At 38.4% G+C, this 61,400-nt stretch overlaps 2 protein-coding genes across 9 annotated transcripts; both read right to left on the minus strand.

Annotated features, from left to right (window-relative positions):
- Positions 1-1,089: 1,089 nt before the first annotated feature.
- On the minus strand, positions 1,090-11,379 carry LOC18432905 (coatomer subunit alpha-1). 6 transcript variants are annotated; one of them, XR_016044818.1, is made up of 5 exons: positions 10,729-11,379; positions 6,397-6,891; positions 1,992-4,913; positions 1,693-1,850; positions 1,090-1,321 (listed from the first exon to the last, which is right to left on the minus strand). XR_016044818.1 is itself a non-coding variant. In XM_020666414.2 (4 exons), exons 1-4 carry the CDS (start codon positions 10,934-10,936, stop codon positions 1,816-1,818), a joined length of 3,660 nt encoding a protein of 1,219 aa, XP_020522073.2. In that variant the 5' UTR covers positions 10,937-11,379; the 3' UTR covers positions 1,498-1,815. The 6 variants fall into 6 exon arrangements, 4 of the variants coding, with proteins under 4 accessions (XP_020522073.2, XP_088708468.1, XP_011622877.1 ...); XR_002280703.2 differs by lacking the exon at positions 1,090-1,321 and adding an exon at positions 1,498-1,567; XM_020666414.2 differs by lacking the exon at positions 1,090-1,321 and having other exon boundaries at positions 1,498-1,850.
- A 12,455-nt stretch (positions 11,380-23,834) lies between these two features.
- LOC18432907 (BTB/POZ domain protein TNFAIP protein) lies at positions 23,835-57,169 on the minus strand. Of its 3 annotated transcripts, XM_011624576.3 has the most exons (10): positions 56,597-57,169; positions 53,039-53,136; positions 52,910-52,955; positions 50,878-50,960; positions 50,460-50,524; positions 34,352-34,413; positions 32,101-32,160; positions 31,307-31,339; positions 24,151-24,216; positions 23,835-24,064 (listed from the first exon to the last, which is right to left on the minus strand). In XM_011624576.3, exons 1-10 carry the CDS (start codon positions 56,990-56,992, stop codon positions 24,020-24,022), a joined length of 954 nt encoding a protein of 317 aa, XP_011622878.1. In that variant the 5' UTR covers positions 56,993-57,169; the 3' UTR covers positions 23,835-24,019. The 3 variants fall into 3 exon arrangements, with proteins under 3 accessions (XP_011622878.1, XP_020522078.1, XP_020522079.1); XM_020666419.2 differs by lacking the exon at positions 32,101-32,160; XM_020666420.2 differs by lacking the exons at positions 31,307-31,339; positions 32,101-32,160.
- Between the last annotated feature and the right edge of the window lie 4,231 nt (positions 57,170-61,400).

A 61,400-nucleotide genomic window follows, 5' to 3' on the forward strand; every position in this document is an offset into this window, starting at 1 on the left:
ATTTAATTAAATCTAGAAATATTTTTAGGTCAAAATACAAATTTGGAACTGATGCTGCCAGTAGACTTCGAAAAAGAATGGATATGTATAGATTTTAGATTTTTCTATGACCATAATTCAAACGGCTCCACTTTCTCTACCTTTATTAAATATAACTCAATTTTTGCTAAGATTTGAATAAATATCATACCAAAGATCGACACAGATCGGAGAGAAAAATGTTTTAGTACCAAAAATCCTTGGGGCCCAAAAATTTATTTTCATCTCCAATTATAAAATTTGAGGTTTTAAAATAGTATAGATCAAAATAGATCTATAAACACTTGAAAATCTTGAAAATTGACTATCTAAATAATGTACTATAAGATGTAGTATTTTCAAGTCTTGAAGTCTTTTTTTTTATGTCCACGTCTCTCAAAGGTTGAGATTATCAGATTTAAGAGTTTTTCAACATCAAAACAACTTATTATAGTGGATTTTTGAGGTGTCTTAATTTGATTGTCCAGAACCTTAACCTTATATAAACTTTTCCGGTATTCATCATATCTAATTTAGTAAATTTGGTAGTATTTGGGTGCTGACCGGGTTTGATTGCCATTATATTCACATTGTTCTTTAAAGCTCCCATGCAAAAATGTAAGTTCAACATAGTCTGGGTCGGCTACTAAATTTCTCACAAGATTAAAAATTAACTAATTTCAACAAAATGATTTCAATGCCTAGACCCAGAGTCAATCAAATAAAGAGGCATACTCATCAAATAGAGAGTTTCGGGCTTGAGAGAGAGAAAGAGTAGAGAGAGAGTTTTGGGCTTGGGGGCGAGGAAGATACGAGAAAGGGGCGGTGATGCGGAGTACAGACTTTTGGGCTGTGTTCGGGCCTGCCAGAGCTGACCCGAAAATAACACATTCTTTCAAAGCTGGCTCAGATCTGACCCAAAGCCCGACTCCACCCCTAAACACAGGCCCAGCCCAAATTGGACCATAGGCACTCTTGGTACCAATGCATTTTTTTACCAATTGATTTCACCCCAATTGGCAGCTAATTAGCACCTACTGACACGGGAAATTCGTTCATGTAAAAATTTCCGTGTATAAAACGTGCCATTATATAGCATAAGATATGGCTTCTTTATTTTATGAAAACAGTTAAAGGAAAATACATCTTCCAAAAATTAAAAAATTAAGGAAACTACATCTTCTCCAAAATTAAATCTTGATCATTTTTCATCGAGACGTCTAGGGAAACCTAGAGAGAGCTGTGTATGACCTCAAGCAACTTCAGGGAAGTCTGAAGAATTCGAAAACTCTTGTCCAAGAATCTGGCAGAAAAGCTATCTTTACAAAAAGTTAAAGTACTAAAAAATAAAAATTACGTCAGAGTGTATTGCAAACTTTAAAAGGTGATGCAAGCCAATGAATAAAAACAATCAAAAAATGAAATCTAACACGTGGTGTTTGATCAAAAGTAACATTCTCACCAAAGAGATCCGGTATATTTTGTGAAGTCATCATTTTTGCGATAGAAGCCAAGGTGAAAGGCATACCTCTTTCAATCTCCAGTCAAGCTTCTCAGTAAGCAACAAAGCAGCCACTCACTTATTGTGCAACAAATGACAGACAAATGGAAGAATGAAGGAAAACAGAAAGTACAAATCAATGAAACAGAGGAATCATATGACTGGTTTTCTACCTGTGTATGCCGAGTAAAGGTAGTGGTAACCGCAAAACTCGTGAGGAAAAGCCCTCCAAAAATCACCCAATTCCATTGGGTAGTTCTGCAGTGGGAATCGGAACTTGGGATGTAGTGGTACAATCATGAACAACATTGAACGAGCCCAAGCCCGATTCCTACAGAATGATACATATTCCATGTTTAGCTAGCAAGGAACTTTCTCAACTCCGAATGGAACCAAAACAAGAAAAGAGGTGATAGGCAGGAAACTGAAAACTAATATGATAACTTCTGTTGTGCTGCAAAACAGACCAAACCTGAAGCATCCAACCCAATAACAGCAAGGTTGCACACCGTGCAAATCTGCCCTTCAATGCCAGGCACAAATTTCGCTGTGCAGTAAGGGCACAAGACACTCTTCTGTCCATGATATATGGGAACAAAAGTCAATCCACAGAGAATAAATGGGTTTCGGAAGTCATAATTGAGCTGACTTGCATCTTTAGGGTTTCTCTCACAGATTTGAAGGACTTGACGAGCCTTTGAGGCCTGGTTAGAGGGCGGATCCGTCTCCAAAAGCCTCCTTGCGAAATTTGCAGCTGTATTATAATTGTTGCCCTTGAAGCAAACACCCATAGCATTCATCAGTGCAAGCCGCAAGTGGACCTTTTGAAGATTACAATGAGTGAAGTAAGCAGCAAGCTCTTGCTGCCGAACAGGGTCATCCTTCAGCTCCTTCCTCTTGACCTCCATTTGAAGGGCCAACACATACTCTTTTGCAATGACTACCAACTCTTTCACCTCATCAACCTCTCTTCTCGAATCAACCACTATGATTGGAATCAAGTGCAAAATGTTAAGAAAGAGCTTCAAGGCCTCAGCAAACTTGCCCTCGGTAGTGGCCTTATATGCAAGCTTAAGCCTCTCTTCTAGAAAAGAAAGCTTTGATACCATGGCAGGAGGCCCTCTCACATTAGCGCTACCCTGTTCATTCCAACCTCTCTCTACAGCTAAAGGCACAAGTGGGGCAGATGGGAATCCACGAAGATAAGCATGGCTCCCCAAGTAGAGATCCATGAACAATGGTTTCAAAGGAGCAAAGTTTCGAATGCCCAATTGCCGGCTAAGTAAACGCATAGCTGTATCAAAATTTCCAGCAGCTGCGTGCTCACCAGCAAGAGAGGATTTTTGAGTCCAAATTTGACTCACAGGCATGCCCGGTGTTGGTGCCACAAAGGATGAATTCGAAAGCCTTATTCCTGCAATATTTGCAGCAGCAGCAAGCTCAGGAGGAAGTTCAAGATCCTCAAGATCCCACCCCCCTTCTTCACCATCGCCATCTTCTATCACTTCCTCATCTCCAATAATTTCTAGGTCCCCATTCGGCCCCTCCATTTCTATTATCTCCAAGTCCTCACCCCAGTTTGCATCAGCAGCTTCCTCCTCTCCTTCATGAGCCGTTTTGCCCCTGTTCTCTAACCCACCTTCAAAAATGCCCATTGTGACCCTCAGTAACGGCCAATCTCCACCGCACATAATGGGTGCAGGAGGAATAAGAAGTGACGATTTAATACTAGATGGGATGGAAGGGACATTGCCTCCCAATTCAGCTGCTAGCCTTTCTGCAACTTCGGTGAGCCCATGAATGTAAGCAGTAACATAAGCCAGAGGGAGATGGCCCGAGTTTTCCAAGATCTTGACTCGTTCCTGAATATCACCTAGATAGAGAGCATTATGAAACTGACCCATAACATCACTTTTTAATTCGGCAATCCTCATCATCTTAGATAGCTTGTCCATGTTGCCTGCTACTAGATAGAGAAAAGAGAGCCTGTCAAAATTTTTAGTCCTCTGGTATGCATATTCAACGATGCAAGCATTCCCCTGTCGAAGGGCTTCGACACCCAACTTGTACCAGTGATCTTTATCATCGATCTCCTTGGCTGACGCAACAGCAACCTGGATGTTACCGCTTTCCAGGGCTAGGTTGAATCGGGTCCTCTCGTCCTTGACAAAGTGTAGGGCTACTTCAGGGAAGCCTTTCTGGTGAAGGTACCCAATCATTGCCTGCCCACAAAGCTGTGAGTTCTTAATCATGCTCATGACTTGATCATATCTCTTTTTAATCAGAGATAGCTTGAAAAGATACTCTGTGGAATCGATTCCCAATGTGGTGCAACTCCCATCTCGGCTCATGCAAAGAACCGAGTTACCAAAAACCCTTACAACATAGACCGGCTCATCAAGGGTTCGGATAATGCCATTGTCTCCATTAGGAAGGCAATACTTGATGTGGCTCAGGGTCGTGTATATGAACACACCATTGTCATCCCAAGCACCACTCTTAATGCGAATAGTTTCATGACAACTACATTGATGCACAAGGCTCCTACTCGCAATAGTAATTGTATGTTTGCTAAGCAATGCAACATATTCCATCTCATTTGACCAGGAAACATACTTTACTGAAGGGATGTGAAGATTTCCTAGAGTAGTCCTCTGTTGTAGATCAAATAAGAACACCTTGTCCTCTGCTCTGCATAGCACATTGCCAGTTGCAGCTGGAAATATAGTATCAACAGCAACCGGAAGGCTGTTTTTCTTTACCACTTCATTTCTCAGGTTCTTAACCACTATTTGGTTGTTCACCTTGTCGAGAACAGCAAAGCGGTTACGTGCCACAAAGATGGCAAATGCACCAGACCCTCTTTTTGATTCTGGGGGAGGATCATTCTTTCCCATAATTTCTTTGGGGACAGTAAAGAGCTCATATGAGCCACCGTCTACATCTGAACAGAGCAAGACTATATTCTCAGTGGGGCTGTAAGAGAGAGATCTTGGTGCTTGATTCAAGTTAAAATTGCCCGATCTTTTGATAGTCATGAGTTGGTCATCTTTTTGAGAGGTAGGATTAAAGCAGCGTAAAAATCGGTCTTTCACATAGTACAAGGAGTCACTGCTATATGCAAAGGCAGGTCGTTCTCTCTCTAGCTTAAAGACAAGCATGCCACTATCATGACCAGCTGCCAAAAGATTCATAGAGGGATGTGCAGCAAGAACCCAGAAACGATCATGCTCTCTACGGAAAGTCATTAAAACTACCCGTCTTGATGCATCCCAAACACGGATATTTTTGTCTTCCGAATTCGATACAATGATGTCGTGCTTTGCAACAAACATAACACAAGACACATTATTCGCGTGTCCCTTCAAGGTGTCCACTTCCCAGGCCTTGGTGTCTGTAAATTCAGAAAATTGGTAGTTTGTCATATCATTATCATGAATCCCTGAAAACCTGTAAAACATGAAAAAGTAAACAATCATATGGTAAATAGCAGTGTTTTAAAATTCGCCGATCCGACTAGGAACAGCCCGAGTGAGATAGGCGCCGGTAGGGGACCGGTTCGAGTCCCATATGGAATCAGGCAATTCTTTTATTTCTCCATTTTTATTAGCCCTCATCCACCATTTTCTTGATTTCTCCCCCATTTTGCATCTGTTTTTTCTCAAAAGACATGTAGGTAGTTCATCTTCAAACACTCTACATGATCCACAACTAAACCCCCATCGACAAAATAAAAAATTGAAAGAGGTTAGTTGTGCAAGCATCAGGAAACAGTTTCCTGCATTGAAGGAAGAATGTTTTATTTCTCAAATAAAAAACAGATCAACTGATTTCAAATCTGTAATAGATCAAATTTGATTTCATATTTAAAAAACAAATCATCTGATTTCAAATCTGGTATTATAATCTAATAGAAGGTGGCTTTCTAATCTGCTTTTTGGATTCCCAAAAACCCTCGAATCTGCTTTCTCCATTAAAAACCCCCTTTCTTGATCTAATTTTGATTTCATACCCCCCCCCCCCCCCCCCCCCCCCCCCCCGAGCACAAAAAACAAAAAAAATACAAATAAAAATAAAAATAAAAATAATCATATTTTTTATCTCGAAAAACAGATTGGAAAACCCTCCTTTTCTAAATCCGTTTCAAATCATCTCCCATGGCAGATTAGAATTTTTTCTCATTTAGAATCAAAACAGGCGCTGTCCCCATTTTAAGACCGATATAAATCAAATGATTCAATCTGTTTTGATTTGGAAAAAAGATATGTCTTGAACAGATTTTTTTTTTTGAAGTTTTAACTGTGTTATGTTGACAGATTTGAAATCAGATGATGAGAATGATAAAAAAAAAATCGACTAAAAAATAACGTCAGATCAAATCTACTCTTCAACTGAAAAAAAGAAAAGAAAAGGAAATTTGTGATTTTATGGGTATTTTTTTTCATTTCTTAACTGGAAAAAAACTCAAAATTCAGTTTATGGTTTTCCTTTCCTACATTTTTTTTTTTTTTTTAAATCTTTTGGACTCTATACAAACAAACCACCTGAACCAGCAATCTGACTCAGAATCGGTGGGTGACCTGTTCAACCACTGGTCTGGAACTTTTAACACTGGTAAATAGAATAAAAATTACTCGACATAAGCCAATGGACTATGGAGACCATTGTGTTACTGTGTTCATCACTATCTGATGAGATGTCAGACAGTGATGGAGAGTGAAAGGATCCCCAATTGAGTCATGTCAGGTCCTGGTGGGTCCACTCTCTCTCTCCATCAAATCGATCATATCAATGGACAGAGATGAACTGAGAGAACCATTTTTTTACATGTTTTCATCGGATTATAGTATATTTTCCAATTGTGTTCCAGCACATACCATTCATTCGCCAAAGCTTAACTTGTCGATCATCAGCTCCTGAAACAATCAGGGGCAATGTGGGGTGAAATGCTGCCCAGTTTACTCCACGATCGTGACCCTCCAACACATATTTCACAACAGCATCACCACCTCCAAATAGATCAGTATTCATTTGGGTGAGCCTCAAAATGTCATCAGCTGGTGAAACAGTCTTCTTCCTAAGAGCACCAATGTCCCACACCCTAACTGTCTGATCCAAGGAGGCTGACGCCACCAAGTCCTCCTTAGGATGGAAAGAAGCACACATCACATAGTGGTTGTGGCCCGTTAGCACAGAAATACAGGTTCTTGACTGCCAGTTCCATATTCTTATGGTTTGATCATCACTGGCACTAACAATCCATGGGTACTCATGGTGGAAGTTAACTGTACGGATGTAATCAAGGTGCCCAAGAAGGGTGAAGAGGCATCGGCGTAGCTTATAATTCCAGACTTTGATTTTGTAATCATCTCCTGCAACATTCACCCAAAACGATGACAGGAGGTTCTAGAAACATTCTCTTCATCATTCAAGTTTGTAAAACGCTCTTTTATAACTCATTAGCATAATCTGCAGATTCTGCATGATCATTGGCATGTGTTTAGAACTTTGCACTATATCAAAATCATCAGTTACATGAATATATGTTCATTTCAGTTACAGTACCCCAAACAGTAAGGACACGACCCTGCTTCTTCTTTCTTTTCAATTTCCATTTTCATGGAGTTCTCAGGCAACAAGAATGAGAAATCTTCAGAATTCAAGATCCTGTAGGAGTTCTAGTTACCACAAACTAAGAGTATTGTGGGAAGATTCTAGTTACCACAAACTAAGACTATTGTGGGAAGAAAATTACAGTTACAAGAGAATCAAGAATTTATTTTTTCAGTAACTGAAAATTAACAATAAAACACAATGAGAATGAAACCCAAAAACATGAAAATGAAAATGAAAATGAAAAATCAAACAAGGTTTCAAAAAACGCTGGGGGCCGGCTTGGAGCCCAGCGCCCAAGCAGGCGTGCAGAACCTCAGGCACGCTGTAGTACAAATTCTTTAGATATATACAGATATGTGCTGTCCAAAAGCACATGTGCATATATTTGTGTCAATTTTATAATTTATTGCATTTGAAAATATTATAACATACATTTTTCATACAAACATATGACATATCGCATATTGAGAATAAACTTGTTCAAAATTTCAAAATTTAAACCACACAAAATTTTAAAAAAATTTAGAATTCTAATAGGCTATGTATTAGTCATGGTCTCCAACTGTCCATATTCCATAATAACAACTTTTGATTCTTCAAACCACATAAAATACTTTTGATTCTCAGAAATAGGTATAGCTAAGAAATTGACGCCTTATGGAAGTGTTCTTTTAACTTTGGGATTGAAAATAACCCCTACAACCTATTTAAACCTTTTTGGGTCAAAATTACCCCTTTTGCTTTTTTGGGCATCCTTAAAAATTGAAAAAAGGCCCACATCCCTAGGCACCAACCTAGGCACCCATCCAGATACAGCCGCCCAAAATTGGGTGCCCAAGTCTAGGTATGCAGCCAAAGGCATCTTGGGCACCTAAGCTCCAAGACCCGTTTTTAGAACATTGAAATCAAACTAAGTTAGATTAAGCATGCCAACAAAAAAACCCCAACATGAAATAATATCAAGATAGATTGGTACTGAACTTGACATTAACCCAACAAGAAAATGGGAAGAAACCAAAAATAAAAAGAGGATTCCCTTGACCATCGGACTGTAATGGTATAGTCAACAAGAAAACTGCAAAAGTTACCAAGATCCCTTGAACTTCACCAGACGAGCTAGAAATAGCAATCTCCCATTGATCTTGAAATCGATATACAAAAATGGCAATCTCCCATTGATCTTGAAATCGATATACAAAAATTGAAATCTTGTTTTGTTCTCAAGTTCTTTATGAAAGCAATATCCTACTTCATGAAATTTATTTTAATTATATTAAACTTTTTAAGAGTTCATTCTTCAAAATAAATAGTTTGACATTGAGTGGCAGATCAAGAGCCAATCCTCTATAAGCAGTTTTGCATCTGATGTGGCAGACACTGCATGATGTTGGCAACATAGGAGATACGATCCATGCATTGACACGAGGGGAAAGATAAATATTAACGGTAGCTAAAGTGATGACAATAACAAGTAAATATGAATTACAAGGTCAATGGGGCATTACTTGCCCTACTGTACATTCGATTCTAGTGTATCATTTATTTAGCCAAGAAATTAAACAAATAGAGTGCTCTTTTGTCATGCACCTCACAATGCGTTAAAGCAAACATTTGATTAGATCATCTAGGTTAACGCACGCAAATTGGGTTTGCAGACCGCAGGAAGTTTCCTTCCTCAAGAGGTATTGTAAGACTAATGAGTCCAAGCCAAGTGCATCAGCAGAAAGTCTTGCCAATTCTAACAAGCAATGAGAAGGCGATACGATCAATCACATTGGGAGGTCTTCTGATCACTGTAACTTAAACATGTGCTCTGCTACTCCAAGAAAAACCTGTCAATATAGATAAATATCCATAATCTTTTGAAATCATTGTGTATACATTCAATCTCTTTTGCTCGATGAAGTGTAAACGCATTCAACTCTTTCATCATGCTCCAATAATCAACTTACAGGCAACAACACCCGAAAGAGATAAAGACATAGGCAACATCAACAAAGTGAAACTTCTAGTACCCACCTAATTATTGTATGAACATAGCAAGAGTATTTGTTAGCTTTTTTTTTAAAAAAAAAGGCAGCCAGGATAAACTGATAACTCATAATTTGATGGAAACATATTTAGTGGCCACCATGATACACACTGGAAGCAACAAACTGTAAAAGAACAAAAGCATATATGTGTGCGTGTATATTTGTTTTGTGTGTGTGGGTATGCATGTGGACATATAAACATAACAAGGGCATTTTAATCACTCTATACAGGCACATGAATCAGGAATAATAGATCACTACATAAACACAAAGAAGCTATCGACCAAATAATAATGGCACATATATAAATGACATTAACAAATCTACAGTTCCAGATCAAAAGGAATCATCTGCAACGTAGAATGGTGACATCTTACATAACCATACAGCAAAGTTGAATGCATATGACAAAAAAGCTCTATAAGAACTAGAGATACAAATACTGACATCCAGACAAGGTCCTGCATATTCCCAGTTGACTAAACAATTCTGAATAAGCATTGAAGACCATAATGAAGAAACTTGTAGGATCACAATTGATGCAACATGATCCTTGGCATATTTTTCATAAGAGAGATTAAATGAACAAAGCATCTCAAATCTCATAGGCATAAGAGATGATGGGTAAGAAGGTTCACATTATGTACAGAGAATCGGCCAAAAGAAAATAAGTTACACTCAAATATTTGGTTCCTACAAAAGACATTATCATGGGAAATTCTTGTTGAAGAAATTCCTAAGAAGATTTTCAAAACTTTGGTTCTCAGGAAATTCTCTGACAGGAACAATTAAAAAAGTAAAACAAATAAAACTGCAGGAGAATCAGCAAAAGTTTACAAATCAAAGTACATTTCAAAAACCTGCAAGACAATGATAATTTTTTTGTTTTCTCCTTTTTTTTCTTTTGATGGATGACAATGAGGATATTTGTAAGTACAACTCAAGGTCACAATGCTGAGAGATGAATGTGATATTGCACAGAAAATCTTCTTCTGCAGTGAAATGACATCAGAAATCTGTCCTTGTTGGCCCGCAGTGAAACCTCCTCCATAGATCACTCCTTCCAAGTAAACCAATTGTGAAATAATCCTATGCTAATCATCTGCATTTGTTTACTAATCACCACATTTACTGTTATGATTCTGATATGAATACAGTTATCATCACAACTATTTCTATAATTCAATCTGGCTCGACTTAAAAAGGATCTATCCATAGTTTCCTATGGCATATTAAACCATCATTACAAGTTGAAGATATATGAGATCTCAGAGAGCAGAAACAAAGATAAATAAGTTTAAATTAAGAAAGTTAAAACAACGCATGCGAGCAAGCAATCATCCAATATCCATATCTCAAAAGCAGAAATATATCCAAATTACGTTCATAACAAGATCACAATAAAAAAACATGAGATTCATATAAAAGCATATTAGTCAATTGTATGTAAATGAAGAGAGCAGAAAGAAAATTTCAACAATGCCAGCTGGTAAAAGGGGAAACAGAACTTCAGATGCACTGATCAAGATAGAGAGAGAGAGAGAGAGAGAGAGAGAGAACCTCCAGAAACAAACAATGGCTGAGAATTGTGGAAGTGGACACCTCGAACAGGGCCATCATGCTCCTCGAATCGATCAATGAGAGTGCCCATACGGTAGTCCCATAGCTGAATAACACCCGTGTGAAGGCTAGCCAAGATCCATGGCCGTTTTCCATGGAAACTCAACCCCTTCACCCTGTTGCTCTTGGTCTCGAACTTTATCAGCATTATCCTCTCTCACTCTCAACCTAAAATCCCCAACCAAAGTAGTCTCCCTCTCTCTAAAACGTCCACAGAGAATCACTCCTCCCCCTCTCTCTTCATCAAGACCATCAAGAGACTTAAAATGAAAATGCAGGAACCTGGATCTGGAACTACGCTCCAATGGGAAGCGAAGGGAAGGGAAGGAGAACAAATGGTAACAAGGCACCTGACCTCAGATCTGAGACAAATGGGTCTCATCAAAGTCTCTGCTCTGCCATTAATTTGTAGAGAGAGAGAGGTAGCGAATATAGAGAGAAAATTTTGAGAGAGAGAGAGGGAGATCGAAATTCAGAAGAGGGAGGTTAAGATGGAGAAATGAACACGGAGCAGATGCATATTTGGAGTTGCGATTGAGGTGTCACTAGGCAGTAGGCACCAAACGAGCCGAATGCGAAACCACGGCCGACGCTCTTGTATTATGTGCGTGTCGCACGTGTTATTTGTGATTTCCTTATTCGGTAAGGGTAGCAGTGGTCCGGCGGCCCAGTCCGATCCTAAATAATAGGGCATGAGCCACAAAAATGTCACCTTGAGGACCGGGCCGGGGTCGGGCCATCATGGCCTGAGGAACAAACCAGGCTGGGACAGCGTCAAGATTGGATCTAGCCTGTTTAACTCTCTAGGGCTTCTTTGTCCCGGTTCCGGCTGTACCAGCCTAGGCGAGTCCTCATGGGAATAGGGTCGGGCTAACGCCATGGCAAGCCCGGCCTAAGTCCGGCCTGTTGTCCGACGTAGTATATCGGCTTATTTATAAGTGGACACGGTTTCTAGGCGGCCAGCCTGTGGGCTTGGCAATAACTTGATTAAAGCATGAGGCTCGACAGAAAGTGAGAGTGGAAGCTTTGCAGAGAGTTTGGAGAGAGCACGCGGGGAAGGGAAATATTACATTAATTCTCAAATCATTTTATAAAATCATTATTAAGTTTGATCTCATTTTTCACTAGAATATTTATGCTTTAAGCTTCATTACACCAACACATCCCTTTACAAAATCCTTTAAATTTCAAAATTACTCAGGTTCACTCTTTAGGTTGGAACCTGAACAACCGTGGGGCATTTTGTAATTTAACCCATGCACAGGGCCTGAGCTGAATGATGATTATCCCTTAGTTATTTAGGTTGTAACTGCAAATGATATTTACATTGTTGGTTAGTCATTTTTTTATTATAAACCCTTATTCTGGTTTTCGACCTACATAATCAAGGTTATTATCGTCGTTTAGCTTGACCCACTTAAGTGCGATAGAGTTATCGAAGTGAAAGCTTTATATGCTTCCCCAACTGCATAAAACTTACATGCTTTCCCCTATCTAACTGTCCATTATGAACGGACGGTTGAGATGGTCCCAATTATTGTCATGTCTCTATACTATTTAATCTTTATTTTACAAATTATTTTGATGCCAAATTGTGGCCGTCTACTCCTCTCTTAAAGTCTCACCTATAGAAAATATTAAAAAATATTGTCCGTAAAATAAAATGATCAAAATACCCATGAAAGTACCCATTGTATTCTATTGTAAAACTAATTTTAGTAGTTGTTTTAGGCATGGCCCATTGAGATGATGGCACGAACTAAATTTCATATCCACATAATTTGTAAAAGAAATAAAAATAAAATACTCTGAGACGTCTGATGTAGATCAAACGGTCAATGGCTCACTTGATTAAATTGGACGGCTGGATGGGAGGGGAAGCATTGTTTTCTATGCAGTAAGGGAAGTATAGAAATATTTCCCATTATCAAAATGCTTCTAATTGTTCAAACTTTATAACCACAAATAGGGGTGATTATAGAATTTTTAAAATATTTTAGAAAGGACTCGAATTGAATAAAAATAAAAGTTAAAATGTAGTATGGTTGGATCTGAAGGTGTATTGGAATTCCAACAATTGTCTTTTTTCTTCTTAGGAGGGGAAGTGTAGTATTTATCTATGCACTAGTTTTTTAATTCCCATATGTTTTGACTCATGTTTTTGTAAATACCGATTGTGTAGTCAATTCTTCTAGGATCCTCAATTACTTCAGATCATGAATCAAATGGATTGTCATAGGATGAACCTCTTGTTAGACCTCATTGACACATATTGTGTGGATAAGATAACTTGGTTTATATGGATTTACAACCAAGAGATTAGTGTGGTTGAACCTTTGTGGTTCAAAAAAGAGTTTTGCATATTGCAAAATCAATGGGCATTGATTTATTTTTGGCATGAAACTTGTTGTATTACTTCATGACATTGGCATGAGCATGTTAGAAAAGTACATTTTATGTGTTATGTTTGAGTAGGAGCTGCTACAATCCCACGATTGTTTTTAGTGTTTGGATATTCGGATATACAGGCTTTCTATTATTAAATATCCAAATAGTTTAACATTCCAATGGGAGTACATATTTGTGTCTTGCAGGCCATTTAGAACAACATGCTATAATGTTGTTCACTCATAAAACCCGGATATGTGGCGCTGGTTGTATGGTTATAGAAGGGTACTGCTTGATTAAAAAACTTCCTTGAGCAGCTGAAGATACGACTCCATACAATGAGGGTACGTGATGATCTTTTATGAAAGCGAGTCCATGATTCGCAATGTAAAGTATAAAGAAAGACTATGACCACGTTCGGGATGTAAGCAACAAAGAGAAAGAAGTTTTAGAACTCCCACAGAGGCTACATCCATGAATCCTTAGAGAAAGGATTGATGGTGAAAGAGTTCCCCACAATATGAAATAAGCGTAAGAAAGAATAAGTGAGAGATGCTTGAGAGAGAGAGATTGTAATTAGGAGTCGAGAGGAAAAAAGATTGTCAGGCTTTCAAAGGCCAAGTGGGAGATGTTGAGTTTATGTGGCCATTCAAGATCTTATGAGAGCATGTAATCAATACTTAACAATGAACTCCAGTGGGAGTGTGGTCCATAGTGACTAAAAGATTGTGGTCTAGAGGGACCAAAAGCGATTATGATCTAGAGGGACCGAGATAGGAAAATGTTATTACCGATACTCAAACTTGGCTCAAGTTGCTAGGTCAATCGAGTTGGAAAACCCTTAATTAAGTAGGCATAGAGCACAATCGTTGAGGGTTAGTAGGGTCATCTCTTGATGAGGTTAGAGTTGCCGAGGGTAGAGAGCCAATGAACTATGTGACCCGTGTGTGCGATGGTAGGCCTATAGATGCGAGGGTCAAAGCCTTATCATTTAATCATCACATAGCATGTATATATGATAGCCGTCTTAGGAAGACAAATCATCATTGAGGGTGATATATATAAATGTGTGAGAGATTACGTATATGCATCATAAAGTCGTGGTTGCACTAGATATGTGTGACTTTGGACGTTTCTCTAAGGGAGAACATGTAATCCATATGTCCCATTACCTATCGGCTGACTTTAATAGCCCAATCATGAACCTTTGCGATGGTATGTGGGTCACGACAACTGCTGGGTCAATTTGAGAAAATGAGTATGGATTATAGTCCACAGTAGAAGATGAAGTGCTTCAACAATTTATAAATTCCTTGACCTAGTTGGATCCAAATCCTATTAAAATTATTTAGAATTAATTATTTTTATGTTAAATAATTTTTAGCATGATAGTTTGAAGTTTTTGAAGTCTCTGGATATTTTAGTTTCTCAAAAAGAATTTATAAATAAAGATAAACTAAATTTTCAATATTTTATTTAAAGAGAAAATAAAATAAATTAATTTCTCTTTTCTAAAAATTCAATTTCATTTACAATAATTTTCCTTATACATGGGGGCCCACTATGAGTTAGTGTGGGTGGTGCGTGAGGCCTGCTAGAGGCCCTATATGGGCATGCCCGCTTTAAGGAGTACTTTCTTAATTTTATTAAGAGGCCATTAAGTCACTCAATCAAGATGAATAAAAATGAAATGTTTTGAAATTAAAGATATTTGATGTCAATAAAAAAAGTATATGTAAGAAGGTTATGGAAAATAAAAGGTAAATATGATATTATTTGTCATATTTTATTATTTGATGGGATTACATTAAGAAAACTGAAGGATAAGGTTCTAAGTTCTAACACATTTCTTTGAATGATGATAGTTGATCTAATGATTTTATGATTCAGATCCCTCACCCCATATATCTTCCATAATCAATGGTATGGAGAGTAGAACTCTCCATAATGATGGCTAGCCATAAGAAACCCTAATCCTAGAGAAAAACTATGAAAGGGGGCTCAATCTCCACCAATTCTCTACACCTCTATCTAGCTCTCTATCTCTCTCTCCTCTAAGAGTGGCACACAACCCTCTCACCTCTCTCTCTCATCACTCTTGATCTCTTTAACCCTCTCACCTCTCTCTCTGATCTCTCTTGATCTCTCTAACCCTCTCACCTCTCATCTCTCTTGATATCTCTAACCCTCTCCTTACCTTAGAAATATTTTTGAAAAATAGGGGGCACGCCCCATGCATATGTTGCCTGGAGGTGGTATGCCCATATTAAGCCATTGAGGCCTTCCACCTTTGTGTTATTGTTCCACTGCTCTCTAATTTAGTTAAAGGTTGTAGCCAAGACTTTCTCATACTTTAAGGATCTGAGACAAATCATTGATCACATGTGTCATTTGAAGATGAGATCTGGAGTGGGGTGTTTAAAGTCTAGTTGAAGTAAATTTTTGACAATCTTCTTTATGGTTTGCAATTTTATCTTCTCTTATTCCCATGAGTATTATGTGTTTTATGATCCCAAGATAAAGTTTTAACAATTTCGTTTGTATAATAAATAATTGTTCAAGTGGCAGCAAGAGAGAGTCATTGGGTTGCTTTTGTGTTTTTATTTTCTCATAATGCATTTGGACTCTTGTAAGTAATCCGGATTGTGAAAACAAAAGAAAAGAAGAAAAATTTTAATCGGTATATACTTCCGTGGGTTAGATAGTCTTACTTTTACACTCCACTTTCTTAATATTTGATTCAAACTTTAAATTAGTTAAAAGATAGAAAATCATTGATTTCAAATAACATTTGCTTTCCTATTCTATAGGTATTATTTAAAATTTGAATTGTCCTTGATATGGTAAATCCAAATTACGATAAAATTAATTATATTTTAATTTTAAATAGGATGTCAAAATCTAAAGGGATAAGGTTCCTATCTTTCTACCCAAAACTATGATGGTGATTTATAAAATGGATGACTGATTAAATCTCTTGCACCCCACAAATTGCCACAATTATCCTAAAAGATCTAGCTAGAAATTAGATAATGCAAACCCAAGAAAATCTTATTCAAATTAGAAGATAGATTTCTTTATATTTAAAGATATAATTTGTATTTCTTTCAAACATACAAGAAGATTATCTCTCATGCACCTACTCTTTCTCTTGTCCATGCCAATTTTATTCGCTTTCTCTCTCAAAAATTGAAAGTCACGTGCCTCCCCTCTTTTGACCATAGGGAGGTAAGCCACCCTCTCTCCTCAATATTTGTATCACGCTACCCTCTCTCCTTTAAGTGTATCACATCACCTAAAAAAAAAAGGAGGTGGTATCAAATGAAATCCTAGAGTTATGGTTTGCTGATATTTAAAGAAGAAGAGATGTACAACTGGCCAAGAGAGAAATAAACTTAGCATTGCCCTAGTTTATTCACATAGGTTTCTATAAACCCTAGTTTTTTTTAGCTACCTAAAAACCCTAGAAAAAGAAATATTACCTACAACCCCATATCAAAATTTCTAGCAACACCTAAAAGAGTAAAAGTATGTCATTGGTAAAGGAATTGGGTGTGGTGTATACCAAGACTTATAAGGGTAATTCCAGGCATTTTTAATAAGTCTTTCCAGTAGTTTTAATCATTTTTCAATATTTTTTTTTTCAGTAGTTTTAATTATTTTTCAATATTATTTTTTATTTTCTATGAATTTTTAGGCACTTGTTTTGTATTAAAAATTACAGTGGAAGTTTGTTTAAAGCTTTTGAAAAATTTATATTTCTTTTGGCAGTGAAAACAACGATATTTGGTTCTATCTAGGGTATTATTTTAAGGGTGTAGTTTTTATAAGGTTGCAACTTTAAACAATCCAATTAAGGCGCACCTCCAAATTCTATCATAACATGTAATTTTGGTGTTAAATTTTTTTAGGATTATCTGAAACTTTATTTCATATCTAGTTATAAAATTTTAAACTCTAAATATGGTTAAAATCAAGTAGATCTATAAACATATAAAAATTTTGAAAATTGACAATCTAGATAATGTGTTGCAAGATGTACTATTTTGAGACTCAAAATATTTTTTTTTTCATATTCATGCATCTCGATGTCGAGATGATCAATTAGAGGTTTTTCAACATTAAAACAACATTCCCTGATGGATTTTTGAGGTGCATTTGTAATTGGACATTTTAAGGTTGTGACCTTATATAAACTTTTTCCTTATTTTAATTTACAACAACAAATAATGGCAGAATTCAAGTACTTTGAATAAAAAGAAAAAAAAAATCATTGAATACTTTGAGTTCCACATGGTCACTCCTTTTATAAAGAGAATATGTTTGATCTTGAATTTTTAAAAACTTAAAACAAATTAATCTCAAGCTTAGCTAAGCCATCAGCCACATCATTAGCTTCTCTATAAACATGTCCAAGAGTTACTACTATCCATGATTTGCAACTAAATCAATCTCAGGCTCCAAGGCAATCTTTGCTCCATTATTGCACCAGTTGATGACATTAAAGAACACTATAAAATTACCACCTCTCTGCTTATCCTATAAAAGCTTCAGTCCTTGGAACAGAGAAGTAAGCTCCATCTTGATTTATCGTTGTACATTTGTACGACCCAAAATAACAGAATATCACACTTCCATCTGAATCTATAAGCACTCCTACTGTTGCCAGTGTTACATTCCCAAGTTAACTCCTATTGAAATTATGTTTAAAACATCCCAGCATAGGAGGAACCCATCTTCCCTCAGGTCGAAGCTTCGAAATGCACTGATTGACTAGATTAACCAAACATCTTGTGTTTCTTTCCTTCCAAATCTCCCATAACACAACCACACGAAATATTCTCCTAATCATCTCCTTTGTCTTGGCTAATTTAGGTAGGTTCAAATGTTCGACAATGTTCATATTTCCTCAGTGCACCATCAAAGAAATCCCTATCTCTTGGAAAGCCCACTCTCGTATATGAGAGGTAATGAGGAAGTGTAAAAAAAAAAATGATCTCTCGTTTCTTCATCTCCTTTGCACATCAAACGTATATTAACCAAAGTTTTACCTCTCTTTTTAAGTTTGTCCATAGTAAGAGTCCTACCTGTTGGGTTTATGTAGCTTTTCAAGGCTTTATGAGTGCTTGTAAAATGAAATGATATAGTGGAACATGAACTCAAGGGGAGTGTGGTCCATCGTGGACCATACTAAGCAAACGATGGTTTGCTGATACTGATATGTGTTTATTGATTTAGGCCAGTCGGTTGGAAAAAACCCATTTTACTTGGGCATGAAGAACAAACCGATGAGGGTTTATGGGTTAGCCCTTGATGAGGTCGGAGAATATGTCCGGATGAGTGAGTCGAGAGACTGTGTTACCCTTGTGTGTGATGGTGACCTACTGAGATGGGGGCTAAAACCTCATCCATGTTTCATCACATGGTATGCATATTGATAGATCGTTCAGGAAAGCCATATATCTACCTTTGGGTGAAGCATATGTATGTGAGAGAGACACCTCTGTGCCATAGAGCTGCAGTCGCATCAAGTCGTAGTGACCTTAACTCATCTCTAGGGGAGGACCTATAATCCACAGACTGGGATTGCAACCCCTTGATTCATCGACCTGACTTTGGTAACCCGCTAATGAACCCCTGCTTGGATTGTGGATCATGCGAAACACTTGGTCGTTCGATAAAGCTAGTGTGGTCTGTAGTCCACAGTTGAAGGTGGACTACCCCGTTATTACAGATTGGATTCCTAAAGCCATATGGATCATTTTCCCATTGTATTAATTTAATTGTGTTCATTTTATTATTGAAATGATTTTAGTTTTATTATTTGAATTTTTATGAATCTGTCAATATTTTATTTGTGATTTTTGGACTTATAAAAATATAGTTATTGTTCTTACAACGTTATAAAAATTCAAATATATATTTTAAATTATTTTATTCAATTTTGGGGCCCACATGTGCCACAAAAAGATGGCACGCCCCCACCATCTTTGGATTCTCTTGTTTGCTTTTAAGATAAGGTTAGTTTGATTCGTTGCATGTGGTCAAATCTTTGAAGGGATATTGACCATGGCTTTATCTATTTTGTAGCAAGTTTGTTTTAAAGAGATATAGTCAATTTGAATTGATATGGATCTTATCTTATTTATATTTGGTAGTATTTATCTACTTGATATTATTTGATATATCCTTATGGAATATGTGACATGGATCGTGCAATTTTGCAGAATGCATGATATTTATTTTATTTAAATATATTGATGAGAAAATGGTTTAGGAAAGGGAAACAATGTTTCATGCACCTTCCATAATGTTGATGGCCCATCTATGGAATGGATGACTCAGATCTCTCACCCCACAAGTCACCCTTGATCGATTTCTCACCCCACAAGTCACCCTTGATCGACGGTCTATGTTCAATCTCACAAGAAGAAGCAAGCTAAGGAAAATCCTAAGAAACCCTAATCTTATTCAAAGCCTATAAAAATTGATTGTCTCTACCCAAAATTTATACACCTTATCTCTTGTACCTAATTATCATCTTTCTCTCTCATATCCCAAAAAGGGCACGCACTACTCTCTCATGTTTGATCTATCTCTCACATTGTGAAAGAAGTTTGATCTATCTCTCACATTGTGAAAGAATATGAGGGTTTAGATTATGGAGTTCTTCTCTCCTATCTCTCAAATATGGATTTACAACTAAGGGTTTTAGGGTTTAGTAAAAAGAGAATACATCTCTTTCAAACTAGGTTGCTAAGAGATTTCACCTAGGGTTTGAGTTTGTGATCAAAGGGGTTCATGTTTCTATTGGTGTGGCTTGGCCGAAATTTGCTTTCCCGGTTCAAAATTGAAGCTAGACCGTTGATCCCGCGCCATCGGATGGTAGTGACTCGATATTGGGTGTAATAAACCCAGTTAAGGTAATCTCCAGCAGTCTTCTTTTTTTGTTTCTTGCAATCTTATCTTTTATTCTCAAGCATAGTATATAGTTGTTTCAATGGTATCAAGTTGTTAAGATCTTGGTTTTATTGTTATGTTGATTTTATTTTGAAATTTATATTATTATAATAAATACCACCTGTAAGTGATCTGTTGCCAAAAAAAAAAAAAATATATATATATATATATATTCCCCCGATAAAAGATCACATAGGTTTTTCTTTCACTATCTGGCATGACAATCTACAAGAAAGCTTGAACCTCAAGGGGAATTACCCTTTCAAATCTTGTTAGGCACCGATTGCGCCCATATAATATGATTGTGAAAACAAACGATATGTTAACATAAAATAAGTTGTCATTTTCTATCTCCCAAACTACCTCGCATCCCAGGAAAATGCATAAGCTCCGAATGCTTTAACACTTGAGTGAGTTGTGTGATCACCACATCACGAACCCTGTTCTATATGCATCCTATATGCAAGATCTACTTCAAGCCACCATGCTCAGTAATCTCCTTTACCCTAGCCATAGGATGCGTAGCCCTAGCAAATAGCTTAGGATACGCGCCCTCTAAGGACTATCCCATAACCATTTGTGGGACCAAAATGACACTTTATCCCCTTGACAAATCAACCATAAATGTTCCTTTCAAATATTGATTTACACCATAAGAAACCTTTCCACGTATTAGATAGATGGACACCACCTCTTCCCCTAGTTAATAAGCTGTGAATTTCAGTCTAGACCGTACTTAGCCTCCAAAACTTGCCCTTATAGCTGATTCTCACCTTGCAAACATCTCTACCGCCATTTCATTGATAACAATTTGTTCACAAGCTTAAGTTTCCTAATACTCTACACAATCCCGTCCCCCCTTTCTTTCTTAGGAGTACGACATCCCAACTTATCAGATGGTACTTCCTTTCTTCATTAAAAGACCCTCAAAAAAAATTTCTCATCATCTGCTCAACAAGCGTAAGAGACATTTGGTAAACCGATAAATTAGAGAAGATTTAATAAATCTTATTCGACCCCTGGGTATAAGAATTTAGTCTTCTACACGTTTAACTTCACCTGAAATCTTTGAATAATGGGATGCCATGTAGCTCTTAGTAGCCTAGAGTTCAAGAGAGGCAACTCAAGACTTTTAATAGGAAATTGTTCCACATTGTAGCCATCATAAGATGTAAAGAAGCACACAATCTCTTTGGCAAGCCAGCCAAACAAATGAGGTTTTATCAAGTTTGACCTTCAATCACAAAGTCATCTCATACCACTTAAAAAATATGCTAATATTAAGAATCTGATCCAACTTTGTGTTACAAAAAAATCAAAAATGTCATTTTCATAACATATATGGGATATACCTTGGCAGAACCTAAAGCCACAAAATCAATCCTTCTCTTCCATATTTCTCGACATCATACCAAATCCCTTTGCCACTAAAGTAAATGAAAATGGAGGGGGATGATGATCTTGTCTAGTGCCTCTGGTCACCTTGAAAAAAGCCTTTCAGGCTTTCAATAATTAACACACAAAACTAGGTACTTGAAAGATATCCCTTAATCCATCGCTTCCACCTCTCCCAAAAGCCTATACACAATGTAATCTCTTGTAAAACATCCCAATCCATTCTATTGTAAGCTTTTTCCATATCCGACTTTATCAAAATTCTGGGTTCAGTAATCATATTCTTAGAGTGTGTATGTGTTCTTGAGCTATGAGAATGCTATCTTTGATTTGTCTATTGTGAATAAATGCCGACTTTGGACGCAAAGTCACCATGGGAAGTACCAATTTTAACCCCTCTCTCTCTTCATGCTGCTTAAGTACTTGCTTTTCTAATTTATTTGGTAGGATTCTCTTAAATGATTTCAAATATATAATTTCGAAGTATGTCACCCTCATCCTCACCTTCTTAAGAAGCATTTTTCTTGATCCTAAATTTTGAAGATGGTCTTAAAAACTTAAACCAATATCTTATTTATATTCACAAAATGATCACTCTCCAGTGCTGCCCGTGTTCTTGTTTTATGATTTATTGGACAGGATTCTATTAATTGAGTTCAAATTATATAAAATTTTTAAGGAATAGCGTTTCAAGGAAATGTGTGAAGCATGCGTATTACTAGTACTAGTGAAAAGCTTAATCTTGAATTACTAGAATTAGTGTCATAAAGAATTTAGGTATGATTTGTATAAGGTAGCAATTTTACTTGTAGAAGTAAGAATATGGTGTTCTACTCTGTCCATTTTAGTTACAATACGGTGTTCTACTCTGTTCATTTTAGTTACACTACCTAAATAAATTAAATGGTATGGATTGCTATGGCTTTACTTCTACAAATATGGTGGCAACTTCACAAACTTTTTGTAAAAAATTTAACCTTACTAGTATCAGTGACATAAATAGTTTACCCTTAAATCATTGCCTATGATAAATCAATGGAGCTTAAAAAAAGCAAAATGACTACCCTCCTTGGCACAAGTATGTTATGTAGCTAAGGTGTATTCAGCATAAGAAGATTATGGTCAAGTCGACATTTGCAAAAGTCAGTTCTTCAAATTCTTCAAAATGGATGGTCTAGATCTGATTTTGCAGTAGTAATAAATTTGTAGTAGCTTTGGAGTGCGAAGCCAAATTTTTTGGGAGATTGTTTTTCAGAGCGATTACTCCAAATAACATTTGATTTGGATCTCTAAAAACTCTTCATTCTTTGCTCCATTACCCCCACAATTTTAGAGCCCATATCACAATGGTGATGACTAATATGGAACCCTAACCCACAACAAATGTTGTTTTTTAGAGGGCCAAACATTATAGTCTTGGAAGATGAACTATTTACCCCGTAAGAGAGGAACAATTTCCCATTAGAGATGAGCAATTTAACACTTAAATTTCAAAATATCCATAAAAAACCACACGGTCTTGAGTTGGAATTGTTGCAGATGGGCAAAATGTTAAAAGTAGTTCATGGGTATATTGATACATCTCCCTAGTATTAATGCTCCTAGAAATAGTTTTCTTTCCCTAATATTTGATAAGGCCTACAAATAAAAATCAAGTTCTTAAAATTCATCCATCAAGGATAATCATTATTTCTTTCATTCCATAACTTGATATGGGTGACACTGAGCTCATTAAAGAAGATTCAAAAACCAAACTCCAAAAATGGTGCCAATTTAGAGTACGATCATCATCATCATGGCCATCGTCAAGCTTTTTTCTAACTAATTGGGATTGACTACACAAATCCTAGTATGCTATTATGCTTTATTAAAGGCTATTACTCTTAATAAAGCCATAAGTCTCCATATCTACCAATTTTGAGGACGATCCATATTTCTATGTTTAGGAGAGGGATAGACACATATGGTTATTCATTCCATCAAAAACATGAGTTTGGGTGGGGAAGGACAATGTTTTGGTGCAGCTGGGGCCCTTCTTATGAGGGGGGCTCAAACTCCATAACCTAAGATGCAAATGACTAATATGCCTGAATAAGGGCCCCCAACCAATTCATAAAATTTCATGATCCTTATCGCTTTTCGATACAGCTCAGTTAAGCATCATCTGCAATTAAACCGAAATGCCTCAAGTAACTCAATGACCATCTTCATTCCTCTCTCTCTCTCTCTCTCTCTCTCTCTCTCTCTCTCATATGCCTTGTGAATGTTTGGAGTTACAAACTTGAAGGAAAGAATGCCACCAGTGTTAGTAACACGATATATTCTAGAAAAAATTACCACCACCACCATGTGTTATGGAAAATTTGTCATTTTTCCATTCAAATATACAACTAATATAAACCTAACCTGTACCACATATTCTGACACTTGCTATATATAAACCAGAGGACGTTTCAAAATAGTCCCAAGAAGCCAATTGTACAACTTATCACCTCTCCGTCAGCAATGATTCGAGAAGAGCAGCTTCTTCTTCCTGCAAAACACTCAATGAGATCTCATAATACAAGTGGAAGGGCGATGTTACATAGTCTAGAGCACCTCATTGATGGTTCTACTCACCACCAGAGCATTAAATTCTGTCTCCTCATCTAGTGCACCAATAATGGCTGGGTCCTCCAAAAGATCCTGATTTTGCACCATTCAAAATTTTATGACATTGTTGGCTCAAACAAATGAATTTTATGAGATATTTGTACAAAAAAAAAAAAAGAGATATTATGGCAATCTTCATAATGATGGGGTCCAAATTTTGGCAACTTCATTACTTCCCCATTAGAGTTAAAGCAAGTAATAAAAAGGACAACTACAATCAGCCCAAAAAAGACCTAAGTTCACAAATTGACTTCTTTCTTCTTCTGAAGGCGACTTCAAATGAGGAACATTAGGTTCGAGGACAACACAGAACCAGCCCATAGGTTTTCAAAGGGCATTAGTAGGGCCTCATGTTAATGAAATTGTTGGGCAGGAAATCCGCTCTCTCTCTCTCTCTCTCTCTCTCTCTCTCTCTCACACACACACACACACACACACACAAAGGTTGCAAGGATCATTAAGGACATCCACTTCACATGACACGAGCTCAATATCTTAATAAAGAATCCATACAGCTACCGGAACCCGAACCTTCAGCTCTGAATATGGAATATTTGGAATCATTTATTTGTAAAGCTCAAAAACTAAGGCAGGGAGTCATTTGATCAGAACACCCGAAGAGAGAGTATTCCTACCACTAATCATTTCTGTGATTTTCCCAATCCCTCTTTCCAAAATAGCAGAAAGATCTATTGTGCAGACCAGGAATGTGGATCTGGGTGGAGGACATTCCATTCCACGCATGAAGGGACTTTCAGACAGATCCGGAATAAGTGAAGTGGCTTTCTAAAAATTCAGAAATCTTTTGAAGCCACCCCCATGCTTACTGCACATCCTCATCAAAACCTCGACCCATCCTTCGCGCCCAAATCCATTTTTCTCAGCATCTAATTCAGACCTACAAACTTACCATTATCCATAACAAAGGACAAGGCCTACCCCAGGGAAGAGGTTTGCCTCTGGAATTCACCCTGGGGATGGACCACGATAACAGGATCACAGGAAGCGATATGGAACATGATCAGGAAGAGTGGTGCACGGTAGTCTGTATGGGCCACTGCAAATGATGGAGACCACATCAGCAGGTCAGGCCTGCACACCACGAACAGGCATCCAGATGGCATAAGTCTATTGGGGAAAGCCTGCATCTCCAAGTGGAGCATGAAATGTCAACCACGCGAATCCAGCCCAAGGAATTCAAACTTCCCTGATTTCCAAATTAAAGAGAGATACATATTTGCCTCCATTTTTAGAATGTCCTGATTAGAACCCCGTCCCCTAAACCCACCCTCACCCCACCAAAACCAGTAGGCAAACGTACCCACCCATCCAAGTATCCAACCATCCATAATGCCATGGGTCAAATCAAAATCTACCAGCCCAGCTCCCACCTCCCCCCTCCCCTTCCTGTCCCTTTCCCCAATAACCAACTACTCTTTGCAATGCAGGCCCGCTCGAGTCTGCCCCTTGAGCAAATCCACATGTACTCAGTTCCCTTCACCCTACCTGGGGCACCCACACAAAGGGGGACGGGGGTGGGGTTGGGGTTTACCTCCTTTCTCCCTCCCCCTAAACCAAAAAAAAACAACCCCTAGCACCTGCCCCTGACCCCGGGGAACTTATCCCCCCATTCCTGGTATTGTTTCCCTCTCTGAGCCCAATAAATGTAACACCCCCTTCCCTCCAGACAACACTCTGCTGGAGATCCCCCCAATCCCCCAAGCCGTCCCTGCCATCCCATCCACTTTCCCCCAGACCTTTGTACATCTACCTTCCCCCAAACCTTAGTACAAGAAGGCCCATTCCCACTCCCCAACCACCGTAAGCCGACTATGCCAGCCCTTTCAACACTGATGTGGAGTCCTCTCTTTCTGTGGACTCCCAAGCAGATTGAATAGGTACTGTTTGGAGCCCAATGTCGAGATGTTTTGTAGGCGATGAGCTTCCTGGACGATGACACCCCACTGACATTAGCAAATTTTGGCAGAACAGTACTGTCCCTAAGGGCAAGGTAAAAGAGATCCATAACCTGTTTGGCGGAGTCAAATAAGAAAAAGGAGACCCCCCATCACCCAAAAGTTTCCTTCTTGGCTATGTCCCCCTAGGATAGCCCACATCCCAGGGGGCTCCAAAGGCACCTGGCCACATCCTCGAACATCCAGAAATGCGCAATGTCCTCAAATTCACTATGTTTCGGCCGAAGCCTTCGGATTTTATGCCTAGACCGAAGCGAATTGAAGCCTTGAGCTACAGCTTCGGTCAGATTCAGGTCTGCTTCAGGCCAATTCGGCCGAAGCAAAAAAAAAATCTATATAAATGGTTTTTTATTTTTTTGAAATTTTTATTTTTAATTTTTTGATTTTTTTTATATATAAATATCTAAGTTATTTATATTAAATTAAAAAAAAAGTTCAAATCTTTCCCCGAATAGGCTGGAGCACCGAATTGCTTCATTTTTCTCACCAAACCCAAAAAGACACCGAATCGAATTTGACAACATTGGAAATAAGAATTATCGTCTGGAACATAAAGAACATATGGGGCTTGAGAGACCTCTTAATAAAAAGGCGCTCCTGATATATTCCCATAAGTATATCCCTGAGGTCCTTGCCATTGTAGAGACCAAGCTCCATTCCCAACCCTTCATATAACCCTCTGAGTCTGGGGCAGACACTCCTGCCAATACTCTCTTGAAGTTTAGGGGGCATCAGGTGGCATCCTAGTCATCTGGGCCATCTCTGCACAACCTACTCGTTTCAGAGTTGGGGTCTTTCCAGGTTTATTTATTTCTTGCCAGAACATCAAACAACTTTCAGTGGAAGTTATCAGCCATGTATGGCCGTAATAGGCCTAACCTGCACGAAAGTTTTTTAAGATGAGCACGATAGGTTGGATCCTTGTCACCTAGGCCATGGGTAATAGGTGGGGACTTCAATGTTACCAGGTGGTCCTTCGAAAAGAATAGCAATGAAAGGATCAGGGCCAGTATATCCACTTTCTCTGACTTCATATTCAGGAACAATCTACTGGATATCCCATTCACGGGGCCAACTTTAACAGGTAAAACCACTTTATCAACCCTAGTCTTTATCCAAAACTGATAGACTCCCCACTCCCCTTGAATGGGAGGAGAAGTTCCTCGGTGTCTATTCCTTTTCCCTTCCAAAACAAAACCTTGGACTATAGACCTATCCTTGTAGATTCTTTGGCCCGTAACGATGTTCGCGAGTTTCTCACCATTTCACACATGAATAAGCAAGAAATTGCAAGACTAGAACTGGTGTTTCAGTCGCTTTTTGTCTTTTTCTGCACTTGTTACTTTTGGTTTATATTATTGTGGGTTAGATGAGGCCAATTAGGAAAGGAGACAAGGTAGTGACAAAGAACAAGTTGTGTTGGATCATGTCCAGTGGAAATGTAGGAGATGCAAATCAGATGATTTTGCCTCAGGTGAATGAATTTTGAAGCTCCTACTAAATAGTTTTTGCAGTGAATGTGAGTGGGTTATGGTTCTTTATTTTCAGGGAATCGTATGAACAACTAAACACCATAAGCATGGTCGTCACAATCCTCAAGTAAGATTACTGTCTGAGTAACTGTAATTTTTTTTTTTGGTTAAAATATTTCCAAAGCAGTAGGAATATGTAAGGAAATAGAAAATGGTAGTGCACTTTCCGAAATATTTCCAAACCTTAGTAAGGAAGAAGGGGGAAACAAGCACACTTGGAGAGCGCAGGACAATGGAGAGTTATATGCTTCGTTCGGGAAGGATGAATCGCTCCCGAAAAAGAATCTATTGATTCTCTCCCAATTGGTTGGATCGTAGGTGTGATGATTTACTTCACGGGTGAGATCTCTGGTTCAAGTCCAGGCTCTTTTGATTTCCAAGAATTCAAAATAGTGACTCAAAGAATGTCCCAAAAAAGTGACCTATAATGGAATTTTTTGATTTTCAGAAGTAAAATACTTTACATGATATTTCTGAAAATTAGCACTAGACAAGGGTTTCCATAATGAAATCTATCAAACTTATTAATTGGCATATTTTCCTCATAACTCCAAAAGTGTGAGCGAGAAGAAATCTTAAGGCTTTTGAAGAAATAAAGCCAAGGAATTTTCAAGTGGGAGAAACCTAAGATTTGGACTAAAAAGGAAGAAAGGTGAAAAGGTTGCTATTTCTTTGTTGTAAGTTAAAGAATGTATGTAGAATACAGGCTAATGATAGGAGTGGCTACATAGAATTCCAGATTATAAATTCAAAAAACATTCTTCTTTTCTTTTATTAATGGTTGGAAATTCTACTCACAATTGCCACAAAACAATACAAAATTAAACCAACCACAATCTAGGATCTCTACAACTCACTGCCAAATAAACTTTATTCGAAACTTGATACAGAATAACAACTTTAGGAAACAAAATATAAGAAAAGAACAACAAATAAATAAATAACTAAGGGAAGACTTACTGGACTGTTGCCTAGGCCTACCTTCTTAGGGCTTAACACCCCCCCCACACCTGATCACCTAACCAATGGGGCAATTAATTCCTCTTAGGGCGTAGCACCCCGCACACCCGACCAATGGAGCAATTAATTCCTCTTAGGGCTTAGCACCCCACACACCCGAAGACCTGACCAATGGAGCAATACCTCCTGGATCCACTGAACTGGAAAGCACCTCTACACCACCCTTTCTAAAGCTTTAGGGCTGAGACCATAGGTCACAATTAGAGATTCACAAAGAACCCTTTTTGAACTAGGGCATTCCACAAGATGGCACCTACCCCATCTAAAACCTAGGGTTGGGTGTGCCCCTTTCCTCTCTAGAGAGGTGCATGCCACCTCAACACTTATGGGGCATGGTGTGCCACCTAGAGAGACAGAGGTCTAAGAGATGTGTAGAGATTTTTTTTTTTTTGTGGGGTTGGGGGTGTGTTGGGGGGGGGGGGGAGGTGGGGGAGGCTCTTTATATAGGATTTATCCAGAATATTTAGGTAATTTGTGAGGTGAGAGAAAGAAAAATCTGAGCCATCCATCTCTAAAATCAGCCATTATGATCTGAAATGAATATTTAGGAACCTTATCCCCTAAGATTTGACCCATTATCCACTTCTATCTTATTTAGATTATGACAAGTCAAAATTATCTCTTACTTTAAAAATTCCTTAGCTCACAAAGGTATAAGTAGGAACTTTTAAAACAAATAAACCAGTCAAAAGATAATCTAGATCAGATAAATATCCAATAAAACAATTTTCACTAAGTAAAATATTTCAAGATAACTCAATAGAATACTTTTCATCAAATTAAAAAAAGAAAAAAAGAAAAAATAAATGAAGCGTCCCACTTAGTGGGGCATGTAACCCATGCGTGCCACCCCCATGTAGGCCCCACATGCGTAGAGCCTAAGTCCTTAGCCCCCCCTCCCCCCACTTTTAAAAAAATTTCAAGAGCACCCCCTACCTTAGAAATTTTCAGAAATCCTCTTTAGGGAGTTTTTAATAGATTTAAAACAATTCTAAACTTCTAAAAACATATCCAAAATCTCAAAAATACAATTTCAATTGAAAACAATATTTTTGAAGTTCTACCAAAAAACAAATACTGCATAGAAGCAGATGAGTACGATATAGGTCAAAAAATAAACAAGTGACTGTCAGGGCACTCCACCTGTGCCAGGATCCATGATCCAATACTGTTTTCTCAAACCAATCCGACATGACCCATGACCGACAATTAAGTGCAGGGGCTTAGGATTGGCCCGTTAAAGCTGGCCAATAAATAATGGAGCCATAGTCCTAGACTCCTAGTATGTGGATTACAAGTCCCCCCGGCACCCCCAAGGGAAAGTCAAACGCACATAACACTATAGTGCAAGGGGGTCTCTCTCTATGCACATGTACACGTGTCCCTCTATATAAGGCTGTTTTCCAAAATGCCGCGGTCATATATACATGCAATATGAAAGTTTTGTTGAGGATTTTGTCATTATTCTCACAAGCCTTCATCCGCACACAGGAGACCACACAACTCTCTTGGCCTACAAACAATGTCCATGAGTATCTCTCAAACCTCAACAAGGTATGACTATCTATAAACCTTCAACACTAGTGCCACATGCTCAGGAGTATGAGTTTTAGACATGACCGAGGGCCATGGACTGCCCAACCCTAGGTCAGTCAACCACAATACACTCCCATTGAAGTGTATAAGTCACTATGATTTATTATATTCACATGCTCTCACAGCCTTTAAAGGCCCCAACAGCTAAGACACGGTGGCATCCATGTAAGTCTGCTTTAAAGCCTTACTCAGGTATTCTAAGGGACTTTATATCAAGTTTTGTGAGGAATCTACCTTTTTGAGTCGAGAGTGTATGGATGATTTCATATTTAATAGAAAAGAATTCAACATATAAGGGCATGATTTATGGCCCGCTATAAGTTTCGAAATAAAAAACTTGTACATATGTGAAACTAAGATATCCCTATGTACATTATTGTTAGCCCACACTCACAGCAATATATATATATATACACACACAGAGCAAAACACCCAAAAAGTAAACATGTATATAATGGGCAACAACATTCGACATAGAGTTCGATCTTTTGCTTTTTCTTCTTTCTGGGGATAGGGAGCAGGTGGTGCACAACCACTCCAGGTGCATTTTTCATTTCTTTTGACCAATTAATGAAAATACCAGTTATTTTATTTTATTATGATTAGAGGTCCCTTGCCAATATCATTCAATATTGCACAAAGCATAAAGTATACATCTCTAGATGACCCCAGTTCATAATGGTTTCCACAAAAATTCCATTCATCAGTAAAGTAGCCCAGTTTACCTATAAAAGCATTAAATTCTAGGAAGGTCCCATATTCTGTCGAAAAGCACATTGAGTGACATATATCAAAGAATATCCCAATTATTTATAACAGATGCATCTTACGATTTTAACCTACCATATCAAGTGCATTTATGGAAAATGCAGTTTCCTAAATTTTATTGAAAATTTGTTTGCTCATTTAAAGAAACAAAGATAGCAAGAAAGTCACAAACAGGAACTTATTTCATTAGTTGGAAAGACAATTTTCAAGGCAATGGCCAAGACAGCTTACATCTTCAGCAATTTTCAATTGACCATTTGAATCCTGCAAAGGAATGATACAAGCATATTAATATTCAAGCAGTGTTTCAAAAATCACCCAGCCGACTCAGTACTTGTCCAAGATAGCTCAGCTCAGGACCCCGGTAAATCCTGTAACAAAACCTAGGACCTCAAACTGAGTCTCACCTTATTTTGAAACCTTTTTTGAACGTTTTACTGATTCATCCAAGTCAATATTTCGACTTGCCTGAGTTGAACCAGTTGACTCAGGCTCGGGACCTAGCAAGTCCCAGCAAGAGTCCGGGTTCTTAAACCGATTTCAAGCATTTAATAATTTGCACTATGATTTTGATTTTTCGGTTTTGTTTTTTGGCTAAGCAAATATATAACCTCGAACATGTTAATGAACAGCATAATCATCGGTCGAAGATCAATAACTTTTCTTCAGGTACTTTAATCTTCAAGGGTAAGTTGCAAGGATATGTTCTTTTCATCTTTATGATGGCGGTCGCAAAATACAGAATGGAGGTAAGAGTTGGGCAGTTTGCAGTCTTAGCGGATCTCTGGGCATAAGAAACTTTAGTAGCAATTCAATCTTTTGACAAATTCGATGGATTCCTTCAGTTTTGGGTGTGTCTGTATATTTGTCTGTGTGGGAAATTTAAGCAAATCACTCAAGCAAAATTTTCAAAGCCAATGGTTGTATTATTTCAAACAACAGGCAAACTTTTAATATAAATTGAAAAGGAAAATAATTTTCTATTGAAAAGAAAAAAGAAAAACTAAGTATTAAGGATGAGAGACCTTCACAGCAAAAAATAGAAGTGGATCGGATGGAGTATAAATCATATACTGTGTCCCATCCTGCAAGATAATTGATACAACATAAATTAAGTGCCAACGATGATGCTTATCGTAATAAAGTATGTAGTTGAATATAGTTTCAACAGATAAGAAAAAACTATCGTATTTCTATTTGAAAAGCTAAAAGATATCAATCTAGAAATTATGACCACACATGAGTATGCTACACAAGGATAAGGCATAAAAACCAATAAACAATATCAACATAGAAAAATTTCAAGCTGATGTGCACTCACATATGGCTACAAAAAATAAGTGATAATCTTTAAGGATGGTATAGTGCCCACATGATGTGGATGCCTCGGCAGTTCCGATTGCACAAGTTCCCTTCGACGGTTCAAAATACTTTTTTATTCAAAATACTTTTTTATTATTTTTTATGGGTGCACTCTATAAAAGTGAATCTACGCCCCAATTTTCAAGTAAAACCAATTGGTAACTAAAAAAAAATAAGATGAATTTTTGGCCCTTGGATATGGCCTGGTTCAATCTGAACAGTTGGAAGAGTGCCCATCATCCACATTATGTGGATGGGAGACTTTCCCTTAATTTTAAGCTTGCTGAACATGAAATGCTCTGCTTAAAATTACATTTAGAAGCATGTCAAACAGGTCATCAGTGGATTAAAAAAGAAAAAAAGTGAAGAATTGTCAATAAGCAACTGGGTCCAGCACATAAATGGGTGCTTGACCTTCATGATCGCTGCCTTTAGATTCATACTTGTTTTCTATATGACATATCATCATATTACCCTGTTTCCAATTATCCCGTACCTATTATGGCAGATTACACTAAGACACTTACGCACCAATTTCTGCCCTATTCTGTTGGTTATTGAATATTACTATTCTGATGCTTGATCGATAACACATGATTCATATATAGAGAGTCATATCGTAACTCTAATTCTAGTCATATGATAGCATTTAGGTAACTGTCAATGAAGAGTGAATTAAAAAATTTATCAATTAAAAGAATATTCCTCTGTATTTATGTTTTTCCAGAAAACATAAAGACAATTTGAGGGGGCATCTACCACTAAGGATACTAGATAAATGCTATCCGGAGGTGATTCCATGTAGGTTGAGAAGAATTTTCCCTGAATTCAAGATTTGCAGATAATTATTGCAATGTGGAGTTTATTCATGTGAGAGAAGCCAATGAGGTTGCAGAGAGCTTGCTAACATGAGTGTAACCTAGCATTCTATAGAAATTGCTATCTTAGGTACACCTTTATTTATCTCCATAGTCCTTATTTTTGTATTCATGCAGACTTATTCAGGAAAGGATTTTCTTTCCTTTTCTTTGTTTTTTCTTTTTTTGGGAAGAGAAACGAGAAGTCCTTGTCTGTCCTAGCTTCAAAACAAGTCAAGATATAGATATTAGGGCACATATAACTAAGCTCCCTCGGGAGGATAGTTTATCTCTACTCCCTCGGCCAAAAGACCTACTTGGGAGGATCTTTTCAATCTAAAATTTTGAGAGCCACTTAAGAATCAATAGATGATTATTCTCAAATCAAAAAAAATTGAAACTTAAGCTTCTTAACACTTAGATCTCACCATCTAAAAATTGGATAGTCTCTATTCAAGCGCAAAGATGGCACAATTAGAATTTTTTGTTTTTGAGGTTAATCAATGAGTTGAAGTGGTTACATCCCCAAAATTTGAAGTCTTCAAATTAATTCTAGGTGAAGTTTTACCCGAGGCAGTAAATGAATTTTCAAACTTAAACAAGTATGGTTTTATGGATGTATATACACAACACTTCAAAAGAAATTTCTTTACTCAATAAACTTGAACAAAGTCATTTTTCAGCAACCATGAATGAAGCAATATTCCAACATTTCAATGACACCAAGTCAAAATTAAGCACATGCACACATGTATGCACTACTCATGATAGCAGGGTTAAAAAGATGCATCAGATTACGAATTTATCTTGTTTCCAAATCCAGAGAATACATTCTAAATGCAACATGAAATGATGTATTTGAGACTCAATGCCCTCAAAAAAAAAATTAATCTATTCTACTTACATGCCCTTGAAGTACCCATGGATGAAGTGGACGCAACTTGATGGTATTAAAGAGTAGAAAAATGATTGCCATCAGTGAATGACATGCACAATTTTTTTTTGAATAAAGACATGCACAGAAGTTGACTACAATAAGAAGGCACATGCTCCCTACCTGATGGAAGCAGGTTATTTCTATACCCTCAGAAGGCAAACCATCAATGTCCTGACAATCATCTGCAAATCCAAGCACATGATTGATGAAACAATGCACATAAAACAATTCAAGGACAATTTCAACAAATACACAAATGCAGAATAAAAACAAATCATGTCAACTTGATATCATCAAACTGCTGACTAGAAGATTACAGAACTTGTTTTAATAGGCTGAAAAAGATTTAAGAATAATATCTTCTGAAGCCAATACAAATCCAAATTACAGCATTTTAAGACATCATTCCAAAAACTAACAAGAAAATTCAATCACAAAAACTGCTGATCAAATTTGGGGGAATTTTGTGTGAAGTTACCCCCAAGAGATTCGCAGTATAACATCTCCCCTTTTTCCCATGCATGAATTCTAAAAATCCCACAAGGCAAGTCACAAGGGGTCAGAACTCAGAAGTTGTTGGAGGGGCAATTTCCAAGTCTGCCCCTCCACTGAAAAAGCAGCTCAAAAGAACCACCAATTAGCAAAATATTAACATTTGCAATACCGACATTTTACAAAAACTCATTACCATTTGGTGTTGGAATTCGAAATTGCAATAAGTCTATGGGAATTTTTAACTACCTAATTAAGTATCATTGTTTACAACGAGATATCAATGTTTTGGAACACCCGTATCTTGTAGTAATTGGTTTTTTGGAAAATAAGTATCATAAACAAAGTTGGCGCTTTTAAAACCACTCACATATTGAAGGAGAACAAAATTTGGAAATTGCACCGCTGATAACTTTTGAGTGCCAGTGACATGCGCCTTGAAGGCCTTTCCATGACTTATTCAAAAGAAAATGATAAGTTATTATATTATGCAACTCTCAGGGGTAGATTACTGAAATTCCCAATAAATTTGCAATACTCGCTCTGGAAATTTACCAACTTTGACTTTCCAAAACATAGACATAATGCCATTCACTTCTATTTTTTGTACATCTTCCTTATCAATAAACAAGTTAACACGTTCAGAAAAAAAAAAACATAATGTCGTTCACAAGGTTTCAGGAAAATATTGTTCTGACTATTTCTTTGTCAAGGGCATTATGTTTTTAAAGCCGCATACAAACACAGGAAAAAGTCGTGATATGTGATATTATATTACAACTAAAGCAGAAAACTGAACAGATCATACTGGCTTAGTGAAAGGGATAGTTAAACCCCTTTGAACTTTGAAGATAGTGCCAACTCCTAGGAAAACCATATAATATAGGCATACCAACCCTAAATTACCTTAGAATGCTACATCCCAAAAACCACCCTATATCACTTAAGAAACCTGAAAACCACACTTTTGGCATCCCAAATCTACGACACTCTCAGTAACTCAACCAAATTAAGTCGACCAATAGTCCATCTTGTAGCAAATTTTGTAACCTTTCTAATGGTTCAAGAATCAAGTCAATCAGATATCTCCAGAAAGTTATGGTCCAGTTCCTGAACAATTTCTGAAATAATCAGATGCACCACTTGCGACACTGTTTGTACTATGGCCAGGTACTAAATGTGCTATTCAGGGTTCAAGTTGCATTGGACCTGTCAAATGGGGGCCATTTCGTGGGGGAACCTTCCAGAAGCTTTGGCAAGCATGCCCATGTTTTGGACATACTTTGGAAATTAAATATTGGGCAACCATTAGAAACCTTAGTGTCCTAGCATAAACCTAAAACTTGGTGTTTCATGCATTTTTCAAAATAATTTTGTCTCTCTGCAAATGAGGAACTTAAATTCAGTCAGACATTGGTGAGACAGAATAATCAAAGGGGTATAAGTATTTTTAAGCATGGGAGGTCTTCCTTAAGCCACATTGGGGCTCACAAGAGGGAGAGACATGAGGTTTTCAGGTGCTTTTAATTTGTGTACCTTCGTGTGCATGTGCATGGCTGGCCAGGTGTGGGTTTGGGTGTGGGTGTCGTTGTTGGGTGTTGGGTGTTGAGAGCAGAAGGCTTTCTTTTTGCTACCCATGGCTACACATGCTTGGGGCATGTGTGCGTGTGGCAAGGACTGCAGTGGCATGCACTACTGACAGAGCTATGCACCGCCATGCTTGGTTAGTAGCAATGTGACAAAATGTGTGCACAACCATAGTCTGTGGCAACGGTGAGTATGGGCCACTGCAGTAGAGACTGTTCTCTGCAGTGGTTTGCACAACACAATATGTATGGACCATAGCGGAAAGTGAACTATACGCCACAGTAGATCTTGCAGTCTCACTCTTGTAAGAGTACGACAAATGTAAGTGGTACCACCTTGCCATGCCCTTAGGATACCAAACACACTTTCTCTCTTACTCCTTGATGTTGTCTGTAGCCATTTGAAATCTGCCAATATGTTGACCTTTCCCACATCTAACTACATGGCTACAAATGCTTGGGGGCATGTGTGTGTGTGGCAAGGACTGCAGTGGCATGTACTATTGACAGAGCTGTGCACCGCCATGCTAGGTGAGTACCACCGTGACATAATGTGTGGACTACCATAGTCTGTGTAATGGTGAGTAGGGGCCACTGCTGTAGGGACTGTTCTCCGCAGCGGTGGTTTTCACACCACAATAGGGTGTATGGACAACGGCGGTAAGTGAACTATAGGCCAGAGTAGATCTTGCAGTCTCACACTTGTGAGAGTGTGACACATGTAAGTGGTGCCACCTTGCCATGCCTTAGGGTGCCCAACACACTCTCTCTTACTCCTTTATGTTGTTTGTAGCCATTTGAAATCTGCCAATGCATGTTGGTCTTCACCACACATCTAACTACTCTAACCCCGAGTTTTTTAAGGGGCTTATAGAAGAACAAACACTAGAGAAAGAAAAATAACTCCTAGGAAGTTTATCCTGAAACTTCTCAATACTTCTTTCTCCACTTCCTCCATCGTTTACTCTGCAAAACAGCTGCTTCTGTTTCTTTCTCTCTCTAGAACTTGTGTTGCTCCCACAGCCTACTGTGTGGTGTTGTTTTAATCTCGAAACAGTGAACTTTTAATAAGTTTTCCTCGAGAGAAGTGGCAAATCAGTAAGATCTTGTGGCTCTGGGTTTCTCGAGTGGAAACTAGAGATATCAATAGTGCTTCATTAGGAAGTTGTGTCCTGACTCCTGAGAGTTATTTCAATGGACCCTCTATTGCATGCTAGGAAATCAAGGAGGGTGTCAATTACCTTGAAGGCAGTAATGACTCCACTGTGTGTCCTCGGATCCAAAAAAGAAGCACTAATTCAATTTTTTTTTGACTTTTGAGTTCTATCATGTATAAAATCACGTTTTGTAGGGACCCTAAACCAATATGAATACTACTCTGGATGAGACTAAGGACCCAGTCTCAATTTTCCCAAAAACCAGCCTCCATAGGATTAAGAAGACCCTAATCCTAGCATCCCAGATTGTGGGCACAACAAGCCCATGTGGACCTATAGATCCCATGCAAAAACATTCCTTTTCTTCAACAAGTACCATCAACGCTTCAAAACAACCACATTTCAAGCTTGATCTCCAAAACTATAACATAGATCAGAGACCAAAATCCTTCCATTTGATCTGATAAGTGCCCCAAGGCTCCTGGGTGTTCAACACATACAGGCCCCACTAGGTATTTTTTCTCTCTTTCTCCATTAGTTTGCATTTCTTTAATTGGAATATACTAAATGCTAAATGCTTAGAATATACTAAATGCTTAGATCTGATATTTTCTTTTCTTTCTTTGATGTCTCTAGAAAATTTCTTTCATTTTCTTCCAAACAATAGGATCATCAGTGCCCAGCTATTAACTCGAAGTGGATGGATCACAAAGTTTGATTTTCTGAGTTAATTTCGACTGGAACCTCCTTTGGGGCTGATCCATCTTTCAGATCATTATTTTCAAGTTCATAGTGATTCAAGGAGAAAAACCATAGTTAAGGGAACCTTGTGGGTAGCGTGACGATCCCGCTCCGGAACCTCAATCCCCATGGATCTAGTAGGGACCCCAGGTTTTTAATTTTGGGATCTCGTTCCCAAAAAAAGGGGGATCACGTGCCATCCATCAGTGAAATCCAATTCCATTTCGAAATAGATCCCCACTCCCATCAACCATGGTCCAAGGTTTTGGTACATTGAAATCTTGGGTTCCATGTTTCTGGGATCTAGTTTGATTAACAGATAATACCAGGTTAAAGATTGCCATTGTCCAAAGCTCCCATTATTTAAGAATCATAAGTTCCATGAAGTAAAATCCATTCCCTTTTTTGCATAGCACGAAGTTCCATTATTTTAGATTCTTAATTTGAACTAGGCATGGTCTATATTGACCCATTGTTTTATTAAGTCCAGTGATTTAAAAAGTGGACCGCCTAGCCGCCTGGGCGCATCGCCCAAGCCTAGGAGGCCAATCTGGGCAATCCATCCCAGGGTGGCCGCCTAGCGCCCAGCCCTGGGCGGCTGCCCAGGGCCTGCACTCCACCCAAGGGTGGAAATCCATTTCGATGAGAGCAAATTTGGCCATTTTTCGTTGTTTTTAAGGCCCAAAATTTAGGGTTTTAGGTTCATTTGAAACCTAAACCTTGTAAAGAGATAAAACCACAAAAAATTAGATTGTGGTGAATTTTTCAAGATCCAAGGGTCACTCAAAGTTAACCAAAAATGATCAAAACATCACCCATTGATACTATATTTACTTTTTGATGGTTTGCAAAGTTATTAGAGGGAGGGTCTTTTAGAAGATTTTGAGCATTTAGGAACATTTTTGAAGTGGAAGTTTGAAGATTGAGCAATCAAACTCAGTTACTCAAAGTAAGTGATTTTTTTTATTACTCTAGCCTTTAGTAATTTGCATTATTTTTTAGATGTCTTCTTCGGGATCTAATAGGAGTGGTGATCCCGGTTGGAAATACGGTTATAACCCAGATCCTAATGATAAAAATTGCATAAGATGCAATTTTTGTGAAAAGGATACAAAAAGGGGCATAAACCGGTTCAAGAAACATCTACCAGTTCAAGAAACATCTTGTCGGTATCAGGGGGGATGTTGCCCCATGTAAAAAGATTCCTAATGTTGTTAGAGAGGAAATAAAAAATTTTATGAACTTAGTGAAAATGAAAAAAAATGAGATATTTGCCTCTATAGCAGAGATTAGGTTTAGGGTTCGAGTCAATTTTGATGATGATGATAGTGATGAGGAAAGGATTGGGGAGGGATATCAAGAGGTTGAGCAATCCATTATTAGGGGAAAGGGGTAGGGAGTTGTAATTGCTTCTGCTGTTGAGAGTAAGAAGCCTTGGGTTAGAGGTCGTATGGATAGTTTCTTACCTCAGCCTGACCCTGAGATTGTAGGAGAGAAAACAACAAAGCAAACCACCAATGAAAATAGAATAAAAAAGAAAGAGAGAGATAGAGCTGCGTATTATTTGGCTACATGGTTTTATGAGGCGGGCATTCCTTTCAATACCGCTCACTTGAGCAGCTTTTATGCTGCAGTAGAGGCAATTGGCCAATTGGCCCTGGGATGAAACCCCCAACCCCATATTAGCTTTCAGAGCCTTTTTTAAAAAAGGCAGTAAATGCCACGAAGGAAGCTGTAGGACTTACGAAAGATGCATGAACTCAATATGGGGTTTCTCTTATGACTGATGCTTGGAGTGATAGGAAGAGAAGAAGTCAAATGAATTTGCTTGTGAATTGTCCAATAGGGACTGTTTTTTCGAGGTCTATTGATGCCTCTGATCATATTCATGATGCCCATTACATATTTCAAATGATAGAGAAAGGAATCAAGGAGGTTGGAAGCATCTTGTTGTTCAGGTTGTCACAGACAATGCTGCTCATAATGTTGCTGCATCTAATTTGTTGCGCATAGCTTATCCTAGAATCTTTTGGACACCATGTACAGCACATTGTATAGACCTCATGCTTGAGGCTCTTAGCGGTTTAACCGAGATATGAGGTGCAGTGAAGAAGGCCAAGTATGTTACAAATTTCATTTATAGCCACCATATCACCCTCAGCATGATGCGTACCTTTACAAAGAAGAAAGAGATTGTGAGACCTGGGGTCACGAGATTTGCGACCTAGTACTTATGACTAGATAGCATACATTCGAGGAGAGTGCAGTTGAGGCAAATGTTTACCTCAGATGAGTGGAGAGCATGCAAGTGGTCTAAGGCTCAGGTTGGGAAGAAGGTGAGAGATATTATACTTTCTAAGGGCTTTTGGCGAGGGGTGAAGGACACTCTTAAGGTATTTTTCCCTCTTATCAAAGTCCTTCACATGGTTGATAGTGACAAGCCTTCTATGGGCTATCCATATGATGCTATGGAGAAATGCAAAAGTGAGATAGCCTAAAATTTCAATGATGAAGAAACCCGCTACAAGCCTGTTTGGGAGATTATTGTTGATAAGTGGGATAAGTAGATACATCAGCCATTGCATGCAGCTGGTTCTTTTTTTAACCCAGCTTTGTTTTATATTGACGAGGATATACAAACAAATGACACAATTATGGATGGATTTAATAACTGTGTAGAGGTGCTAGTCCCTGATCTTGAAATGCAAGACATTATATGCGCTGATGAGCTGATAAATTACAAGTGTTCATTAAAGTCTTTTAGGAGTTCAATAGCGATGAGGCAAAGGACCAAAATTAATCCAGGTATTAAATATTATTATATTAATAATATTCTTAAATTCATCTTCATCAAGTACAACTGTTCAAGTAATCAAGTATTATTTATTTATGATTTTTTTTATTTCTTTGCAGCCCATTGGTGGAGCCAACATGGGCGTAGCTCTCCAAATTTACAAAAGTTGGCCATTCGGATCTTAAACCTAGTCACTTCTTCATCCGGTTGTGAGCGCAATTGGAGTCCTTTTGAAGGAGCAAGGCCATTAGGGTAATTTGTATAATTTTATAAATAATAGATGAACCATAGATATTAGATTTTAATTAGTTCACTTTCATTTTATTTTGTTAGGCTCATACAAAGAAAAGGAACAGGCATGAATCAAAAAAGCTCAATGACTTTGTCTATGTCAAGTATCGATTCTTGAAGGATAGATTTGCTAAGACAGATAATAGATACCCCATCAGATCAAAAAATATGGACAATGCTATGGAGTGGTTAGTTGATGATGATGAGGTCGAGGGACATGAAGGATTGACATGGGAAATGGTCATGGATGCTTCAAGGACATCAGCTGACCCTCCTAGGGCCACTAGAGCTACTGCACAAAGAACAAGGATGGAAGAAGAGGAAGAAGAGGCAGATTCACAAGAGACGGAGGAAGACGAGTCGCAATATATCGAGGAGGGTGACAACTCCGTCGACTCCGATGAATATGATGCCAATGCAGCTGACCCAAGATTTTCTGATGATGAATGCATGATGATTGTTGAATAATTATTAAACTTTATTACTTTGAACCCAGACCATACACTATGTTTGGCACCCAGACTCTCCTTACTCTCTGCCTTCCTACACCTCCATTCAGACTTACCAATTCCTGACCTACGTTCCTACCATCTCCTTCTTACCGACTCTGCCTGCCCCTCCCTCGGTTTACCCTGCTTATCCTCTTGTTCAAGATCTGGAGAACACCCCAGTAGTAAACTCTCCTCCCTCCACCATACTGAGTTGTACCTTCCTTCGCCCCCCGTCTCTGAACCACTGCTTGCCTTTTCTCCTCCAATTAGTACTAGCCCTAGCTCTCCTCCTCTCCCAACCCTACCCTCCGACCTTTACCCAACGGAACAGAGCCTTGCCTCTTCTGATGAGACTCTCGGTGAATCTCGAACCTCGGGTGCAGAGGACGCACAAGAGAACCCAGAGGTCGGGTCTTTTTCAGATGAAGACAGAATGAGAACAATGTATAGGATCATGGGCTTTGAGCACAATGGACCTGAAGAACCTGCTCACATATTCATCACAGCTGGCGTTGACAGCAGACTGCAGGTAAGAACCAAAGGTCAAAGAAAGATTTGCAACTTTTTCTCTTCCTTCCCCTTCCCAGGAAAAGTTGTAGATTTCAGCCCTTCCCCTTCAATCCTTGGTCACCCGAGGAGGTCCCCCACACTTTCCTCTTCCTCAACGTTTATTGGTCCAAATGAAGTTGCTCATTTGGAATATTAGAAGTCTTGGTCAGGACTCTAAGAAAGATGTTGTCAAAGCCTTTACCCTTAAACACTCACCAACTATCCTAGCCCTTCTTGAAACCAAACAACCTGAGCCTGACCTTAAGCTTGTTCATCGGGTCTGGGGGAGGAGACCTTGCCAGTGGGTCTCTCGGCCGTCTGATGGTGCCTCTGGAGGTATTTGGGTGATCTGGGACCCATCTAACATTTCCCTCCTATCTCATTTAGTAGGGGAATTCTCAATTAACCTCCTCTCTAATATTTCAGAGGGAACCCCTTGAAAATTTTTGGCTATTTATGGCCCCAATTCTAACAGCTTCAGACAAATACTGTGGACTGAGTTGGATCACATATCCTCCCTTCCACATCCCATTTGGTGTGTGGGGGGAGATTTTAATGTCATCTGCTGGTCCCACCAGAGGAACTCCTCATCTTCTATCACCCAAGAAATGAGGGATTTCTCAGACTTTATTAACCGAAATCAAATAATTGTTATCCCTCTCCAAGGCTACAATTACACTTGGTCACTCTCTCAAAACTTGATAGATTCGTGATCTCTGCTAACTGGGAGGAATTTTTCCCTACCTCGCAATCTTTGGCCCTTCCTAAACCTACTTCGGACCACTGTCCCATCATCCTCGACACGAAGCTATTAATAGGCGCCCTCAACCCTTCCGTTTCAAACTTCACTGGCTTCTTGAGAAGGACCTCCCAGCCCTTGTTAAATCTTGGTGGAATTCCTTTGACTCTCTGGTCTCGGGGAGAGCGGGATTTGTCCTTCAAAGGAAAATTCAGCTTCTCAAAGGTGCTCTCAAATCTTGGAGCAGTACCATCCCTGACAATTTTATGCAAATTAAGTCCTCCTTACTGGAGAGCATCAAGAACCTCGACGATATTGAAGAGACCAGACCCTTAGACGTCTCTGAACTTGATCTTAAGTCTAAGACTAAGATGGAGTACCTCGCAACCCTGAAAAAAGAAGAAATCTTCTGGTTTCAGAGGTCCAGGGTTACTTGGTTGAAAGCAGGGGATCATAACACTGGTTTTTTTCACCGGATAGAAAACTGTCGGCGTAGAGACAATGCTATCTCGATGATTAAAGTCAGCAATTCTTACCTTACCCATGCGGGTGATATTGAACAAGTCATCCTTCACTTCTTTCAAAACCTATACTCTGCTCCCTATGAACCCAAACCCAATTTTTCGACCCTAGACTTCCTTTCTCTCAATGATGACCAAGCAGCCTAGCTAGAGCGACCTTTTTCTGATCCTGAGATTCTTAACGCGGTCAAAGCCCTAACAAGTGACAAGGCCCCTGGGCCTGATGGTTTCCCGATTGCTCCCTTCAAGGAGTATTGCGACGTAGTCAGTCAGAACTTTATCAATTTCTTCAAGGAATTCTTCCATAGGGGCATCATAAATAAATCTATGAATGCCACTTTCCTTGCGTTGGTGCCCAAAAAAGGAGGAGTTGAGGAAATTAAAGATTTTCGGCCTATCAGTCTCCTCAACTCCTCCTAGAAGATCCTGGCAAAGGTTTTAGCGTCCAGACTGCAACTTGTTTTGCCTTCTATTATCTCTCACTCCCAATCCGCCTTTATTAAAGGTAGACAAATTTTGGATGGGGCTCTGGTGACCCATGAATGTGTTCATTCAAAACAACCAGGCCTCATCTTTAAAATTGATTGGGAGAAGGCATACGACCATGTGGACTGGTCAGTTTTGGACGTGACTATGGTTAGAATGGTTTTGGGGAAAGATGGAGGAACTGGATAAGGGGATGTTACTCAAACCCTCACTTTTCCATCCTCATTAATGGAGCCCCTGTTGGCTACTTCCCCTCTTCTAGGGGTCTCAGGCAAGGAGATCCCCTCTCCCCTTTCCTCTTCGATATAGCGGCTGAAGTTTTTAGCCGGTCTTTTGCTCAGGTCTACCAAGCTGGCCTTCTCACAAGTTTTAAATCTAGCAAACAGGGGCCCACTATCACTCACTTACAGTACGCAGACGACACTTTAGTCTTCTTGGATGCGACAACTAATGAAGTAAAAAACCTGAAGCTTTTCCTTACCTGTTTCCAAAATGCTACTGGTTTCAAGATTAACATGGATAAATCCTGCATGATGGGGGTAGCTTTACCACTTGGCCAGATTGGGGATCTCATTTCAGATTGGGTTTGTAAAGTCCAAAACTTGCCTACTACGTACCTGGGCCTTCCCTTGGGTTTCGATAAACTTAGAAAGCAGCTCTGGTCCCCTGTGCTGAATAAGGTCGATCGTAGATTGGCCGGGTATAAGGGTAGATACCTTTCCTTTGCAGAAAGAACCACCTTGATAAAAGCCACCTTAGCGAATTCCCCAATCTATCTCATGTCCCTTTACCATATGCCTGCTCAGATGGCTAACCGCCTGAACCAGCTCATGAGGAATTTCTTCTGGTCTAGGTAGGATGACAAGAAGAGATACCACTTGGTGGCCTGGAATAAGGTTTGCCAACCAAAAGAGCAGGGTGGTCTTGGGATAAAGGTATTGTGCAAGCATAATGCAACGTTACTAGGGAAATGGTGGTGGCGCTTAGCCACTCAGCCGAATGACCTTTGGGCGCAGGTTTTAAAACACAAATACAAGACCCCACATGAGAATTTGCTCCCTGATAGAGCTCAAGCCCATAATACCTCACGGGCATGGAAGTCACTCTTGACTGTCCTGTCTTCTTTTAAGAAACATATTAGGTTCCACCCGAGAGAAGGGACGAGAGTTAAATTTTGGCTTGATCCATGGTTAGGGACTTCTCCCCGCCGTGAGGCCTTCCCTACTCTCTTCGCTCTGGCTCGAAACTAAGAGTCCTCTATAGCACAAGAGCTTTGCAGCTTGGGGAGCCACAGAGTATGGAATCCTTCCATTAGAAGGAGCCTAAACGAGGTTGAGATGGCTGATTTCCAAACTTCTGAACTCTTTGCAACCCTCTCTTTTTCTCTTCACAAGGAAATGATGATATCATTTGGACCTTAACCCCCTCGGGTAATTTCTCAGTGGCTTCATTCTACCTCACCTCCTTTCCCCCCCCCCCCCCCCCCCCCCATCCGAAAACTTTTCTAGAATTTGGTCCACTATTGCACCACCAAAGTTCAGGCCTTCAATTGGCTCAGTTTCTCTAGAAAAGCCCTCATAGTTGGCCAACTTCAAAGCATAGGAGTGCCCATTTCGAATAGGTGTGTCTTGTGTGAATGCAAGGAGAAAACAAATCCCCATTTGTTCTTGCTTTGTGCATTCTCTTCCGGCCTATGGGGCAAGGTTTTACAACTATTTGGCATACAATGATTTACCCCACCCTCGGTAACAGCCCTCCTGTCCTCCAACCTTGAATCAGGCTGGCCTAAGGCTCGTAGAATACTGTGGAAAGCAACCTTAGCTGCTACCATTTGGCTGCTTTGGCTGGAAAGAAAGTCCAGAATTTTTCAAGGGACAAAGCTTTCAATTTTGACCATCTTTCAAAAAGTTACCACCCTGGTGACCTTTTGGGCATCCAACTTGAAGTTCTTTGCTGGTATTCCTGGTTCCTTCTTCCTTTCCCATGGGGGAAATATCCTTCTTCACCAACCACCACGAGCAGCTAGGCCAAGTCTTTGGTTACCACCGAGCCAAGGTAGCATCAAACTTAATTTTGATGGGTGCTCCTTGGGGAACCCGGGCCCAGCAGGGGCCGGGAGTGTTTTCCAAGACTTTTAAGGCAATATCCTCCTCACCTTCTCCGAATACCTCAGCTTCAGAGACTCTAACTTTGTGGAAGCCTCAGCCCTCCTCATTGCCCTCAAAAAATTCAACTCATTCTGGGGATCAAGCTTGATTGTGGAGGGTGATTCCAAGAAGGTCATCTCTTGGGCCAGTAGGATCTGTGATCCCCCTTGGTGCTTGTTACAAGTGTTTGAAGAAGTTCAACAAATTTGCAGGGCTATGGACGCCTCATGGCAGCATACCTGGCAGATGTCCAACAACTTCGCGGACCGGCTGGCAAAGGAGGGTGCTAGAAGACAGGGCGAGGCAGCTCACACTGGCTCCACTTTCTTTTTTGCTTTGGACCAGTGAACCCCTTGTAATTTTGTGGGCCTTTTTGTCCTCATACTCAATGTACGACAGAAGGGGGGAATTTTTATAAGCCCTTCCCTGTCTCTTCTTTTTGTATATCTTTTATTGGGGGGAAAAGTCTTTTACTGTACAGGGGTGTTTCTCCTTTTTAACCAAGAGTCCCGTCTAGTGGGTTCACCCTGAGCTACAAAACTTTGTACTTCCCTTTTTCTACAATACAAACGTTAACATTATCAAAAAAAAACTTTGATTGAAGTATTGTGTATTTAACATTTGAACTATTGAAGATTCTTTTTGAGTCTTCAAGTATTACTTTCATAGTTTTATAATTTGGTTGGTTGGCATATTTTAAGTTTTAATTGGATATGGATAATGGAGTATGAACCGACTTATGGATTATGGTTATACTTATGGAATGTGTGCTAAATGCTAATATGTAGTATAATTTGAATATAATAGATAGTCTGATACTCAAATAACTGCAGAATCCTTATTTGGACTCAACTGGGCCGCCCAGAACCCACCTAGCGCTTTTTGAAACACTGATTAAGTCCTATTGTGTAAGCCATTCCCCTAAGTTGTGAGAATATATATTTCATTTAAAATCTTATATTTATGATATCCTATTGTTTTGGATTCTTAAATCACAATGATGAATCCTCTTAGTCATGAGATGAGAATATATGCTTTCATTTCAAGCTTTAAAAAGCTTCTTTTACATCTGAGAGAGATAGAGAGAGAGAATAGTTCATTTTGTCCTCTTGCCCATTCGAAGAGCCAATCTTTGAGAAACAATGAAAGAAGAGGAGACTGCATTCGAAGAAAATGACCCTTGAGTGGTGGGATTCTGAGATGTTGGGCACTCTGAGAGAAAGGTGCATGCCAAACTTTGTCATGGCCTGAAGATGTAGTGGGAGGGACAGGCCTTGGTAATGGAGCACTCTGACGAGCCCCATCATCAGCATCAAGGTGGTCGCCTCATGCTTCTAATGCCCTAACATCATCCTCAAGGTGGTCATCGTCACGATGAAAATCCCATCCTTCGTATTTCTCTACGTAATTTGATTGCAGTTTACTTAACAACCTATCATTGTAGTGAACATAAACCAATGACACGGAGCGTTGAGAATTTAACTTGTTCCACTTAACAGTGTGAATATAACTACACGCACTCCAGTACATGACGAGCTGACACTTTGAGACAACACCTTAACAGCTAGTGAATATAATTCAGGAACCCCACCACCATATAGATCCTACGAAACAACTGACATTGTTCCTCTGTCGGAAATGGATGCCAGAAGTAAGAAGACTCCTTATTACTTACGAAATCACTAATGTGATGTCGTATTTTATTCCTCTCATTCTCGTTTTGGTACAACCTCTCAAGAGCAGCAAGATAAGACGCTAATAATTCTTGATCAAGGTGCAACTTTAGCCTCTTCTCCCCACCAGGAGTTGGCATAGTTAACCATTCCCAAGAGTAATATTTAGGACTTAAAACACATGCCAAACATAGTTAAGAATCTCAATATTAGAACAAGAGAAACCCCGTTATATGACATACTTAAACCTCGATTCCTTAACCAAGGGAACTCGTACTAGCTCTACTTGAAAACCTCATTTTTATGTATAGTGGAGCTTAGATTCCTGCTAGTCAAAATATCGAACCCATTAATATGGGATCTCGCTCCCATAAACCTAAGGATCTCATTCCCTGTCTTATTCATTGTACGAACGCAGATCCTAACCCTAGGGAGCTTCTGCTATAGGGCGGTTCGACGAATCCCGAACCGATCCTGCTCTTGATCCGGCTCCCATCTCCAACAACTATGTGAGAAACCATGTGGTTCTCTAGCCCAGATTGCATGTAAACAATTTGGCACCCACCATGGGCACCAAATCCTAGGAGGCCAGAGTTTGGGATAATCAAAAGTAGGTCCCTAATCTGCAAAACATGTCCAAAATGCATGGACATGCTTCCCAAATTTCTAGAAGCTTTTCCCCATGAAATGGGTCCCATTTGACAGGTCTGACACAACTGGTTCAGCAGATGATACATACAGTACCAGTCATGGGACAAGCAGTGTCGTGGGCAGGCTCCTGCATTATTTTCAGTTCTCAGAATTCCTTCACTGCTTTGGCCATAACTTCCCAACAGCAGCTCAATTGATATGATTCTTGAACTGTTGGAAGTTCCTAGAAGATGGAATATGGATTGACCAAATTTAGTTGACTTCTGAGAAGGCTGTGTTTGGAAATCCAAAGGTGTAAATTTCATGTTTCTAAGGGTTATAGGGGGTACATATGTTCATGAGGTTCTAACGTAATTTACGATTAGCATGCCTTTAGTTGGGGGGGTTCCTAGGTTTTGGGAATTGGGTTCTAAGCTAGTCAAAATTAGGTGTCTTCACATAGTTAGCAAGACTAAGATCTAAAATTCCACTTCAGTAGGCAAGGCAAGCTGTGACAACAGCCAATCAAATGGATGAGATCAAAATTTAGGACAGGATTGCGTGATCATTCATTTAGACTAGTCTTCTCCATCTAGAGAAGAATCGTGCCAGAATAATTTAATGAAGGCATACGGACATTAAGGACATTGCAACAATGTTGTTGAAAATTGTATATTCTGGAGCATCCCGAAGAGAAAATCCATCTCGCTTTCTCTCTTGCAATCAATAAAATATCAAGGTAGAAATATTCTTGTTCTAAAACTCAATAAAATCAGGTCCAAGTTTAACAAGAGAACCCATCTCTATTTTTTTTCTCTCCAGAAAATTACAACTGGGAGATTAGCAATCTACTGGGGTTCCCAGAAAAGGTTGAATTCCAAGCTGACCTAACCAAAAGAATATTTGGACAAGGTCATAGACATATTCAAGTTGAGATAAGTTAGTAAGGAATCCAAATCAATTGACCATAGATACCATTCCTGATATTGTACAACTAAAATGCACCCACTGCATACAAAACTGACAAATTTTTTAGGAAATATATTAGTGTATGCTGCTAATAGAACATTTTCAAAATATTCAGTATCATGTTTACAAGTGCAATTATCATGTCCCCTTATCTAATGCTTGGAGATAACATTGCCAGATAGATTTTGCTGGTAAAACCCAGTCATATGGGAACCCTATTCCCAAAAAGACGTGGTACTCCAGCACGAAAAATTGACGACCAATAAAAGTTCCAGGAGGCAACTGTGATCGCACCAGCTGCTCGTACCACTTTCTATGTGATTCCCTCAATGAAGACTCTATTAACTCATCTCACGCATAACCCTAAGGCAACTCTCTCCTCAAACTCCGCATTGAAGGTCCAGCAATCACAATAATATAAATGGCAACTACCCAACCTCTTTGAGGCCACAGCCCTGACAATATCAGTACAGACCAACTAGAAGGCACACTGCATGAAAGCAATAAAATACAGTGCAATAAAAGAACAATCCCAACTCTCAAGCCATGTCTATCATCATCAATCAATTAAATATGAACATGACTAGTGTGATCACATTTTGTCACAAGCAAATCCACATAACTAAAAGATTCTTTTAATACATCGTACAACAGAATATGGTTACCTAATTCTGCAAATTTTCAGGACAGTAAATAATAGTCACCAGTGGACTAAAGACAAATCACTTTTAACTAAAAATTCACTCGATGGATGGATATATATGGCCAAGATTCGCTACTCAACAAAAGTAGCATGAATCATAATATAGAAGTTCCAAAATTAAATGAAACCATCCCAAGAGTTGTCCATCAAAAGGCATGTGAATTATCATATTGAAAGTTCAGAAATTTTTTTTAAGAGGATCTTATATAATGAATTCAGCCATTTCCAACTATTAACATTAATGGAACAAAACTATTACCTGTGCGAAATTCAAGTATGTCCTCTTCAGAATAACAAAATGCTCCCCTTGCTGTATAACAGAATCTGATTGAATAACTAATAATTAAAATCAAGTGACAAAACCAACAAGTTGCAAGGCAATAACTCCCAATGACTATATTAGTCGATATTTGAGTTTGAAACAACTTACAAAAAAATACCATTTAACAACTTTCTCATCTTCAAAAAAAAAAAAACAACTTACAAAAAAAGAAGTGCATTTGCAATACAAAGGCCAAGACAGTAAGGAATTTTTCAGAAAACCTAAGCAATCACAAGAAAATATCATCTCCAGTACCAATCCCAATCATAAGAGTATTTCCCCACAAACAAAATCATGCTCACTTAGAACAAGTTTCATGAATATTAAAAAAGTCCTCCAGCTCTGATGAAATTACCCGCTTAGAACCAGATGCATATGTATTTTGGCAAGTGCATAAGCAGCAGTGGGAAGAATTGCATCAATTTCATTGTCACTCACCTGCAAAAAAAGGCATATCAGCAAAAAAAGGCATATCAAAGTGTACTGGTATGAATGAGTAAAAATTTCCTAGTGACCCTTATGGACACAAATCCAAGATCCAACTTGGATTAATGACTTGAAAGCCAGGTGTAGCATTGAAATTTGAAAAGTCGTAGTTTAGCAGGGACTCTACTCCTGCCAAAATGATTTTATGGTGTTTAAGTATTAAATGCAAAACCAACTACAACAGAGAATGGCAATTATGCATATCCTCGTTCAATTTCAAATTCTAAATTTTGTTTCATTAAAAAAAAAACTATATACACATGTCACCATTATAAAAAAAGTAACATGACCCCTCATAAAAATATTGAACTCTTGTGACAAAGATTTTGAGAATTGTTTGTCCTTGATAATGATCATGTCATGTCTGACACACACATATGTGCTTAGATAACATTGACACTAGAGAATATTATTTACACAGGGGCAACATTTTGCACAGGATAATGTTTCTTTTATATTTGTATAATTGTAAACAGAAAGAGAAGGCCTATAACCAAGAGCCAATTAAACATACGTTGTTAGTCTATAGGTATTGTTAGGGAGCCAATTGGAAAGAAGTTTTTGGGAAATGGTTCAAAGGGAAGTGTTATGTGTATCAGTGTATGGGAATGTATTTTGATATGGTTCAAGAGTGCTGGTAGATGATAATGCTACCTTCATTCCCAACCTAAGAACTATTGCCCTTAAAGATGTCTTGCCTTATTTCTAATTCTTCTCCTTCTTTTTTTCTTTTTCTTCTTTGGTTCCTTCTGATGATTGGCAAGAAAGGATGGCTTTCTCTTTCAGTCATTGAATGGGTGGTGTATACAGTTGACTTTGAAGTCCCGTGTAGATACATTAAAGTTCTTAACTTTGTGAGTAAACAACATAGTTTCAGTGATGCATCAGCAGGCAACTACTTGCTAAATTCAATCTCTATATTAAATGAACAAGGGATATTTTATTTGGCTAATATAGACTATAGCGAAAAGCCGACACCAAATAGTTGGAATAAGGCTAAGATGATGATGATGATAGATTATAACAAAAGTTCATGATCATGAAAAGATAACAATTCAATTGATTACTCAAGGATGGAGGCAGCCAATAGGTTAAATGAATAATGGGACCACAGCTCTCTGGGAGTTTTTCCATCATCACAGATATGAGACCTTGCAAAAGGGGATGGTCTCATGCTTTCTTCTCATCATGGTTTGACTCAATGTAGCAGGGTGTCTTACACACGAACCCGACATCCCATATCAGTTGTTAACATCCACAGCTAAGTAACATAGATCAGCATGCAATTAGTATTTTACCCGAGGTAACTTTGTTTCGATAATTTACCTACGTACATGTCTAAGTACAAAGGGAAACTCTGTCAATTTTAGAAATGATTGAATGGGAAATAACTTGTTTTTTCGATGTAGGACTTCCCCAAACTGGATGTAAAGTAAGTGCTGCCATATAAAATAATATTTGGCAGGAATTAACAACTTCATCTCAAGCATCTCGAGAGCTCAAAATTCACTTTTTTTCTTTTCAATTTCATTATCAAGGCAGTTAAAACAATGGAGCTATGTACTTTTGGATCCTCAGTCCATCTTCAAGAAGAATAGTTTAGATGGATGCACAAACGGAGGCAGAAATAAACCCTAACCTTTCATGAATATTCTCATGAAACTATTTATGTGGCTGTGTGCGTGTATATCTTCCAAAGAACGAATTCTAGAAGGATCAACTTGTGATAAAAAACATCAATAAGATGCTAACTACTGCAGCAGGGTGATGGAAAAGAACAGATCTTTTAGTTTTGTTATACGATTCTTTACTCATTCATATTAAAAATATATATATATGATGCTTTCTCTCCCAATTCAAAAGTAAAAAGCAAACAAATTGAAATAATATGACACACTTACAGCTGCCCATCCATCAGGATTTGCACTCTTCAATATCTGAACAGGCCTACATGTATAATGTACTTTGTCAAGGAATGCTGCCATCATCCTCTAAAGTGTTTCTATGATTTAGGGCAAGTATTCACTTACGTATCAACTGGACAGAGTAGCATACACTCGTCCCCTTGAGAACTCTTGAACACTCTTCGGATCACACATTCTAAAGGTTGGCCATTTGCAGAATCAACCTGTCCAGCATGCCTAATCATCCTCAAACGATAGAAATACCTGGGATAAAATCATAATCCCCATACGAAAAACGAAACATAATTTGCTAGCTACGGTACCAAATAAGATTCAAAATTTAAATCATGAATAGGAACCAAAAGTATCATGATCAAATAGAAGGTCTCAAATTGATAACGATTTTGATATTTCATAATAAAATATAACTGCAAGGCAGAACTACACTTAGCAGAAAAACATTTTTTGTAAAAACGGAAAAATTCAACAAAAATTATCAATTCTGCAGGACTATCTTTCAGATAACAAAATTCAAATTTCAAGTAGCAAAACTAAAATTCTTCTTCACATGATTTCTGCATTATTCTTCAAAAAAAAAAAAAATGGTTTCTCAATTATCCCTGAATGATCCTCACTGTATTGGGGTTCGAGCACAGAATCTGAGGACATCATCAAGGCCAAGTGCCACAAGTATAAATTCTCCATTATTATACTATTACCCTATAATTCAAGGTAGTTATTGCCAGATCATTATATAAAAGGATTCCTTAAGATATGCACTAACGTATAACATTTACATGCGAAAAAGCCAATGATATGCAATGGAATAAACATTGTTGGATGGTCTTTGCGCTTCTTCTAGAGAATCTAGGAGTACAGCTTGGTCTTGAAGGAAATCTGGTTAGATTATAGAAGGCAATGCCTGCTAAGTGTATTGCAGTAAGGTATTTAAGACAAATGTTCATGTCAGCTCTGTAATTATCCCTATTTCCAAAGTTACGATAACGATTTCTAACATGGTGTCAGAGCATAATTACCAAAAAAGGAACAACAGCCCTCACAAGGGCAAAGCACTTCTTGCAAAACCACTTGATGGGAGGACCAAGTTCAAGATAACATCCTGGGTGTCACCAACAAGACTGATGGCTATGGGTATTAGACCTTCATCATATATCCTATATGTCACCAAAAAGGCTGATGGCTAAAGGCATGAGACCCTTGAATACAGCTGATTGGAGGCTTTTAGTATTTGATTATCACCATCGGAGGCATATCACATGATTGCCACCTCAGAATAGTCAGTTCTTTACTCACCTATAAGTTTGCATTTGGCAACAGTCTACTAAATCATCAAGCCATTCAATCATTATATATGATTGAACCACTCCAGGGAATCAGATCAGCAGTTCGCACCACTTGCTAACTCAAACACAGTCAATTTTCCCTGACACACAGATTGACAATACAATACTCCATATTTCCAGGAGAATCTCTTGTGTCCTGGGACAGGCATCCAGATCTAAAGATAAGGCTGAAGATGAAACCATGGTTCAGCACCTGCTGAGTTCCTCTGGAGGTCATATCAATGCAGTCAAGATTGCATCTAATGTAGTTTGCCCTGATAGGACAAAACACACTTAAATTGTCATTCTATTCGAAAAGCACTTTGCACATTTTGTTCACAAAGTTAGTTACTATATTTAAGTATTTAAGAATGATTACTTACATATTTCAATGGATGTCCCAATTTGAGAGGATGAGTATTGGTTCGAGGGTATTTAAATTGTACATCTCTTACATATATTGAGTTACGCATAGGGATATTCTAGTCATTATATCAAGCAAAATTTGCATAGGGATTTATCCCTCTATTCACTGCAAATGAGGATCAATTATCTCTCAATTCTAAGAAAGCCGTGGCTAGGACATGAACTTGTTTGTATTGTATTACCAAATCAACAGGGACATTCAGTTCAATTACTCTGTTCTTTAAGCATATCAATACATATTGCTTCCCATTGACTTATTCCAGTCAGTGTTCATGCCATTATTCAAAGGTGATTAAGAAATTTTTCTTGGGGAAAGAAGATGGTAGAAACAGAGTTTAGACAGATGAAAGTAAAAACAGAGTGTAGACAGATGATAAATGGTGTGCAAACACAAATCATTTATTGGTCTTGGCAATAGCTGGGTGGCTGATATTATTACTCCCAATTTTCACAAGGATTTCTCAAAGTTGATTCCCTATAATATCGTATAAGCATTTTATATATCTCCCAGGCAGAATATTAAAACTGCTCTTATTCCTCACAAGGTTGGAGGAATATCGTGCAAGCAAAACAGGAAAAGAGAGTAAGTTGGATCTGTTGACTAAATTTTGGAAGAGCATCAGATAAATGGAAGTTATCTTAAAGATATAGTCGTTGTTAATGTTGATAATTGATAATGGAAGCTCGTGATTAGATTAGAGGCAATAAATCTTAGTGCTTGCCTGCTATTGTCTGTTTCAATTTGTTATTGGAGCTTTCTCAAGAACTTCATAAGATAGCTCATAAAGGCGATGCAATTCCACTTCATTATAGTTTTCAGAATTTTTTTGTGCATACATGATATCTAATACCATAAGTGCAGCCCATGTAGATGGGAAGGTGAACTTGGTGGTAAACAATAAAGCTAAGATAGTGAAGGCTTAGGGAAATAAGATTTTAAGCCAATATCCCATCATTATAGGAAAATCTTCCTATGTGTCCCTACACACATAGAATTTATATGTGTCAGGAGACCCACAATCATCTAATCTTGGTCGTACAACTTGAAGGAATGAAGAACAATATCACAAGCAAGCACCAACTCTTTTTGTCATGCCATAACTAATTTGTGACATTGTTGTCAGCTCACGCCCTACCTGTTCAATATTGATCAGATTACTGAATGTCTACAGAAAGATTTTATGTCCCTGAAGACACATAGAAAGCTCAGACATCATTATGTAAATTATTTTGTTTTGTTTACTACTATACGTCAATTACAAAATAATAATGTTTTGGATTATCAAAATCGAAAAATCTCAAACTCACTAGGGAAAACGGTTTTATTATAAGCATTATTTTATTCTCAAGCACAACAATGGGCATGATTGTACTCTCATTCATAAAGTGACCAAAAGCAAACAATTTCACACCTAAACAGTTGTAAATCAATGAAAATCATAAACAACATCGCAAACCACTTCAAAGAACCAACACCATCAATCTCTTTCATTCCATTTGTGGGTATGTGTTTCAAGGATCAGTCAGGATAAAATCGAGCCCCAATATCACATATACAAGACAAAGATTAGCAGTACAAAACTTCAAACATTCATGTATTCGATTCTGTAGTCACTCATCCATTACATAACTCACCATCCAATCACTAATCTAATCACATTTCAGCACAAAAAAAAATTCTCTAAAGATTAATTACCAAGCATTCCCATATTCCCCAATATTACCATACATCTCCATGCAATCCACGGTTACATAATTCACCATTATAAGCCAAATCACATTCGTCTATGTATGGATGTGTTTCTGTGTGTATGTGTATGTACATGCAAGCATGTGTATCTATGAACTTTATGAATATATGTCTGTTATCCAAGCATGTATATGAGTGTAGGTTTGTAGAGGGAGAGGAACAGACAATGGTGGCGAGCCGCCTCGAAGACGCCAAGACGACCTTTCCATCACCGTCGAGTACGAAACCAGCCGGGGGCTTGGGCATTGGATGGTTGGGCAAGCTCATAGGAGGGGAGGGAGAACGTCCAGGGGCATTTTCGTCATTATCCACCACTGTGGGAGGAGAGTTTCCAGAGCTTTTCTTGCCATACCCATTTCTGCTCCTCTTTCGGGAGCCACTCTGCTGCTTGGCCGCTCTACAAGGGGTCGAGAGAGAGAGAGGGAGCAAATGGGGCTTCCTTCTTCTTGCTGGGTTGAAAGGGTATGAGGTAGTGGAGAGAGAAAGAGAGAATCCAGGAGAATTCCTTCTTCTGGAGAGATTGAAAGGGAGAATCCAGCAGCTCGACCGAGAAGAAAGCATGTTTAAAGCTCACACAAACCTCATCCTCCCAAACCAAGATGCACCAGACCCCTGTATCTGCTTCTTCAACTCTAGAGAGAGATACTAAGTTTAAACCCTAGAGAGAGAAAGTAGAAGGAGAGATTGTACTATGAACACTTAGTTCTACAAGATCCATGGTTTCCTATTCTGCGTCTTGTGGACTCGTGTTTTGAGTCCTTGTTTCGGACAAGAAAACCAAAACCTATCCGTAAACACCGAGGGAGACGAAAAATCTTGTTGATGTAGGGCTGGCGATCGGGCCGGATCGACTCGCCACCGTAACTAGTCTAGCTAAGGGGTCCACGTGATTTCGGGGTCCAAATGACTTGGACCAATATGGGGTCCAAATGACTTGGACCAATCTAGGGTCCAGTCCAGCTTGGGCCCTATCAGGTCGGGTATGGTTCGGGTTAGAATTGACCGACCTGACCCGACGTGGTACAAAATATAGTATAAAAGAAAAATTTTTATGTTGAAGTTTAAAAACTTGGGTTTAGTTTCGAATTACTTGGACCTAACCTAGATCGGCGTCGGACTCCAATGCTTGGGCAACTTAGATTGGATCTAGATCAAGGTCAAACAGGACCCAACCTAACCCATTGCCACCCCAATGTTGATGGACAATTACAGGGGTGACCATTGGTCGGGACGTGACCTAACTCGTTCTAACTTGGACCCAAAACTAACAATGACCCAAGGCCAGTCTAAATCATTTGGACCAGTATTGGGTTGAGTCTAGCAAATAAAAATAAAAATTTATAATAATATATATCAAACTTACATATACATGTTCGGGTTGGTTGATGGTATCGAAGCCATACCCATAACCATACCCATACCCGGATATGACTCGGGTCCAATCCAAGTCATTTGGACCTCCAACACTTGGACCCGGATCCGGACATTAATTGCCACCCCTAGACAATTTCTTATGATGTGCGCTTGTCACATATCCTTCTAACGGCACGTGCGTAAGCGCTCAATTTTGAAGCTGAGAAAACTTGCAATAATGCTGTGCCATTAAAAAGGGGGCCTCGGCTAGATGTGGCATAGGACCCGGCCGGAGGGCTGGATTGGGCTCAAGCTTGTCCCATACGGACCATGGCTGTGCTAGGGCTGGCCCAGCCTAGACCCTGCCTATTGCTAGCCCTAATTCCAACTCATTGGCATTATTTTCATGAGTGGGAATGAGTTGGATCCTTGGAAGCCAGGAGTTGCCAATGAATTCTTGGGGAAACTAATAAAAACATATCTGAATTCTTGGGGAAACTAAGAGAGGTTTATTGGTTTATGGCAGCTAATTCTACATTACAATTCGAGGACTGTGTCAGGCATCTAATGAGATCAATAACTAGGTCAACATGGAATCGCTTGGTTCGACCTATGAAATCGATCACCCTGAGGCGATTCTGTCAATATATAGGAAATCGTTTAGGCCTGAAGAGAACCGGCAATTTGCTACAGAAAAAAACCGTTTTGCTACAGTAAAAACGCTAATTCAGCGATCTGGACCGATTTTTGACCCGTTCACCGTATTTGCAATTTTTTTTTGCCAATTCATTATTTTTTCTGCATAGTAAAACTGTTGTGCAGACCGCCAATTCACCGATCCATACCGATTTTCGTAATGCTTGAACCTAGTCACTGATCCATTTTTTAAATCATTAATGAGACACATCTCATCTTGGGTCAAACAATTTCATAACAATGGACGAATAAGAAATGTGATTGGCTGCTACGGGGTTTGATTTGGCGTTTAAATATGTACTCAATAGATGGGAAAAAATTGCCCAGACTTAGAAGTCTTAATTAAATGAAGTTAATAGGGATGGTAATCAATTCATAATACTTGAAGGTAACACTATTTGATTGTTATCAGTTCATAGCACCTTGTTGTTCGTAGGTTCATTGCCCCCTATCGTGGAATTCGGTATCACTTGAATGAATTTGCACCGGGCACAAGCTCAGTAAAACACACGAGGCATCCAATAGTTGGCATTTATCATTGCGGAATGTTGTCGAACGAACTTTTGAGTTATCAAAAGTGCATTTTCCAAATCTCAAGATCCGATTTCAGCATCTGTTGAGCACACATATCAAAATAATCAATGTTACAAGAATTTAGCATAACTATATCATGATGTCAAGAACAACAGAGTTTGAGGAGTGGAAATTACCAGACAATCCCCTTGCGAGAACCGGGGAATGCAAGGATTGTAAAGATCCAGTAATTACTGGAAGTACAGAGGACCATGACAAGGGTGTGCAATTTCAAGATGAAATTGCTTCTAAATGTGGTGCGATTATTTGAAGGGTTAGTTCTATGATTCGTATTTCGTTGGTTTATCATGTCTTTACTATTATAGGTACACTAGTAAAAAGCATGTGTTTTGCACATGATTAAAAGCCCTGACGAACTAATGAAAAATCATAAAATTTTCTAAATACAAAAATATGAAAATAAAAAAAATTGACACAATGATTATTTTTATTTAATTAACTCAGGCGTTAAAGTTTATGACAAAATCCTCTAAACCATTGCAAGTTCAATGAAAGAAGTGATAAAAGATTTGTAGTGATGAGTTTGACTTGTAAATAGAGAGACAAAAACCAATCATAACACGTTTTAGTAAGTGCTACATCAAATAAACATATAAAAAAAAACCCATTTTAGATCCTAACACGTTTTAGTTCTCTTATAATTAACCACAAAAAGGTACACGAAATAACAATATCAGTAAGTGCTACATCAGATAAACTCACAAAAATGGTTCTAAAAAATTATAGAAAAAACAAATCTTTGGATTCTTGCATCAAGTTGCTTGAAGTTGCATGGAGACTACAAAAGTAAGATAAAAAGAGGGGAAAAAATATGTTAGAAAATACATCCAATTAACAACTAAAATGTTCATGTGAAAGAGGCAAGTCTTATTGACCAATACCGTGACAATAGAGAGAGCAGTGGTGTTATAAAACCTTGAAGTGTTTTTTTTTCCTAGTGGGGCATTCATGCACATTAAAAGATACTTTAATTGGGTCTCTCAGTTATTAGAAAGGTAAATATGGGAAGATATGGGCAAGCTTTTTATGCTTTCCCTATAGTATAGAAGTTATATCCTCCCCCTTATCCAACTGTCCATTTTGAATGGAGGGCTAAGATTGCCCCAATCACAATATCATGTCTTTATATTATTTTATTTAAATTTTTTTTTTCTATAAACTATTTTGACACCAAATTTTCGACATCCATTCCTCTATTAAACTTACACTAGCAAAAAATATATAAAAAAAAGTATTTTCAATAAAATAAAATAACCAAAATACCCCTAAAAGTTTCAAGGGTATTTTGATCATTATATTATATTGAAAAATTATTTTTAATATTTTTTATAGGTGCACCCCAATGAGAAGATAGCATGTATTCATACAATTTGTATATAAAAAACTAAAAATAAAATATTTTGAGACGTCGGATCTAAAATCAAACGATGAGTGACTCTCTTAATCAAAATTGAATGCCTGTATGGTAGGGGGAGGATAGAAACCTTTCCCGGAAGATATTAGAGAGAATTTTGGAGACAGCATGGATGACGGAGAGAAAAGAAAGATAATATTTGTGTTTACTAACAACTTTAATGAGGGATATGTGCACTATAAATGCTTATTATTCTATCCTTATCTTATACATGCACATATAAATACATATTAATAAATAACTACATCACACTAATAAATCATCACACTAATAAATAAATACTCTCTCTCGTCCTTCGTATAGTTTTGTTTCCTACTAGATAATTTGAATTTCTATAATATAATATCCCAAGGATCTATTTTGAGGATCTTTGTTTTTATTTAGCCTTTTTAAAACTTACCCTTCCATGGTGTGTGAGGGAGAGATCATTATAAATTTTGAGGTTAACTTCTTTATTATTTAGCCTTTTTATTTCATATAGTTTTGATTGCTACGAGAGAAGTTTGAATTTCTATAATATCTCAAGGATCGTTTTTATTTATTTATTTACATTGGCCTTCCTAAAATTCACACTTTCTAAAATTAGTGCGTCGATAGAGAGGAAGAGATCAGTTTAAATTTCGAGCTTAACTTCTATATTATTCAGCCTTTCTACTTGGAGAGCTAAAGAGATGCTCTAAAATATACCTTATACCCCTTAAGATCCCTCAACTTTTAAGGACATTTATCCTACATTATCTTAAAAGATAGGGTCGAGATGATCAATTTGATGGTTTTCCGGCCTAAGAACAATCTTTTCAAGTGGTTTTTTAGGTGTACCTTACTAATATGAGGTGACACCTTATTTCTTTTGAAATTGGGGGCGGCTCTATACAATCAAGTTAGAACCCACCTTCAAATAGTGTTGAGAAA

The sequence above is a fragment of the Amborella trichopoda genome, chromosome 11 (assembly GCF_054954075.1).
Source record: "Amborella trichopoda isolate Santa Cruz 75 chromosome 11, AtrichopodaSantaCruz75HAP2 v2.0, whole genome shotgun sequence".
In the NCBI taxonomy this organism is placed as follows: domain Eukaryota; kingdom Viridiplantae; phylum Streptophyta; class Magnoliopsida; order Amborellales; family Amborellaceae; genus Amborella; species Amborella trichopoda.

Bases quoted from the DNA above. Each gene is read 5' to 3' on its own strand.
- LOC18432907 (XM_011624576.3), bottom strand. From the start codon at position 56,992: ATGCTTTCTTCTCGGTCGAGCTGCTGGATTCTCCCTTTCAATCTCTCC. The intron at 53,137-56,596 runs GTCTGTTCCTCT...CATGCTGGACAG, and splicing joins CGAGGCGGCTCGCCACCATT to GTTGATTCTGCAAATGGCCA. The intron at 50,961-52,909 runs GTAAGTGTGTCA...CTTTTTTTGCAG, and splicing joins ATCCTGATGGATGGGCAGCT to GTGAGTGACAATGAAATTGA.
- LOC18432905 (XM_011624575.3), bottom strand. From the start codon at position 10,936: ATGCTGATAAAGTTCGAGACCAAGAGCAACAGGGTGAAGGGGTTGAGT. The intron at 6,892-10,728 runs GTTCTCTCTCTC...TGAATGTTGCAG, and splicing joins GCCATTGTTTGTTTCTGGAG to GAGATGATTACAAAATCAAA. The intron at 4,914-6,396 runs GTATGTGCTGGA...CTGAATTTACAG, and splicing joins TAAGCTTTGGCGAATGAATG to ACACCAAGGCCTGGGAAGTG.